The sequence below is a fragment of the Manis javanica genome, chromosome 7, assembly GCF_040802235.1.
Source record: "Manis javanica isolate MJ-LG chromosome 7, MJ_LKY, whole genome shotgun sequence".
NCBI lineage: Eukaryota > Metazoa > Chordata > Mammalia > Pholidota > Manidae > Manis > Manis javanica.
The window spans coordinates 73307037-73377952 of record NC_133162.1 but is presented as its reverse complement, the minus strand read 5'-3'; the positions used below and the strand labels follow the sequence as shown (position 1 = coordinate 73377952).

Below are 70916 nucleotides of genomic sequence, written 5' to 3'. Positions count from 1 at the left end.
GGTAGCCTGCATAACACAAGGATCACATATTGCTATTAGACACGCAGATCTGTAGAGTCTGCTTTCTCAGCCCTGTCATCCTCTGCTCTGCAGCCCTAGGGGGTCTCCATTCCAGATTGGCCATCTTCCAAGTGGGAGTCTTTTATACCTCATGAGTTGCTCTGTTCCTAGGAAACAGGACCTGAGCCTAGGGGACATAACTATTTTAGTTGGAACCTACATGAGAGTCCAAATCTTGAAACTCCCTGTATCCCAGAATCTCAGGTTCCTTCAAAAAACCCAAATCAGAACTAAAATAGAGATCAAGCAATATATGGAAACAAATGACAACAAGACAAAGCCCCAACTTCTGTGGGACTCAGCAAAGGCAGTTCTAAGAGGAAAGTATATAGCAATCTAGGCATATTTAAAGAAGGATGTACAATCCAAAATGAATAAAGTCACAATTATCAAAATTGGAGAAAGAAGAACAAAAGAAGCCTATAGCCAGTAGGAAAGACATAATAAAGAGAAGAAATAAATAAAATTGAGAAGAATAAAATAATAGAAAAAATCAATGAAACCGAGAGCTGGTTCTTTGAGAAAATAAGCAAAATAGATAAGCCTCTAGCCAGAATTATTAAGAGAAAAAGAGAATCTACACACATCAATAGAATCAGAAATGAGAAAGGAAAAATCACGATGGACCCAACAGAAATACAAAGAATTATTAGAGAATATTGTGAAAACCTATATGCTAACAAGCTGGAAAACCTAGGAGAAATGGACAACTTCCTAGAAAAATACAACCTTCCACAACTGACCAAGGAAGAAACACAAAATCTAAACAGACTAATTATCAGCAACAAAATTGAAGCAGTAATCAAAAAACTACCCAAGAGCAAAACCCTCAGGGCCAGATGGATTTACTGAGGAATTTTATCAGACATACAGAGAAGACATAATACCATTCTCCTTAAAGTTTTCCAAAAAATAGAAGAGGAGGGAATACTTCCAACCTCATTCTATGAAGCCAACATCACCCTAATACCAAAACCAGGCAAAGACCCCACCAAAAAAGAAAATTACAGCCCAATATCCCTGATGAACATAGATGCAAAAATACTCAATAAAATATTAGCAAACCGAATTCAAGAATACATCCAAAGGATCATACACCATGACCAAGTGGGATTCATCTCAGGGTGGCAAGGATGCCACCACATGAACAAAAAGGACAAAAATCACATGATCATCTCCATAGACGCTGAAAAAGCATATGACAAAATTCAACATCCATTCATGATAAAAACTCTCAAGAAAATGGGTATAGAGGGCAAGTACTACAACATAATAAAGGCCATATATGATAAGCCCAAAGCCAACATCATACTGAACAGCAAGAAGCTGAAAGCTTTTCCTCTAAGATTGGGAACAAGACAGGGATGCCCACTCTCCCCACTGTCATTCAACATAGTACTGGAGGTCCTAGCCATGGCAATTAGACAAAACAAAGAAATACAAGGAATCCAGATTGGTAAAGAAGAAGTTAAACTGTCACTGTTTGCAGATGATATGATATTGTACATAAAAAACCCTAAAGACCCCACTCCAAAACTACTAGAACTAATATCGGAATAGAGCAAAGTTGCAGGATACAAAATTCATACACAGAAATCTGTGGCTTTCCTATGCACTAACAATGAAATAACAGAAAGAGAAATCAGGAAAACAATTCCATTCACAACTGCATCAAAAAGAATAAAATACCTAGGAATTAACCTAACCAAAGAAGTGAAAGACCTATACCCTGAAAACTATAAGACACTCTTAAGAGAAATTAAAGAGGACACTAACAAATGGAAACTCATTCCATGCTCTTGGCTAGGAAGAATTAATACTGTCATAATGGCCATCCTGCCTAAAGCAATCTACAGATTCAATGCAATCCCTATTAAATTACCAGCAGCATTCTTCAATGAACTGGAACAAATAGTTCAAAAATTCATATGGAACCACCAAAGACCCCAAATAGCCAAAGCAATCCTGAGAAGAAAAAATAAAGTTGGGGGGAACTTGCTCCCCAACTTCAAGCTCTACTACAAAGCCACAGTAATCAAGACAATTGGGTACTGGCACAAGAACAGACTCACAGACCACTGGAACACAATAGAGACTCCAGACATTAACCCAAAATATATGGTCAATTAATAAACGATAAAGGAGCCATGGACATACAATGGGGAAATGACAGCTTCTTCAACAGTTGATGTTGGCAAAACTGGACAGCTACATGTAAGAGAATGAAACTGGATCATTGTCTAACCCCATACACAAAAGTAAATTCGAAATGGATCAAAGACCTGAATGTAAGTCATGAAACCATAAAACTCTTAGAAAAAGCATAGGCAAAAATCTCTTGGACATAAACATGAGCGACTTCTTCATGAAAATATCTCCCTGGGCAAGGGAAACAAAAGCAAAAATGAACAAGTGGGACTATATCAAGCTGAAAAGCTTTTGTACAGCAAAGGACACCATCAATAAAACAAAAAGGCATCCTACAGTATGGGAGAATATATTCATAAATGACAGATCCTATAAAGGCTTGACATCCAAACTATATAGAGTTCACGCACTTCAACAAACAAAAAGCAAATAATCCGATGAAAAATTGGGCAAAGGAGCTGAACAGACACTTCTCCAAAGAAGAAATTCAGATGGCCAACAGACACATGAAAAGATGCTCCACATCACTAGTCATCAGAGAAATGTAAATTAAAACCACAATGAGATATCACCTCACACCAGTAAGGATCGCCACTATCCAAAAGACAAACAACAACAAATGTTGGCAAGGTTGTGGAGAAAGGGGAACCCTCCTACACTGCTGGTGGGAATGTATATTAGTTCAACCATTGTGTAAAGCAGTATGGAGATTCCTCAAAAAGCTCAAACTAGAAATACCATTTGACCCAGGAATTCCACTTCTAGGAATTTACCCTAAGAATACAGCAGTCCAGTTTTAAAAAGACAGACGCACACCTATGTTTATCGCAGCATTATTTATACAATAGCCAAGAAATGGAAGCAACCTAAGTGTCCATCAGTAGATGAATAGATAAAGAAGATGTGATACATATACACAATGGAATATTATTCAGCCATAAGAAGAAAAGAAATCCTACTATTTGCAACAACATGGATGGAGCTAGAGGGTATTATGCTCAGTGAAATAAGCCAGACGGAGAGAGACAAGAACCAAATGTTTTCACTCATATGTAGAGTATAAGAACAAAGAAAAACTGAAGGAACAAAACAGCAGCAGAATCACAGAACCCAATAATGGACTAACAGTTACCTAAGGGAAAGGGACTGGGAAGGATGGGTGGGAAAGGAGGAGTAAGGGGGGAGAAAAAGATAGGGGGCATTACGATTAGCATGTATAATGTTGGGGGAGACACAGGGAGGGCTGTGCAACACAGAGAAGTCTAGTAGTGATTCTATAGCATCTTACTATGCAGATGGACACTGACTGTAATGGGGATTGTGGGGGGGACTTCGTGAAGGGGGGAACCTAGTAAAGATAATGTTCCTCATGTAATTGTAGAGTGATACCAAAATAAAAACAACAACAACAACAAAAAAAAAACCAAATCAGGACTACTGAGGAAACAAGCTGGGCAGTTTAGACAAAGCCCAGAGCTAACCATTATTAAGTGTGACCCAAGTACAGTGAAGAGACACCAAGAATTCCAGAAATGCAGGATAAAACAGGGTCCACGTTTTACTGGCCTGCGACATCCTGTGGCTCAGTGCAGAGACAGATACAGAGCATAATTGTTTTCAGGGAGGAGGCAGGTGGGGATGTGACTTCCGGCCTTGTCATGGAGTGCTGTGTGTGGCCCTGAAGCACTCCCCGGCCTCTAGGCCTCCTTTTCCTAAGGTTAGACTCCCGCAGAATAGGAGCCGCCAACGGGCACCTTCCTATGCACCCGCTGGCGCCAATCTGCTCTCCAGGGCCGCACCCCAGGCGACAGGCCAAGGCTGACAGCCACGAACCGCCCTTTGCCCTCTTCGCCCCCGCCCTTGGCCCCCTCAGCCCCCACAGCCCCCTCAGCGCCTCCCAGTCCCGGACCCAGCCCTTTGCCCTTCGCCCCCTTCGCCACTACCCCGCCCTCCTGCCCTTCGCCCAGGCCGCGCCCAGCCTCAGGCGAGCGAGGGTGTTGCAGGACGCATGCGCAGGAGCACTGCCCCGCGTGGCCGAACCAGGGAGTGGGAGGAACATTTCCCGGCAGGCCCCACGGCAGGCTCCCAACAGAAGGAGCTGGGGCCGAACCCGGGCCGGGCAGGAGGCGGCCTGCGGGCGGGCGCGCACCTTCCGCAGACCCCAGGGAACGCCCGCCCTGCAAGCGTTTGAAAGGAAGCCTGGAGACCGTGGGGCTCCTCCCAGAGAACCGCAGCGACTTTGAGCTGGTGGCGTTGGCAGTAGTAGTAGTATGGGATGATGCCAGCTTCATAAAATTATTTGCAATACACAAAAATTACACGAGTAAAAATACGCACATAAAATACAGCCTCACCTTAGACTAGTGTGCACAACTTTCTGACGTTTTACAAAAATGGGATTGTAAGGGTAGAACTATTACAGCGTATTGGCGAGTATTACAGCGTATTTTCTTGGTAGATGCATTTCCTATCTCTTACTGAAATTTTCAAAAAAATAAAAAGTCTGAAAAAATTCATTGAGCAGACATAAACACCTCATCTAAAGTCAGCAGCAGTTAATAATTTGTCATATTCGCTTTAACTATAAGTATATTTATTTGTGATGACGCTTCAGACCTAAGTACATCATCATGTATCCTCTAAGGACATACTCCTACATAACCACAACAACATTTTGACACCAAATTTAACAGTAATTCCATAAAATATCAAATCCATATTCAAATTTACCTAATTGCCCCGAAGGTTTTAAGTGTTTTGAAGCTGTATTTTTGAAACCAAGCTTCAACAAAAGCCGTGTTAAAATACATAATAGTGATGTGAGGAATGTGTAAATGAAGACATAGCAAGATTCACTCTCTAGATAATACAGTATTAATTTTCCCATTGGAATAAGTGTGTAGAGTACATTCTCAGAAGAGTGTAAATCTACAAATAGGAGGAATTTTAATTATGTTGCATATTTTATGAGAATTTCACAATTATCTGCCAGCTCAACTGCACAATGCATCAAAATAAAATTTTATTACAGATCAAAACTCTATTCCAGAATTATTAATTTTCAGGCATGTTTTAAAGCACCTGCATGTTTTAACACACTCTAAGTGAAAATTTGGGTTAGTTGGTTTAAAATTTTTTTTAAATTTTAACACTGAATATTTAAATAGCAAAAGTCAGCAGATCATTCACAGAAGTTTCAAAGCATAAAGCATATACACATTTTTAGGAGACTGATGTGACAGTTCAAATTTGTGTGTTAAAGGGACTACCTGTAGAATAACAAACACTGCTCTCAATATGCTGTTCAACAGTTTTGAAATTCTGTAATTCCTGACAGTTTTTTAAATTAAGAGAATTGCATTATTTCAAACTTTGTGCATAACATACAACTTCCAAATATTTATTCACATTATTTTAAATTTGCACAATTTAAATTTCCATAAAATGTGAAAGCCCTGAATTCAACTGGCAGATATGCACAGTTCATATATGCACGAATTTCAGTCACCATGGTTTATTCAAATAGAACCAGTCCCCTCAACCCACCATTCAAATTTCCATTACTTTATATTAACTGTAATTGCTTAAAGTACAAACTTAGCAACTAGCTCTTCAGTCTACAAATCACTACTTAATAACAGATGCACATTATGATCAGAGATCAGTCACAGGACTTGTTTTAAAACCTGTTGGTAATTGGTCACTGCAAATCTGTTACTCAGTTCTCGCAGGGAAAACAACAGCTGCTGTTCTGTGGGATCTTTGTCTCCTAGAGATAAACTGTGCAGTTACTGAGAACTGCAGAACTCTCAGCACATAATGACTCCATCTAGACCTCTGTAGAGACAACAAACACTAGCATGGCTTCTAGCAGCACAAGCCCTAGGATGACCTCAGCATCCCCCCACAAACATGCACGTGCACACACATACACACACCATTAAAATGCCTGCCCAAGAACACTCAACCCACTCAACCCTGCCAGAATTTACTGTTTGTTCCTGCCAATACTTGACTATGGCCCCTGACCTTTCTTTCTTAGAGCACTTCCTAATTATAAATCCTTCCTCTGTCCTTTGAGATGTGTATGTATCTCCTACAACTCAGAAGTGTCTCTCCCAAGGTCCTGAAAGCCATTCCTCCAAAATAAAATCATCAGGAAGGAGGGGACCTCTGTCTCCCAGTCTCTGTGGGAGAATAGAATCCTATCTTCCATAATTACCTATACAGCTGACTTAATCCCATTAACACTGATCAACTCTGTTTATTTTTCACTTATCTGACTTGAGCCCCTAGCTTGTCCCCACCCCATTCTTTTTTTAAAGCATTCAATCTCCTTTGCACAAATCAGAATGGAGCTCAGTTCTTTCCCTTACTGTTAATAGTTACTGAATAAAATCTATTTTCACCACTTTAATGTAAAACTGTTTGTCTTTCACATTACCCTGATGAAATGAGATGAGATCTGCATCCAAAATTTGGTTCGGATGTCAAAACCAATGACACTCCACATGAAGAGGTCTGTTAATCATATAATGAGGCTTTCTGGAGTGAAGAAGGGTGACTCCTAAGTATGTCCAAAAGTGGTGTGAGTGAGCTGGGAAAAGAATGTCTCATGGTTTTACTGTAGTTAAGAGTGCAGGAGGAGCTGAAGTGTGGGCTCCAAAGCACATTCCAGGATTTGTGTGCTTGGACTTCCCTCCAAGACCAAAGGAGGAAGCCCCCAGGCTTTCATATCAGCTTGCCCAGATAGGAAGTGAGGGGGAAGGAAGAATAGTGAAGCTTGAAAGCTGTCATCAGCCAAACATCAAATATGGAGACAGACTCTATTATGCAAACCCATGTTGCATTTTACAAAAAGTGGATAATGAAGAAAGATCTGGCCAACAAAGATGAAACCGCAGCAAAGAAAAGTTACAGTGCTGGAAGCAAATGTGACACTTTAACAAGTTAAACACATAGCACATAGAAAACTGAATTCAGTTACAGAAAAAATAGCTAACCAGGGGAAGGTAGACAGGCCCCCATTCAAGACACTCTAGATTTGCAGCCAGAGAAACTTGCTGAAGTGGAACTCATCAACATAAATGACAAAAGTAGCAGAAAGGATAAAGATATCCCAGAGGAAGTGATGCTGTTTTTCTAGGTTTGTTTTTCCTAAGTCACTGTGTTAGTCTCCTATCAGATGGTCTACTTAATATGCTGAAGTCCAGACTTTCAGCAACCTGCTTAATGACATATGAAAATAGTAGGACCACGTCAGTAGATGAATGGATAAAGAAGATGTGGTACATATACACAATGGAATAGTATTCAGCAGAAAGAAAGAAATAGATTCTACCATTTGCAACCACATGGATGGAGCTGGAGGACATTATGCTCAGTGAAATAAGCCAGGCGGAGAAAGACAAATGCCAAATGATTTCCCTCATTTGTGGAGTATAAGAATAAAGCAAAACTGAACAAAATAGCAGTAGACTCGGAGACTCCAAGAATGAAGTATTAGTTACGAAAGAGAAGGGGTGTGGGACAGCGGGTGGGGAGGGAGGGAGAAGGGGATTGAGGGGTATTATGGTTAGTACAGAAGGTGTGGGGGATCACGCGGAGAACAGTGTAGCACAGAGAAGGGACATAGTGGATCTGTGGCATCTTACTACACTGATGGACACTGACTGCATTGGGGTATGGGTGGGGACTTGATAATATGGGTAAATGTAGTAACCACATTGTTTTTCATGTGAAACCTTCATAAGAGTGCATATCAATCATACTCAATCATACCTTAATAATAATAAGTTAAAAAAAAAAAGCAAACCAATAATCCAAGAAAACTTTGTCCTGTTAACAGGGGGAAAACTAAATATTTCATATCAGCTTATTTATGATAATAAACTCATTTACTTAATTAAAACAAACAGAAAAAAGAAAATAGTAGGACCAGTTGTCCCTTTCCAATTCAGTTCTCTTAGGACAGTCACAGATTTTGCAGGCAGCTTATTTATTGCTGCACAACAAATTATCCATAATTTAGTGACTTAAAACAACAAATGTTTACCTCACACCACTTCTGAGTCAGGAGCACTCATCCAGGTGGTTCTGGCTCAGGCTCTCTCGAGGTCTGAGGTCCCACTTCAGTTCTCAGCCAGGCTGCAGTCATCTGCAGGCTTGGCCAGGCCTGGAGGACTCAATTCCAGGATGGCACCCCATAGCTCTTTGGTGGGGGGGCCTTAGTTTCTTGCCAAGCAGGCCTCTCAACATGGCAACTGACTGCCCTCAGGCAAGTAATCCAAGAGAGAGGCAGAAGCCACTGAGTCCCTTTAAAACCTTGCCTCAGAAGTGACATGCCACAGCTTCTGCTACATCTTATTGATCAAATGGGTGACCCTGATAACACTTGGGAAGGGATTATATACAAGGATCGCTGAGGGCAACAAATCACCCAAGGAGTTGACAGTGGTGGTTTCCTCTGTGGAATGCAAGTTGAGCCATGAGTGTGGCAGGAGAGGGTGGGGGTGGTAAGACTCCCACCCATTTTTTTCTCTACATGTTTTTCTGCATTTCTCTTTAGTTTTTTTACTCTTCCCTTGTATTCTTTTGCTCTTTGTAGTTTAAAAAATGGCTCAGACACATTTTTATAGTTGAATGTATGTTACACAAGTTCCAGGTTTGGTGAGTTTCATTAATTTTTTCCCCTCTTTTAGAGTGAAGGTTGCACTTTATGAAAGATCAAATCAGGGAATTCTGCATTTGAACTTGGTGAGGAAGGGTACTGACATGTCACTGCTGGCAAAATGTTTCCAGATGGATGGAGGAAAGGACTGTTTTTCCCAGCCATAGGATGGGAGGTCACATGCTCCCTGCCCTGTGCTCTTAGAGGTCTTCTAGAACACATATTCTGGCTAGATAGCTGATAGGTAAATGTGGATACTGCTGCATGACACAGCACAGAAGCCCATGATTTCTATTACCTGAGACTAAGGTCTTCCATGTATTTAAGCAAATGTTTAAATGGGAGGCTATGATCCCTAGTCATCTATAATGTTTCTATTGTTGATCTGTACATTTTCAGACACCACCCAGATTCCCTCTCAGAAGCTTCAGAAGGAGCCAACTCTGCCAACACCTTGATATTAGACTTCTGGCCTCTAAATCTACAAACGAATAAATTTCCCATTAAGCCACCAGTTTGGGACAACTTGTACAGCAGTTCTAGAAAATTACCGCAAATAGTCTGTATCACTACCATGGATCCGGGATCACATCAGGAGGTAAAAAGCCTCAAGAGTGGGCGAAGTGGTAATCACCTCCCCAGATTTTATAATAACCAAAGGTGGGTTTTTGTCACTGGAATATAGATGGTATGCACTGAGGCTCTGCAGATGATTTTAGAGATAATATAATCTTGCAACAGAACTGAAGGTTTTAGCACCCATATAAAATTTTGCCTAAGAATGTAAGACTGAAAAGAACTCCACCAAACTAAATCTGTATCCAAACAAGAATAATTAGTATCACTATTATTAAAATTGTCTCAAAATTATCACTGATGCAATAATTCAAGAAACAAAAATAGAATACCTATTAAAAAAAGGTTAAGTTTTGAAAATGAAAACCAAACTAAGGGGGGAAAAACACTGAAATACTAGTAGGACATTTGAAATGTTTTAAGTAAATCATCTAAAAACTTTCTGGCTCACCAATAGTAATTTGACAAAATATGAAATTCTATTCATATTGCAAAAGATATATAAGTATCAAGGTAGAACTTTAGTAAGAAAAGCATGCCATTTAGGACAAACTAGAAATGGTGTGGATAAACAGAACTTGTTAAATGGGGTAAGGAAGAGCAGGGTGGGGCACCTGACCCTGGGCAGTCTTGCTGGGTCCAATCCCAGGACAAGCCACCAGAGAGGGGAACCTCTTCACCTTGCCTGTCTGTGGATCATGATGCATCCTTTGAGGCAGTGATGCTCAAGGAATAGAGTAAGCAATACCACAGGAATGGGCAACTTTGTGATTAACAGTATCAGCAGGGGAAGCAAGTCTCCAATATCCAGAGACTCTCTTGAGAAAGTCTTCCAAAACTTCTGCTTCTGACCCCTTTCTTCACCATCTCTTTTGTCACACAAATTCCTCCTAAACCATTACTGCAAGACATCTCTGAGCTATGTGCCCTTAAGTTACTAGTCTTCCATTTGCCTGTTTCTTCATTTGTAAAACAGTGATGGTGATAATACTGTTAAACTTACCACAAGGGAGGTATTAGGATTTATTTCAATTGCTGCTACTTCAGCATGGTCCTAAGGGGTTCAACCAATATGTCATTTTATAGTTTTATATTTGGATCTGTGATCTATTGAGTTAACATAAAAGATGTCAAATTTTAGTCGGAGTTCATTTTAGTTCCAGCACTTACCTGTTAAGGACTATCCTTCCTTCACTGAATTGCTGCCAGTTCATCAAAAAAAACAATTGCCAGTTCAACATAAAATCCTATTTTGTAACAATTTCTGACTCTCTATTCTGTTCCACTAATCTGTCTATCCCCTCACCAATACCATGCTATCTAGATTCCTATAGCTTTAGAGTAAGTCTTAAAATTGGATAAGTCTTAAAATTGATCTCCTCAAGCTTTACCCTTTTTAAAAAGTTTTGGCTACTTAGTTCTTTTTTTATATCATACACTGTTTCTTTTGGTCTCTGGTGATTTTCATTGTTCAAGAAAAGTCTACTTTGGTATCAATTTTAAGTCTTAAAATCGATTTCCTCAAGCATTATCCTTTTTAAAAATAGTTTTGGCTACTTAGTTCTTTTTTTACATTATACACTGTTTCTTAGTCTCTGGTGATTTTCATTGTTCAACAAAAGTCTACTTTGGTATCAATACAGTGACTTCACATTTCTACTGTTTTACAATTTGCATGTGAAATATTTTACCATCCCTTTATCTTTAGAACTACCTATATAGACTTTCTCATAGACATTGAGTAATTTTTTAAATCCACTCTGACAATCCCTACCATTTAATTGGTGTACTTTCCATTTACATTTTGGGCCCAGAAGAGTTAACACAGCAGGCCCCAGCTGCTACCCTTAGGAAGGCCTGCTTGCAAGGCTGCCCTTGGCTGGAGTCTGGGAACTTGCCTGGTAAACAGTTGCTATGCTCACATAAAACTTGCCCAAGCAATTAGTGGCTCACGGTGCCTGAACAAACGACGTGGTATATGCTGAATACCAGCTTTCTTTTTGGGGATCTGGGATTTCAGTTAACTGCCATCAGTCAGACAGACACTGTGGCTCTGTGACTAACCTCTAAGAAAAACCCTGGCCTCATGGCCTCTGATGAGCTTCCCTGGTAGACAACACTTCACACAAGCTTTTGCAACTTGTTGCTGTGTGGCTCCACTGAGAAGACTCTGGGAAGTTCACACTTCACACCATACACCTTTTCCCTCTGCTGCTTCTGCTTTGCTTTAATAAATCATGGCCAAAGTACAACTTATCTTGAGTCCTGTAAGTCTTACTACAAAAAATAATCTGATAACAAAAATTTTAGTTATATTTTTCACTTCGCAAAACACACCTAAAATGAAGTAAAGGTAAAAAAGAGGGCTTTAAATTAAGGCTTCACAATTTCACATAATCACAAAAAGCAAAACTCCACAGAATTAGCATTATTTCAATTTTCAGATTTACTGTTTTAAAATCTTAACCTACCTTAACAAATTAATAAAAAACTAAAAACCATTTTAAAAAGATTATGGATGACACCTTTACATTTTTCAAAAGTATGTCTCTCAAATGTGCTTATTGCAATATGCTATTAAAGTCGTACTTCACATAATTAAAACTACTTTAGTACACATATATAACTGCTGAGGTACTCTACAATATAAATTGAAATAAGCTCAAAATGCAAGAGGCGTTTTGAAGCATTACAAAATACTGAAAAGGAATTTCTAAAATACTGATTTCACAAGGTCATGGTGCAAATTGATTACACAAGCTTCTGCTTCTGTAAAAACAGCTGTTCATTGTTCCTGGGTTCCCTACACAAGGCTAATGGCAATCAGTGGAGTTTTCCTATAAAACTAGTTGTATCAACTTGAGCTGTCTTGACTAATACTGTATGTGCCACTCAGTTTCACTACCCATTGGCTTTGGTTCTGTGGGCTTGAGGGCTTCCATATATTTGTATTCCATGGTTTCTCTGTCTTTTTTCAGGGCCATTGGATATAATCTGATCAGAGCTCACAAAAGATGAAAGGAAAGCCTGATGCCCCATCTTCAGTTTTGGAAATTCTGCCCATTTCAGCAGACAGCACAAGGGCAAGTGGGGCTGCAGATCTTCCACTGCCTTCAGGACCACACATCAGGGACACCGGACAGGGCAGGCATCAGACTAGCTTGGGGGCACCTTTTTGCGGCTGAAAACAAAATCATGTAGTTTTTCACTTAATATGTAATAAACATTTTCCCCCCATTTTAGTGATGAACAAGGTAAGGATGAGTGAAATTAAATAAAGGGGTTTAAGAATACCAAATGTTTAAGAGTTCAGATTTAATCCCAAATCTGATTCCAAAGCTTGTACAGATACTCCCAACCCACCTATAAGCACTACCTAATATTAAGAGTACAGGTGAACTGAATCAAAATGGCACTCAGAGCATATGTTACAGTAGACCCTCTAACAAGAACAAAAAGACAAGAGATTTAAAAAAGTTAAGTGGGTATCATTGCTGGAAAATAAGGGTTATCCTCAGAGGATGTGGGATTTTGATGAATTCCCGGAATATCGAGTGAGAGTTGGATCTAGTTCAGAACCTAGAGATGACAGCTTGAAAGATGCAAGAAGCTCCAGGGATAATCCGAATTCTTCGGTTCCCTCCTCCTCCTGCCCAGAAGGCTGAAAGCAGCTGCGGGTCCACTTCCAAGATGGCACAGTGAGCACAAGTGAGGCAGTAAAGTGCCCTCAATGTCTAGCAGCAGCCAAGATACCTGGGAATCTCACATGGTTACTGTTTCCTGGAACCACAACCCACACCACATCCCATCCCACTACCAATAAAGCGTATGGGTAAAAGTTCAGGCCAGCCAGGGACTCTCATACAGCTGAGGGAATCCATTACCAAACTGAAAGGACAAAAGCTAACACTGAAGAAAACTAAATACAGCAAAGAGATTTGAAAGAAGTATGCCTAATACAGTTGATCCTTGAACAATGGAGGGGTTAGGAGTGCCAAACCCCTGTGCAGTTGAAAATCTGCATGTAACTTTTGATTCCCCAAAAACAACTACAAATAGCCTATTGTAGGCTGAGAGCCTTACTGACAACATGAATAGTTGATTAACACATACTATGTCTATTACATACTGCATTCTTACAATAAAGCTGAAGATAAGGCCATTAAAATCATAAGGAACATACCATACTGTATGTACTGTTTACAAGATGAATGTCAGTACCTACATCAATATTGCCCTATGATACAAAACACTGTAGATGTTATATGTGTTCCTAAAACTAGATATCAGAAATGAAAAGATGTTAAAGGAGTTGACATTTACTTACAGGTACAGAGATTCATGCACTGATAATGAACAGCAGTATGACTGCTTATGGTAGCCTAATGTGATCATATGATTGCTTCACGGCAGCCTAGCCTATATGGTAATATGATTCTTCAAAAACAAAGTTATAAACATTCAGACTCTAACAGATTATTAATATTATATTAAATGTCACTCACATTATGCCTTTGGAAGGATGGACTACCCACTTCCACACAGTGTTCTACATGAGGAATACTTAGGCAGTGATATCACAAAAAGTCTCAGTTTTTGCTGTAGTTATTAGATTTTTCACACAAACACTCATACACAATAAAAAAAGTTTGCTAACTGTACGGCACGATGATTATTTGCTACTAAGTAAAGTGGATCATAATAAAGGTCCTCATCCTCATCATCTTCACATTAAGTAGACTGAGGATGAGGACAGGAGGGGTTGGTCTTGCTGTCTCGGGGGCAGAGGTGCAAGTGGAAGGCGAAGCAGCAGAGGCAAGCACACGTGGTACAACTTTACAGAAATACATAATTTCTGCCTGACATTTTTGCTTTTTCATTTCTCTAAAAAAGATTTCTATATGGTACCAAGCCTTTTTCCATGCTTGCTTTAGTTTCACTGCCCAATCATAAAAGGGTCCATGTTGTAAATGAAATCAAAAGCAGTCTTGAATAATCGGAACCCTTCCAGATTGTCTAGTGTCAGTGTGTTTTCTGGCATTGCTTCTTCTGTCCTCCTCAGTGTCTGCCCCTGGTTCAGGAGCACTCATCTCCAACAGTGGTCTTCTGCTAATTCCTCTGGTATGGTGTCATCTGCAAGTTTTTTCAAACTGCCACAAACCCCAAAAAAATTTTAGAACATATTTATTGAAAAAGATCAGCATGTAAGTGGACCTGAGCAGTCCAAACCTGGTGTTAAGGGCCAACTGTATGTTCAGAGATGTTTGAAAGATTAAGACGCCTATTAAAGAAAAAGTATCTTTTATGAGAAAGAACAAATAGCAGTCTTGGGTACTCAAAGGCATGTCAAATCTGAAAAAAGAAAGCTCACAATACTAAGGAAATAGCAGAATAGAGCAAGATTTGTAGAGTGAACTGGAAGATCCAGTCAATGATCTCAAGTTCAGTGCAAAGGAAAAGAGTGCGATCTTGAGTTCCAACGGACCTAGCTCCATTGTCTAACAGCCAGCTACTAAATGACCCAGGATACACAAGAGAATAAATCTGGGGTAATACTCTAAGAATAGTAATACTGCAAACTAAAGAAACATAGGAGTCTATACAGTATATGTACAATTGCTCTAAAGAACTGAAAAAGTACAACTCAGCCAGCAAACAGAAGATTTAAAGAACCAAGCAGAAATTCTAGAACTGAAAACACAACTACTCAAATAAAAAACTCAAAAGATGGGCTCAAAGCAAAATGGAGCTAACAGAGGGAGGGAAAATCAGTGAGCCCAAATACAGAACTACAGAAAATACTCAATCTGAAAGAGAAAAAAGATAGCAGCAAAAAATGAACAGAGCCTCAGAAACCTACGTGACTGTAACAAAAGACCTAACATTCATGTCATGGGGGTCCCATAAGGTAAGGAGAAACAGTGTAGGACTGAGAAGTATCTGATGAAATAACTGAAAATACTCCAATTTTGGCAAAATGACCTTAAAGGGTAATATGGGAAAGCTATAAAGAACTCCACACATTGATTTTACTCATTTGTGGAGTATAACACAGCAAAACTGAAGGAACAAAACAGCAGCAGACTCACAGATCTAGAAGGGACTAGCAGTTACCAAAGGGAAAGGCAGTGGGGAGGGAGGGAGAAGGGGATTAAGGAATATTATGATTAGCACACATAATGTAGTGAGGGCACAGGGAAGACAGTATAGCACAGAGAAGACAAGTAGTAACTCTAGCATCTTACTATGTTTGTGGACAGTGACTGCAATGGGGTGTGTGTAGGGGACTTGATAATATGGTTGACTGTAGTAACCACAATGTTGCTCATGTTAAACTTTCATTAGATTGTATATTGATACCTTAATAAAACAATTTTTTTCAAAAGGTCAGCTATGGGCTATTTGCAATTTCAAAAAAAAAAGAACTCCATGCACATACATTTGGCAACTTGGATGAGATGTACCAATGCCTCAAAAAGCTACTATTGCAGCTCACCCAAAATGAAGCAGGTACTTTAAATAGCCCTATAATTATTGAAGAAACTGAATTTGTAATTTAAAAACTCCCTTCAAGACCTCCAGATTCACCGAAAAGCTGTAAAAGATATTTAAAGAATTCAAACCAGCTCTAAACAATCACTTTCAGAAAATGGAAGAAAAGGAAACATTTCCCCAACTCATTTAATGAGGTCAGTATTATATACCCTGATACCAAACCCAGACATGAAAAAAAAGAAAACTAGACCAATATCCCTCATAAATATAGATGGTAGCTCCTTTACAAAAACATTAGCAAATAGAATTCAGTGCTATAGAAAAATAAGTATATACCAAGACCAAGCAGAGTTTGGAATGTGCAAGTTTGGTTCAATATTTGAAAATAAATGTAATGTGGCTTATCAACAGACTAAAGAGGAAATAGCATATGATCATACGAACTGACACAGAAAAAGCATTTAAATGCAAAATCCCATTCCCGATAACAACTCTCAGCAAGTTAGAAATAGAGCGGAACCACCTCAATTTAATAAAGAACATTTACAAAAATTGCAGCTGACACACTTTATGGTGAAAAACTGCATGCCTCTCCCCAAGATTGGGAACAAGGCTAGGATGTTTATTTCACTGCTCTAATTCAACATCATACTGTAATTCCCACTCAGAAAAATAAGAAAAGGAAATATAACAGGCACAGAGATTAGAAGAGAAGAAGTACAACTACTCCTATTCACAGACAGCATGATGTGCTACATAGAAAAACCCTAGGAAATGTAATATTCCTAGAACTAGTAAGTTAAGCACAGTTGTAGACTACAAAATTAACATACAAAAATCAATTGTATTTTTATATACTAGCAACAAAAGATGTAGAAATCTAAATTAAAAATACATTATCACTTATGAATTCAAAAAAACTATAATTACTAAGATATATAACAAATCTAACAAAATATACTTGGGACTTGTATGCTAAAAATATAAAAGTTATGGAAGAAATCCAAGATTGAAGTAAATGAACAGACATACTGTATTCACAGACTGGAAGACACAACATAGTAAAAACAGATGTTAACACTCCCCCAAAAAGACAGGTTTAACACATTTCGTATCAAAATCGCAGCAATATTTTTATAGTTATAGGCAAAATTACTCTAAAATGTATACAGAAAGGCAAAGGAAGTAGAATACAATTTTGAAAAAGGTGAATAAAGCTGAACTCAGAAATTAGCATAAAGTTACAATGAAGGCAGTGCAGTATTGCTAAAAGCTTACACATATAAATTAATGGAACAAAGTAAAGAGTCCAGATCTAGTCCACACAAATATGGCCATTTGATTTCTTACAATGGAGCAAAGGCAATTCAATGGAGAAAGTAGTCTTTCTAACAAATGGTACTGGGATAACTGTTACCCATCTGGAGAAAAAAAAAAGAGACCCTTAATCTAAACTTCACCTCATTAAAAAACAAAAACAAAAAAACTCAAAATGAAGTTTACATTTATATGTAAAAGGGTAAAATGTTTAAAAGAAATTTTATGTGAAAAATCTTCAAGACCTAGTGTTACACAGAGTTCTTAGATATAACACCTAAAGGAAAAAAGGTGACAAACCTGACTTCATCATAATTTAACTCTTTTGCTCTCCAACACTGTTTAATAAAATAAACTACAAACTGGAACAAATTTTGCAAAAAACCCATCTGGACCTCTATTTAGAATGTACAAAGAACTGTCAAAACTCAACAGGAAGGAAAACAAAAACAAAACCCAATTTATAAAAATGGAGAAGACCTTTGACCAGATAATTTACAAAAGGGATGCAGGGATGACAAACAAGCTCGCGAAGAGATAATCAACATTATTAGCCATTAGAGTAATGCAAACTGAAGTCATGAAAAAATATGGCTACATACCCCTATAGAAAGGCTAAAAATTTAAATTTTTTAAAATTAACAGTATCAAGTCCCAGTGAAGATGTGTAACTGGAATTCTCATACATTATCAATGGGAATGAAAAATGGTAGACACTCTGGAAAATTTGGTAATTTTTTTATAAATATTTACTCACTATATAATTTAGCAATCCCACTGGGGTTAGGGAAGTAAACTAGTGTAACTGTTTTAGACAATATCCTTATGATATTAAGTTGAATGTGGGCAAACCCTATGACCAAGGAATTTCATTGCAGGTATTAAGTCTGGCATACATACCCCAGAACATATGCGCTGGTTCAAAGCACTGTTTATAATATCCCAAACTGTAAACAACCTAATGCCTCAATAGAACAGTAGAGAAATAAGTTGTTGCTGGTTTATTGAGAAGCCTGATGATAGCCTGATGAGGTTTCCTGTATAAGTAATCTTTTTTCTCTTTATGGCTACTTCCAGTACTCGCTCCTTGTCCTTGATCTTTACCATTTTAATTATTCTGTCTTGGTGTTCCTTTTGTAAGGGGCTCTCTGCACTTCCATAATCTGAGTGTCTATTTCCTTCCCCAGATTGAGGAAGTTTTCAACAATTATTTCCTCAGACACTTTCTATCCCTTTGTTTCCCTCTTCTCCTTCTGGTGCCCTTGCAAATATTGTTCTGTTTAGATTGGTCACACAGCTCTCTTATTATTCTTTCATTCCTAGAGATCCTTTTTTCTCTGTTTTCCAGTTCCAGCTTCACTGTTTTCTTGCTCCAATTTCCAAATCATTTACAACTTCTTCAACCTGTGAAAGTCTATTAAATCCCTCCACTGTATGTTTCATTTCAGATTCTGTATTCTTCAGCTCTGAGTGGCTCTTCTGCTGGTCTTCTATCTTTTTGTTGAGGTCCTCCCTGAAATTGAGTATTTTTCTGTAGATCCATGAATATGTTTATGATTTTCACTTTGAAGGCTTTATCATAGAGATTGCTGATGTCAGTTTCATTCAGTCCTCTTTCTGGTGTTTTGTCTTGTAGTTTTGTTTGGAAGATATTTCTCTGCCTCTTCATTTTTTCAGTTTCCTATGGAGTAATAGCTTTATGAAGGAGGCACCCTCTAGTGTCCAGAAGCTCAAAACACTGTACTTTCCAGTACAGTAACCCCAGCTGTTAGTGTGCAGTAGGTGGGGTGCCTTTCTGCCTGGCTTGTAGTGATCTGATTTCAGGCACACTGTTTGCTTTGCCATGCCTTCTCTGATGGAGCTGCTGTGGGAAGGGCTGCTCTCTACCTGGGTTACAAGCAGTGGCAAGGGATCAGGCGCCCCCAGAGAGGAAGAGTTTCCAGGGCTGGCTGCTGCAGGCAGTTCCCTGGCTGGGCCTAATTAGGGTTGAGAAAGCTGGGAGAGTCTCCCTCTGCCTACCCTGCAGCAAAGTCTGACACCACTACTGGGCCAAGTAGGCTGTCCACAGGCCATGCACCGCAGGAAGGAGCCTTGGGGCTGTGTAGCCAGGTGGAGTTGGGAGGATGGGGAATGGAGAATGTGGAGCTCCCGAGAGTTCCCAATTTGTTGGGTTGAGGACAGGCTGGGGAGGTATTGTCCATCTGCCCTTTCTCCTGAGCAGAGAGCTCCCTATAACCCTTGCTCCTCTGGTGCCCCTCCCACTGCTGAGAGGTCTTGCAAACTGCCCACTTTGCTTTTGTCTCAGGGGGACAGGAATAGCATGCCTGCTCTCCACAAGTGGCTGGAATCTCAGCCTCCCTGAGTGTTCTACCTGTCTTTGTTGTCCAGCCCTGCTAATCACCACCATGTATTCTGGGTTCATGCTGCTGGAGCAGATCTCCAGGGCCAGGTATTCAGTGATCCTGGGCTCCTACTCCCTCCCTGCTCCATTCCTCTTCCTCCTGCCTGTGAGCTGCAATGGAGAGAGTGTTTCAGTCCCACCAGATCTCGGCTTTGCCACTTAACCCTTTTCTATGAGGTTTTCTCTTCTTCCCTAGATGTAGGTAGTCAGTTCTGCAGTCTTCAGGTCATTTTCAGGTTTAGTTGTATTTGCTGTAGTTTTGTGTTTTGGGAGGACGTTTCTGCCTTGCCTTCTTAGCCATCTTTTTCCTAGAATATGCTTGTTTATCAAATGGAATACTATAAAATAGCAAAAAATACTTTAGCTTTATGCTTGGTCTTGAAATAATCCTGTGAAGACAACAGACAAGGTTGATTAACAAAAAAAGTATTAAAGAAAACAGAATAGAAAACAACTTATATATAATAGAATCCAAGGACATGCAAAGCTATTCCATAGATTTTTTTATGGGATACAATTTTAGTAAAATTATTTTTAAAAGAACTAACTGACAAGTGTAAAATTCAAGACAGTGATGGGGAAGGAAGCTGTGACAACTGGAACTAAACAAAGGATCATAAGGTAGAGTTCTATTAAGATTTGTAGTGGATACACAGATCTTGGATTGAGTAACATTCTTTACATGTTCAAGATGTATTTTACAACATGTCTCATATGTCATATTTCTTGTTTTTAAAATGGGAAAAAAATAACTACACACAAAAAATCTTAGAAAACACAGGAGGACCTAAGACAAAGCCCTAGACCCAACTCCTACAATCTGCTAAGTTCAGGCTTCTTCGAGAGGGGCTGTCATAAAGGAATCAGTGCAAAATGCAGTCAAGGTTATGACTACAAAAGGGAAAGAAAAACAAAGCTGACTACATATGCAGCAGCAAAGTGAGATCAGAAGGCAAAGGAAATCAATGAGGAAATACTTCACACAGAAGTATTCAAATTTTGTTGAAACTGTGAAGAACAGAGATATGCAGGCACAAGAACGAAGAAATAAAACTTCTGGAGAAGAAAAGTTCAGAAACGGAAAATAGGGAGAAAAGTTTTTGAGTACTAAAGCTTTCTACATGTTTGACTCTTTGTCTTAATAAAGAGAAATAAAAAGAGCCTTTTTCCCACATCACAATATGCTTGGTGTCCCTGAAGGTTGGCACGGATGTCCCATACCTCCAGGTCCTGAGATGTCCACCCGTCCAGGCCTCCCCACACCCCTGCCCTAAGAATGGATTCCTCAAACTCGGCCCTTTCCGACTCCCCATGCCTCTGTCTCTCTAGATGGGCTTGGAGACCCCCGCGGCTTCCTCAATCACCTTGGCCACCTCTGCATCGACCCTCCTCTTCCCCCCATCCCAAACCTGGGCCCCTAGGTCTCCATCCGCAGGGGCCCCAGGCCCGGTCTGTCCCGTCCGGCAGGCAGCACTCCGCCGCGGACCCGCAGCCCTTGCCGCCCCTCACCTAGGGCTCCGTCTCCACGCTCCCGCTCTTCATATCCGGCACGGTCCCTCCGAACACCTAGAAGAGGGTGGAACTTGGGGGCACCTGGCAGTTGTAGCGGAGGCAGTAGAGGCTTGTTTATCCTCACCATGGAAACGCCGGCTTCCGAAGGGCCGGTTAAGGAGCCAGAACTCCAAAGTACACAACTCCCGCCCGTTATGCTCACGCGGCGCTCCCGAGAGCCCTGCTGCTCTCGGCTTGCATGGCCTTGCGCCCCAGCACCGACAAGAAACAGCCCGGGAGTCCATGCCCCCGATCCGCTGCCCGCTGCGGGCGTGACCGCGAGGAGCCTTCCCTGCCAAACCCTACCTCTTTCTCCAGGAAGACGTGGCGCAGCACCGCCTCCACACGGAGCCGGAAGCGCGCAAACGCCACTGCGGGGAGGGGCCACAGGGTAACCTTTGCGTCGCGCAGGAAGCGGAGCCAGGGATTGGTCGGCGGGGCGCGGGGCGGGGCGGGACTGGCGGAGGGGGCGGGGCGCTCAGGGGCTGAAGGCTGTGCGCGGGCTTTCTCGGGGAGGCGGGGGTGGGGTGGAGCTCGGAGTTGAAGTCTAGGCGGGGTAGCAGAGACGGTCATTTCCTGCCAAGGGAGAGGCTCGAGGACGCCAGAGACGGATGAGGGCGGTGCCGAGCGCAGGGCTGGGGGAAGGGGTGCCCGCGGCGCTCCAGCTCTTGGGTCGGAACTTCGAGCCCAGAAGTCGCTTCACCTAAGAACCGGTGCTTTTGGCGAGCAGCGCTGGGTGGGGAGTGTCACCACCGAATCCCTCACTGCTGGAGGAGCACTTGCCAGTTGAATCTCACTTGAGCCCCCGCCTCCCACGCCAGCGGTGATTTTGCTCTGAACCAGGTTGTGGGTAAAATTGAAGGATTTCCAGAATCTCTCGCCTGGCTTTAGTGCATTTCCATTATCAACAGGCGGAAGAGACGCCCCGGGATCGCAGTTTGTAAGAAATAAACTGGTTTTAAACTTTAATTCTTCCTTTGACTGATTTCGGTTTTAGAGGTATTTGCCCCGGGATTTCTTCTCCCCATAGTTACAAGGCCGACCGCACTCATCACCCTGGTGAGGGGTTACTGGTTAAGCAAGTGTGCAGTCTTAACTACAGAATCGGGCCAAGAGGCGTGGTGTTTCCATAGCGAAGCCGCTGAGCAGTGTCCTTTGGCCTTCCATCTTAGTATGACCAGGCCAGCACCCTGAGAGCCAAGGTTGGTGCTGGCCTGGATGTCCCAATGGACATGAGCAAAGTCGTGGGATATGGGCTTCAGGTGTGGTGTCTTTTATGGGATGGAAGGTGAGGAAAATAAGACTAATCGTTCCTGAAAAAATAAAAACATACTGTGCAAACACAAAAATGTGACGAGACATCCCTTCCCTGGCTTATGTGACAATTCTAACCCTGATCCATTCCTCCTAAGATAAAAATTAGTAAGGTAGTCATTGAATTATCCTGCTCCCTGACCCTCCCAAAACAGACCCCTGTTTCCTTGGGCCCTCCCTAAAGCCATCTAAATGCAGCCGAAATACTATAATGAGCCCTTTTAAACACCGGCTTTCTGAGACACCCCATAGTGTGAGGTCTCCTCACGACAGCAGCGAACAACCTTTAATTGTTGACCATAACTATGCCTTGGTAGGCTTTATTGAGCATCACTAGTATGAATAAACTTAATGAATTATACACAAGCATACACAAAATATTAAACCTTAGAGCCTACACTCTGGTGAGAAATAAGAACAATGTGAATGGTAAAATGGGGTGAGGGCTTTGTTATAAAAATCTGGTATGCTAAATGCAGTGTAGGATCATGGGTTGCATTCTACAACAGGACATTAACAGTAAAATCAGATTAAATTCTGTAGTTTATAGTACCAGTGTGAACTTCTTAGTTTTGACAAATGTGCAGTGGTTATATCAGACTTACAGGAGAAACAGTGAGGGGTATACAGGAGCTCACTGTACTATCTTAGCACCTTTCCTGTAAATTTAAAATTATTCCAAAATAAAAATCTCATTAGAAAAAAACTTGTGCACAATTTTTCTTCCCAGGAGGGATTTTTTGCTTCTGATGGAGGTCTTGGTGATGGTTATTGCATCTCGAGTAACCCATATGTGAGCAACTTAAACAGTCACAATAGACAGCTCCTTTGCTTCAATTTCATGTTCTCATTCTTGCTCTTCCCTACCCAAGATTTCAGCTCCTTCCTGGGCCACACACACACCCTCAACCGCTTTGGACAGGTAGCCATCAGCCACTGAATGTAAACACACCTGATCTAGGTCCTGCCCCATTATTTTGCTGTCACATAGCCCAGATTCCTGACTGCTTTCAAAATGGAAATAAGCTGTAAGTGGCTAATAACCACAAAGATGCAGGAGGAGAAGCTGTGTCGAGGCAGCATTGTCAAATAAAAGGAGAAAGGAGGAAACTGCCTCTTTCCATTCTGCAAACACATTAACACACCTCCTGAGCTTTCCTTGGTGCGTGTTTTCATGCAGCACCCCACCTTTATCCCAGACACAGGAGTTAAATCAGTTTATCAACACTATAATGGAAGGCACTGGGCAATGATACAATCACAAAACATGGAAAATAGGAAACCCAAGCCTAGATACCAGATAGTCATCAGGGAAGTAGATACAATAGGCAGCCTGTCTTTTTTGCAATAACAGTAGATAGAAATTTCGGTTCAGGGAATCTTCTTGTAGTAAAAAAAAAAAAGGTGGGGGCAAATATTAAATATTTGGATGTAAATAATAAGGGCAGATGAGAAGATGAAGAGGGTTTATTTGACTTAAAATTGTTTGGACTCCAGGAGCAGTTTGTCTTCTAGATTCTGGTGACTTTCATTATGTGGTGGGAGCAGAAGCTACCCCTATAATGTGAGCCACAAATGTAATTTAAAATTTTCCTAGTTGCCAACATTTACAAAAGTAAAGAAACACATAAAATAAATTTTAGTATTTTTATGAGTCAGTACAAAATATTTCATGTGTACTCAATATATAAAATTATCAATGAAATTTTTTTGATGTATCAAATCTTTGAAATTTTGTAGTTACAGCATATGTCAATACCAATGCTAAATTTTTATAGGAAACAATGTACATTTAGATTTCATAAAATTTACAGTTGAAAGTAGATCCACATATCCATATTCTAAATATACATAAAAGTTTCCCAATAACTGAATGGAGTATCCATTTTTAAAATTAAGGCAAAGATGTGGGGAAATTGGAACTCTTATATATTGCTGATAGGAATGTAAAATGGTGCAGCTGCTGTGGAAAAGAGTTTGGCAGTGCCTCAAAAAACTTAAAAGAATTACCGTATGACCCAGCAATTCCACTTCTGGATATATACCCAAAAGAACTGATATCAGTGTCAGTGATATTTGTACAACAGTGTTCATAACAGCGTTATTTACAATAGTCAGAAGGTGGCAGCAATCCAAGTGCTCAATATCAGATGAATAAACAAAATGAGGTGTATGCAGACAGTGGGATATTATTGAACCCTAAAAAGGAAGGAAATTTGTAGACATACCACAACATGGATGAACCTTAAGTACATTATGCTGCGTGAAATCATAGCCAGAAACAAAAAGACAAGTACTGCATGATTCCAATTACGTGAGGTATCAATAGTAGTTAGAGAGCCAGAAAGTAGAATGGTGGCATGGCCAAGGACTTGGGGGTAAGGTGAGAAGGGGCAGCTGTTGCTTTAAAAGATAGAGCTTCAGGTTTTCAAGATGGAAAGAATTATGGAGATAGGTTGCACAGCCCTGAATGTGCTTAACACTACTGAACTTTATGGTTAAGACTGTGTGTGTTCTACCATAATTAAAATGGTTCTCAGTTGCACTAGCCACATTGTAAGTGCTCAACAGCCATGTGGGGCTCAATGGCCCCCTTATCACACAGTGCAGCTTTAAACTAACAGAAGTGAAACTCTGAAATCCTACTATCTTCACCTGCCACTCTGAAAGGACTGTTCCTGGCTCTGGCTCTGCTCTAAGCCACTGCCTCTCTCCACTCTGCCTGGAGGGTTAGAACTTGTTACCTAAGTCTTCCATGTGGTAAATACTCATTCTAATTTCTTCAGGATAAGCTTCAATTTCCTTTAGGAAGTTCACTTGTATACTGAAGCAAGTGTAGCCTTCTGATAGGTTAACCATCCACTCTAACTCTGTGGGTGAAATATTCTGAAGAGAGGCACAGGAGTCTTCCTCTTACTCCATTTGCCATCCCTGAAATTTTATTTCAAAATGGATCATTTCACACTGAAGTCACTGTAATCCAACACCTAGGATTTGAAAGCAGCTTTTAAAAAGTGGTCTCATTTGTGAATAGCACAGAGATTTGAAATTTCAGGGACAGAAGTACAAAGGAGCAATGCAAGGAATCATCAAGGTTTGCTCTTGACTTTCCCTCTAGCTGTTAGCTTTTATTTATGGTTGTTAATATAGTTTAGGGTTCCTAACAGGTGCTTAAGGATTGATTGGAGTTGTGTTGTTTTTATGGTCATCTTTTTATTTTAGTACTATGTGATTTAATTGAATATCCTATTCTCGGTCCTTTCACCTACACGTTGCTCCTTAGAATTTTTATTATTTTCTCCAAAAGCATAATGGATGTCTTATCAGATTATCATATGTTATGCTTTTTCAGAATAGAGTACAAATCCCTCGCGTTGGTGGTAAACTCTCTAAATGCAAGGACAGAACAATTTAATTTGCTTCATCTTGCATACTGTTAACCACAGAACTCTAAGTTCTCAAGAATTTGCTGATTGCTAGAAACTTTTTTTGTAGTTGTTCATGTGTGTTTTAAGTAGAATTATCCGGTTTTATTTAATAAGGGTTAAATGCCTTTGTTGCTTACCAATAATCAAGAGCAGGGATGGAGTTTAGCTGAGTTCATGTTGTGTCCAGAGTAGCTGCATGGTCTCCTGCCTGAAGAAGACTTGAGTATGTTGAATTAATAGATAAATAAATGAAAGCTAATAACTTTTTTAAGTAAACCACTTTGAAATTAATAGATAATTGCCTTTATTAATTCTTAGGAGGAACTCTAGTAACTATTATAAGCATGAACAGAGAGCAAAAGTGAGATTTTCGACATCCTCTAAGAGTCTGTAAACATAAAGGCACATTTAAGAGGCACAGTTGTTCAAGTATGTTCAACACCAGGAAGAGCCATGTTCAGAGGGGCTCAGACAGAAATAGGGCCTCTATCAGGTTTGGGCGGGATGAATAAAAGCCAGCTTTGAGACTCTATGTCACCCCAATAGGAAATGAAGCGTTTATAGCTCACATTTCCAGGAAACATCAAAATGCATTTACAGATTTCAGTAGATTATGCAGATTCGATACCTGTGGTCAAGCGTTGTGGATTGAGTCAGGTGACCCGCTCACTTAGAGGACAAAAGGAAGGCGTTTACTGTAGGTTGTCATCAGAAGTCATACTGGCCAGGACGGAAGAGAAAGAGTCACAGTTAAGATCCCTTAATTTCACTGTTGAGGAGACTCAGGCCACAGAAGGCAAGCGACTTTTCCAAAATTACCCAAACAGTAAATGGCTGCATAAAAACCCAGAGTGTTTGGATCCCATTCTAATGATCTTAAGGCAAACTGATTCCTTGTTGTATGTGTGTGCATGTTTCTCACTTTGAAGAGTGGTGTGGGACTGTTAGAGAGACCGTGCAAGCTGATGCTGTACAAAATGATCTTAACACTCAATAGAGAAAAATTATGATTGTTCTGTGACCTTTAAAATTTTTTGCCAAAGCATTAAACACGCTGTCAGTTCTAAGGGTATATATAGGTTTACATTATTTTATTGCCCTTCACTTTATTGTGCTTCACAGATACTGGGTTTTTTTTACAAATTGAAAATTTGTGGCAACCTCGGGTCTAGCAACTTATCAGTGCCATTTTTCTGAAAGCATTTGCCCACTTGGTGTCTCTGTGACACATTTTGGTAGTTCTTGCAGTATTTCAAACTTTTTCATTATTATTATATTTGTCATGGTAAGTTGATCAGTGATTACAACTTGCTGAAAGCTCAGATAATGGTTAGAATTTTTTATCAATGAAGTATTTAAAATTAAGGTATGTGCATTTTTTAAAAGAAATAATGCTATTGTACACTTAATAGACTACCATGTAGTATAAATATAACTTTTGTATGCACTGGGAAGTCAAAAATTAATTTGACTCACTTTATTGTGATACTCACTTTATTGTGGTGGTCTGGAACCAAACCCACAGTCTCTCTAACGTATGCCTGTATGAAAACAATACTAAAACTAATATTTGTTTTATATTCTTAACTCATTAGAAACATTGATGATTAAAGTGTTTTGTTTGTAAAAACCAAAAATAGTCTGAACAATGCTATGTATAGCTCATGAGAACGTGACCATCTTTTCAATGCCTTGGTAATTGTCATACTTCTTTATAAATTTGGATTAGCTTCCAATAGTTTATCCTTTGCACTTTTTATGTCATGAATATCTCCAAGAATCCTTTAATCGGAAGTTTTTTGTCAGCACCATTTCCTTGAGGACATCTTCATCCTTTTCATCACAAACACTTTCTTCATTTATGTTTAATAAGTTTTCCTTCAGTAGGTCCCTCTAGCTGCAGATGTAGAGTCTCTCAAATAGTGGCAGTATCAACATTACCCCAGCTATTTCTCCTGTAACTCCATTTACTCTTAATTCTAATTTCACTCCCATCATGATTTTTTTTTATTTGCTGCACTGTCATTTTTTGTTGGTCAATTCCCTCTTTTGATTATCCAATTCTGTAAAATGTCAATGTGTTTATTTGGGGAGACAAGAAACAACACAATCACATGCTTTTCTGTCCATGTGTGACTGAAACAGACTAGCAGTGATCACCAGAAGACTTTCAGAGAACTTACAATGGCTTACTGATCATGATGCATGTTTTTTATTAAGTAGTGATGTCTGGCCTGAAGAGCTAGCAGCAAAGTTTATATTTTATGCAGTTACAGTTCATATGCCATATTAACTGAAATTTGAACAATGTTGTTGGGGACTGGTGTTATGTAAACCTTGGAAAGTGAAGTTAGCGTATGTAGGAATCTTACAAAGCAAAGCCTGGCAATCTAGTAGAGAATTTAAAAGACCATAGACTTGAGGGTTTTATAGAATGGTTTAAATCCAGGATCTGCCACTTCCTATATGGATAATCTTTTCAACATTTTAAAAGAAAAAGGTAAGGAGATTCAGAAAAAGACTCAGCCAGCAAAATTGAGTCTACTCTGGAGCAGCAGAGGAATTGCAATTTGGAACAGGCAAACTTAGGCAAACCATAGGCAAGTGTGGAGAACAAGGAGGAGAGAGTCTCTTTATAGAGGAAAGGAGGATATTGGGAGGGGTCGTTTGGAACAAAATGTCATTAGAGGAAAATGAGGGTTTGAAGTGGTGGTGGCTTCTTATTGGCTACAGGCAACAACAGCTTGCTGGGCACCTAAAGCTTGTTAGTACCAGGCCAATAGGGAATTTTCCTTCTTCTAGCTGGGTCATGCAAGCTGCAATGAGTACTATGTGCATGAAAGCCCTTCTTCCATGACTTCCCGACTCCAATTTGAGTTAAGCATCCTTAACATATTTCTACACCTTGGACAAGTCCCTCATCTGTAAAACTGAGATAAAACTATCCATCTCTCAGAGTTACTGTGTGTCTTTGAGCAAGAGTAATGCCCTGCCCTCTTGTTAAACCTGACATGTTAACTGATAAATCACCTTTACACTCCCCTTCTTTTACACACAAGTATTCTTTAGATAGTATCTAACTTGGAACAAGTAACATTGTTCCCTAGGGCAGGACTTGTTGCTCTAAATTCCAACAATAATATTCAAATGTCAGCCCCTGCTCCATTGTGTACACTAGTGATTGTCTTGCCTGTAGACCCTTTCTCCTTGCCTCTATAAATTAGCCTACCTAAATTCAAAGCTGTGCAGAGATCCAAGTATCTTGTGGCTACCCAGGACAAGTTTCTGTAGGTTAAGATTCCACCAATAAACCTCTATGGAATTCAAGCTGGACTTGTTAGCCTCTTTCTTTGTTCTCACAGAGTCTGCACCCTTCAGGAGCTGGTTCAGTTATACCTCCCCCAAATGGAACACTGTGGGAAGTAGGGGTCACATAACGTTCTTGTTCCACACATTATTAGGAAAACATCTGCCAGTCATGTGAGTAGGAGTAGTAGCAGAAATGGAACTTAAATTTTTCATAGTAAATTCTAAAATGAATTTTAGATTTTATTGGTGTAATTAAACAGTAAAATAAAATCCTTTATGGAAGCATACCCACCTTCTTATAGTTGGAAATCTCTTAGGATTTTTCAGGTGTCTAGTTTTGAGAGTATGGAGATGTATGTTAAAGTATCTAAAAAAAGGTACAACATAATCACTTAAGAGGACTATCACCTTATTTCCAGGGAGAGAGGAGGTGGAGCTGGGATGTAAGGTGAGGAAAGAGATGGGGTTCTACACAATGTTCTGTGTGTTTCTGAGTCAAGTTTACTTAGGAGCTTCATTATTTTGCAATAATGTCTAGAATGTTAGCCAGTCTATGAACTAGAGAAAATAGTTCTAAAATTCATATGGAACCACAAAAGACCCCGAATAGCCAAAGCAATCCTGAGAAGGAAGAATAAAACTCCCTGACTTCAAGCTCTACTACAAAGCCACAGTAATCAAAACAATTTGGTACTGGTACAAGACCCATAGACCAATGGAACAGACTAGAGAGCCCAGATATAAACCCAAGCATACATGGTCAATTAATATACAATACAGGAGCCATGGATATACAATGGGGAAATGACAGCCTTTTCAATAGCTGGTGTTGGCAAAACTGGACAGCTACATGTAAGAGAATTAAACTGGATCATTGTCTAACCCCATACACAAAAGTAAATTCGAAATGGATCAAAGACCTGAATGTAAGTCATGAAACCATAAAACCTGTAGAAAAAAACATGGGCAAAAATCTCTTGGACATAAACATGAGCAACTTCTTCATGAACATTATCTCTCCGAGCAAGCGAAACAAAAGCAAAAATGAACAAGTGGGATTACATCAAACTAAAAAGCTTCTGTACAGCAAAGGACACCATCAGTAGAACAAAAAGTCATCCTACAGTATGGGAGAACATATTCATAAATGACATATCCGATAAGGGGTTGACATCCAAATTATATAGAGTTCACCCACCTCAACAAACAAAAAGCAAATAATCCAATTAAAAAATGGGCAGAGGAGCTGAACAGACACTTCTTCAAAGAAGAAATTCAGATGGCCAACAGGCACATGAAAAGATGCTCCAGATCACTAATCATCAGAGAAATGCAAATTAAAACCACAATGCTATCACCTCACACCAGTTAGGATGGTCAACATCCAAAAGACAAACAACAACAAATGTTGTCGAGGTTGTGGAAAAAGGGGAACCCTCCTACACTGCTGATGGGAATGTAAATTAGTTCAACCATTGTGGAAAACAGTATGGAGATTCCTCAAAAAACTCAAAAATAGAAATACCATTTGGGCCAGGAATTCCACTCCTAGGAATTTACCCTAAGAATGCAGGAGCCAAGTTTGAAAAAGACAAATGCACCCCTATGTTTATCACAGCACTATTTATATAGCCAAGAAATGGAAGCAACCTAAGTGTCCATCAGTAGATGAATGGATAAAGAAGATGTGGTACATATACACAATGGAATATTATTCAGCCACTGTTTAGTTCTGCCACTTTTTTTTATTGCCACTAAGAGTGTATATATGGAAGTATAGATATATTGGTGAGTCATAGGCATTAAATGTAATGAAGTAGATGGCTAATAAGAAGACTAATAAAGACTATCTGTACTTTTTTACCCCAGTACCTATGAAATGGTCATTCAGGAGAGTGTAAGAACTTTTTCTCTAACAAGGAGATTGCTCCTGAGGTTCTGGTGGTAGCCAGTGAAATTAACTTTGATAATGGGCAGTTAAGACCTGTAACAACAAAGATAAAAGACTTGTTTCAGGAGGGCTCCCAGGAGACCATGACCTGCAAGTGACTTTGCTGCAATGAGGCCCCTAAATTTGAAGTGTGAAATTAATAAAAGAAACATCACCTAAGACTGGAGAGGAAAGGCTCATAAAGGGGAGTTCCCATGCCCTACCACTCATTTTCAATTTCCCCAAACAAGAAGAGCTGTGCCTTGAATCTCCAAGGACAGTTGTCCATACTTTACAACATGGCGGAAGGAAGGAAGGTTTTCTTCTTGCCCAGCAACAAGTATGGCCAATGGAATATGCTGCAGCTCAATGAGAAGCTGCGGTCACCCTGTGCTCTTAACTTTACTAGGATGAGCTTTCATTTTTCCTCTGCTAATGACTTCTTTACCCAAACCCTCCTTTTTATAAAAGCCTTCTGTTTTTGTATAACTCCTCAGAATATCTTTGTTTACTAGATGAAATGCTGCCTGATTTATGAATCATTTGATAAAGCAAATTAGAACTTCAGATTTACTTAGTTTAATTTTGTATTGTTTTTTTAAAGGAGAAACCATGAAAGAACAAAGGACTGGAATAATTGCAGTGGAGGTTGTCCCAATATTCAAATGGGAAGAAGCCTTGGAGAAGCCATTGTTAACACTTTAGGTACAGTCTTGTGGATGTACTCTTTAATGTATGTAGATATATACTGCACATTTAATCACAATACCAGAATATGTCATTTTAAGAAAATGTACACTGCATCAGTTTTTGAAAAAAATGTGTCTGCTGCCACATGTTAGGAAGGCAGCAGAGTTAACTGCTTGTCAGATCAGGTGATTTATCTCTCCCACATATGGTAAGCAGTTACCACATATGGTAACTCAGCCATGTTGCCAAGTACCTATTCATTCTGTTAAGTACAACTAAAATTTGGAGTGGCTTTCTCCATCTGTCAAGGCTCAAAGAAAGGCACAGCCCCACCAGATGTGTATTTATAATTTGTTTCAGGGATTTGATAGTTATGCCACTGTGTGAGCTGGGTAAGCAGTCTCTTGGGAAGGGAAGATGGACATAAAGTGAGAAACAGCAAGAACAAGATGGAACTCACAAGTCAGAACTGCAACTGAGATTCACCCTAGTTCTTGTTCTCCTTGCTCTCCTTGCCTCTGACCTTGGTAGTATGGGCCCCTCCAGTAGGAGACCCTTCCTTGCTGTGCTAAATGCACACCTGGCCCAGGGAGTGGGGAAGTTAAAGGAGGATCCATGGGGAGCTGGAGCAGTTGCAAGGCTGGTCATGCTGCCCACAAAGGAGGATAAGGGACAGCAGGTTCCAAATCTCAGGTTCCCCAAATCTCACAGCTTTTTTGTAGTCCCTGCCCCACTCCGTTTCCCCAATCTCCCAACTAGAACTACATAGCAAAGAGAATTCTGGGCAATGTCCTTCAGCCTAACCAGGCTGCCACAGCATGAAGTCATGACCCTGGCTTCTCTATAGCACCCCATGTGGCCTGCCTCTTGGGGATGCCATGACAAGAGCAAGAGTTTAGGAAGTCTTAGTGGTTCCTGATTTGAGGCTGTGATGCAGTCAAGTTTTAGTTCCTTCTTCCGTGGTTCCATATAAGGAGTCTGTCTCATCCTTTCTTTTAAGTTCTCTGCCTCATTTTCACCCACACACCAAACCACTCTTCAAGGAGCCTTCTTTCTTTCTCTGTTGTAGGTCAGAAACTTCCAAAGTCAACATTAAGGGCTCCTATTACGAAGATAAAAGATCTCAAATTTGTTCCATTTTTCCAGGATAAAATGTGGGGTGTGTTTTTTTCATTAAAAAAATGGTCAGAATGTAAATTAGCAGGACATATTGTTACTTAATAAATGCCAAGTGGTAAAAAAAGCAAATTTTGACAAAAGCCTATGTAATGAAAATGCTTAGCACATAGTCACCTCTCAAAGGGAAGCCTGGAATCCACATGACCTGGGCCCACACTTCTTTCCCAAGTGGAGTGAGGCACAAGAATCATTGGCCAACCCTGGCCTCCTTGCTCATTTGTCCATGGGAAGCACAAATCTGCCATGAAGAACCAGAGGCAGGAGAATCTGCCCCTCTGCAGGAGCTAGTGCTTAGGGGGGAATGTGGGGCTGATGCAGGGACCTCACTGCCAGGCTTCCTTAGATTTATTCAAACATGATAGTTTTGAAATAGGAGCTATAGTCAAAGCAATTGTTTTAGCCATATTATCTTGGGTGAGATATGGTGAGGTCAGATGCAGATCAAGAGACAAAAAATGGGGGTACTTGATGATGGGGGGAGTCTAGTAAAGATGTTGCTCATGTAATTGTAGATTAATGATACAAAAAAAAAGGATATTCAAAAACAAAACAAAAATAAAGAGACAAAAAATGGAAAGTTTTAGTTTTTTTGTACTCACAACTCTTCCAGGAGTGGAGGGGGGTGTGCACAGCATGTCACCCAGGGCTACTCAGGGTAAGTACCAGGTCGGTCACAAGGCAGAGGAAGGGAGAACTGTGGGCACACACCTTTATTGTGTTTATTCCTAGAAGGAAAGGAATAGACAGGACAAGCAGGTTTAGGATTGGCTGATCCGATTAATTTCAGTGGGATCTGGGGTACTGGGGCTGTCTCTAGTTGTCTGATACTTGGCCTTGGAGTAATTAGGGTGGATATACGGTGGCCCAGAGTGTAAGAGCCTGATAAGGGAGGTGTTTGGTGGTGTGGTCTAAATGGACTGTTCAAGAACTCACCAGACTCTAGCCAGGGCCTCAAAATTAGAGTAAGACAGCACACACCTGCTCACATAAAGTATCACAAGAAGTAATATTCTTTTTAAAAATTATATAAAACAGGCCACACATTTTGCTACTTCTGATTTCAAAATTTCAATACTTCCCACTGAGTTAATATTTTCAAATTTTTTTCTCAAATTTTGAAATATTTCATCATTCAAAAATTGTATAGTACTTGATTTTTAAAGAGCTGAAAAGCACCTCAGAGCACTTTGTGTAATTTTTTTGTCCAAAAACAATTAATCAGTGTGTCAAAATGTGAATATCTTACCTTTGCACAATACCTGTTTTCTGAATGTTTACATATTCCATAATTTTTTTAAATGGAAGTTACTGTGAGAGAGAAGCAAAGAGAAATTGCAACCTGCCCTGCACCCGGCACATCTTTTTTTTCCTCTCCTGTTTTGCAATGTAATTGACATATAACAGCAAATCTTGATACAGACGAAGTTATCTGACTCTCTTTATGCCCCATTAGAAGTAAAGGCATTTATCTATCTGTACATACTTTCTGGTTGGAAAACCAACAAGTGTTATCATTATGATCACTGCTGTTGACAGATACTATGATTTTGAGAAAGAGCCTCTCCCAGCCTTGGTGATTCTGCCTACCCATTGGCACTCTCCTGGGGGTCAAAGCTTAATGGATAAAGTTCTTTCCAGGGATATTAACTGTAAAATTTCAATAGACTCTAGACAATACAAACTTCTATACCATTTGTCAGGAACAAGTGATTTCCAGAGTTTATTTTTTAAACTTTATTTACTGAAAGGTATTATAATTGTGATAATCTATTCATATCAACAACAGGAAGTAAATAGGCATGTCAGTTTGTAGGAAGATATATCGAGGTGATTTTCTTTTGTGGTGAATTTAATTTTTTTTTAAACCATAGACCTTAAAAGTGCATCTCTGAGCCAGTACACTCAAGAATCAAAAAACATCTCTTTTTAGATTTCAGAGCTTAGATGAGAATGCTTTTGTGGGCACAGAGGTGAAAAGAAAAGAGTAGAGGCCTATAAGGCCCCACAGCTGAGATGGTCCAAGGAGACCATGTGTGGACAAGCATTCTCCAGCTGGTGAGATGATCAAGACATCCGTGGAAAAGGCCAGGACCTGTGGCACCAGTCTGAGGATCCCACCACGACTGTGGAAGAGGGCCTACAGTGTGACTGTGCTAACCTGTACTTCTTAAAGAGATTGCATAGTTGATACCTAGGATGACTCCTAGGAACAAGGGGAGGTTCATAATCAGGCTGAGGTCCTAGTCTTTCCTTCAGAGAAGACCTCAAAGATTACTGCATAATTAATGAATGGAGGACTGTCAGATAGATTAGAGGATCGAAGAGCCCACTTGACCAGAGGCCTTCTTAGTGGATTGCATGAACATAATCTTGGACCTGGTTTCACAGTTCCTAATTTCTGAAGCATTACTATTTTTAGGCATGATTTTAATATTTGCCTCAGATTGGCTACCTGCATTTTCTCTCCAGAAACATATTCTCCTATAGCATGAACCCAATGTAGGGCTTAATAATTTTTGTTAAGGACCCATTTTTCTGTAATTTTTGCTTCAGATTAACTTTCTCCTTGTATACCTTCACCTCCTGTTTTTACTCTTCCCATTTTTTCTTTCCTGGAATCAGCTTTTTTAGACAAAGTGCTCCTTCTCCTATCTTTGTCCACTCATAATCTGCCACTGTTCCAAGGTCTCTCTCAACTACTGATTTAAAAAATAACCTGCTTAACAGTGATCAGTGCCTTGATATGTTCCTCTTTATGAGGAATCTCCAAAACGAAAGTGGTGATAATTATTAACCCCAGAATACAAGAGTCTGTTCCACTGGCTGAGGGGGCAGTCCTTTCCACACAGCCTTTGGCTCAAACACTATCCGACTGAAAACCCTGCCTTCCCCTTAGGTCTTCCGGGTCACCTTCAGAGAGAGGAGTCTCAGCGCCAGTGAAGTCACGCGAGCAACCTCTACCTACCAGCTACCCTCTCCCTAAACCCTGGGCTTGGCACCGCCCTCATCCGTCACTGGTGTACTGGGGCCTCTTCTAAGACATGAAATGTTGAAATGACCGTCTTTCGTCCCCGAGCTTGTCTTCAATCCCGGCGTCTTTCGGGCTGGTAGTTCGGGGGGCCATCTCGGGCAGCAACTTCGGGATGTGAGCAGACTGCCGCCTCTCCCGAAAAAACCCACCTGGAGCCGACCACCCACCCCAAAAGCCTCGCCCCGTACCCAGCAGACCAATCCTCGGCTCCGCTTCCGGCCTTCACAATGGCGCCCCTTGGCCCCGCCCCGCCGCCGCGTTTGCGTGCTTCCGGCTGTCTGTGGAAGTGGAGAAGGTGGGGTTCAGCAGGGAAGCTAGCCCGAGGTCACGCCTGCAGCGGGCAGCCGAGCCGGGGCGCGGACTCCGGGGCTGCTCCTCGCGGGTGCTGGGGCTCAGGGTTGCGCAAGCCGCGAGCAACAGGGCTCCCGGGAGCGCCGCCTGTGCTCGACGGCCGGGAGTTGCGGACTCGGGCGGCCGCGCGCCTGAGCCGGCCCAACTGAAGCCCCGCCTGGGGCGCGCCGCCAGGGTTTCCATGGTGATGGTAAACAAGCCTCAACTGTCTCCGCTATAACTGCCAAGTCCCCCAAGTTCCACCCTCCTCTTGGTGCTCGGAGGGACCAGCGAGGTGCCGGATGTGAAGAGCGGGAGTGTGGAGACGCAGAGCCCGGGGTGAGAAGCGGGATGGGCTGCGGGTCCGCGTCGCACGGGACAGACCGAGTCTGGGACCCCTTGTAGGTGGAGACTGAGGGGTTGATGTTTGGATTTGGGGAGATGGGGAATGAGAAGGGTCACCCACTAGGGACTGAGCAGGCCTGAGCTCCCAACAGGTGGGGAATGAAGGGCTGCGGTTTGAGTCGGGGTAGGTGGGGAGTGAGGTCGGGGGCCGCATACCCGGAACCGAGCGGGAACTGGGCACACTGGCGATTGGGGCCGATAGGCTGAAATTTGGGTCGGGGGCAGCCAGGTCTGAAGTAAAGGGCCGCACATCCGGGATCCACCGGGTTTGGCTGGGGACTAGGTCCACTGGGGAAGAGGGCCGCGGGGCTGAGATTTGGGTTTGGTGGTGCAGGCCTGAGGTCAACCTCCGCTCACCCGAGGACTGGCCCACGTCTGTGTTTTGGGGTGAGGGGAGGCAGGCCTCAGGTCAGGGACTGAACCACAGGGCTGAGATTTGGAGGAGGCAGTGTTTGCGGTGAGGAAGGGACGGAGGGCCTCTTGCGGGCCTCAGGGGAGCCGGGAGTCCGGTGAGAACCCCGGGCGCCCTTGGGAGGTGGGTTCGTTTAAAGAAGATAGCTAGGCTTTCACGTGGCCGGGTTGCGCACGGCGGGCGAGAGCTGGCTCCTCCCTCCCACGTTCCCGCTCGCCCCGCCTCGCTTCCGATCATTGCGGCCTTTTCTTCTAGGCTGTGTGGCGTGTGTACCCCGAGTGCCTACCTGCGTTTGTCTCCTATCCAGAGGTAACGTGTCTGCAGTTTGGGTAAACTCTCGGGGTCTCGTCGTCTGCCTAGCGACCACACTTCTGCCAAGCGAGCCGTAGGTTGTTCGTTTCCTTGTGCCATTGCTCTTTGTATCTGTTATTTTCCTGATTCTCGCTGCTCCTGGGAAACTTGGGGACGCTGCGGTCCTCCGCGCTGCACCGGTACTCCCTTAGGGTTCAAGATGGATGCGGCCCGACCGACCCTGGCCTTCTGTAGAACGGTTGGGAGTCCCCCGCTAACCTGTATCTTAAAAGGGCTCTCAGGGGAGCCCAACAGGAACCCGCGTGGCAAGCTCCAGGCCCAGAAAGCCTGGTCCCCGGGCGTCTGTAGGTCCCTGCCCGCTTTTGGCGAGGCACCTTCATGGCAGTTTTATGCGCTCGGAGGCCTAGACAAGCGAGCGTGCCCCTTCTTTAGTTTTCATGACCTTTTGCTGGGCGCCGGGAGCGCCTGGCTGCCACCGCAGGCCTCGTGCTGGCGGGAGAGCAGCCCGCGCGCCTCGCGGACCTGGCCGGCGTTGGGGGAGTTGGGGATGGGGCGTGGGGAGGGGAAGGGCCGGGGGAGACCTAGGGGGCGGAGGGGGCGCTCGAGAGAGGGTAGGGGTTGCCGTTGGGACCTGGCTTGGTAGGTTGATGTCTGAAGGGTTCAGATCTCGCTCAAAACGTCGAAACGATCGATCTTCATATGTAGTTTTCACTACTACTTGAGCAGAGTTGTAAGTTAACTTCCTGAGTTCCTAGTAAGAATGAAAATACCTCGTTAGACAAAAAATACACTAAGATTTATCAGTGCTAATTTCTAGACAAGATTTCATTTTGAAGTAAGCGAGCAAACTTCGACTTTTTTAAAGAGTACTGAGAGAGGTGACTTTATTAATAATCTATTAAGTCCATCCTTTTCCTTGAGGATCTCAGGTTCCTGTGTGCATTTCTGTAAGTTGATTAGGTTTATTTCCATGTTACGGTCTCCCTTTTTAGTTTTTTGTTCGTTTCAACATTTTTGTCGTATTTTTTTATCTTTTTTTTTTTAACTGACAAGCGACTAGTTTTCACTTGAGTATTGTTACAAAGCTCCCTTTACCATAAAATACTCAAGTAATTTGTATTTTTAGAATGAAGACTGATTAAATAGGAGGAGTTATTCCTCGGATATGGCTGAAGGAGCATATAGGAGCATTCCATACCAATCAGGATAGGTGCCCGGAGGGGGTTCCATTCCGAGGAAGTGACTTCTGCCAACCCCTCCCCAGTCTGAGCTCAGACTCTGGACCCACATTAATTGACTCTTACTGGTTTCTGGCACAGAGCTAGGTGTTTTGCCTACTTTTTTAATCACGTGTTCTGACCAGTCTCTAAGGGGGTATTGCAGCTATCCCCACTGTACAGATGAGAAAATGGAGGCCTGTAGAAAAGAAGTCAAATGCCTCAGGGACACAGCTGGGACTAGGACTCAGGTCTGTTTGAAAGGGACAGTGCTCCTCTGCCACCGCCCCTGCTCCACTTTATCAGAATCAGGGTTCTTGTGGAAGGCAAAAGGCTGGGCAGAGGGAGAACCAGGCTCAGCTAATTCCAGCCTGGCTTATTTTACAGCAAATCCCAGGTGTAAGATTTTACCCATAAATATTTCAGCTTGTATTTCAAAGCACTTTTAAAGTATAACCACAGTATCATTATGTCTAAAGATATAATTCCTCAGTATCATCAAATACCCATTGTTCAAATGTTCTTGGTTGTATGATGTTTTTGTACAGCTGACTGGTTTGAATTGGGATCCAAACAAGGTCAGTCCTTATGTTTGGTAGATCTTTATCTCAAGTGATTTTGATTCAGAGCAGTGCAGTGCAGTCCAATAGAAGTATAATGCAAGCAGTATATGTAAATTTACCTTTATAATGGTAAAAAGAAACAGGTGTAGTTCACTTTAATAACAACTTAGTCTAAACAAATATATTTCCAAAATATCATTTCATCATGTAATAAACTTTTAAATTTTATTTTTCATATTTTCATCCTAAGCTTACAAAATCTCATGTGTACTTTATATTTACAGCACATCTCAGTTTGTACCAGCCACATTTTAAGTGTGGCAAGTGGCTATCTTACTAGTCATTTGTTGACCTAGAGATTCCCCATTCTTTTCTTCCATTATCAAATGTACATCGCAGTGGTTCAGCAGTCCCCCTCCCTGTCATCTCCCACTTCCGTCTCCTTTGGTAACCACTAGTCACTTCTCAGTGTCTGAATCTAATGCTGTTCTGTTCCCTCTGTTTTGCTTTGTTTTTATATTCCACAAATAAGTGAAATCATATGGTATTTGTCTTTATCCGCATGGAGACTCCCCATCCTGAAAAGATTATTCTTTGTTGAACAAATCAGGTTGTATGTCTTGTAGAGTTCCTTGCCCACACTTGGGGTTTTTTTACGGATGCATCCCGGTGGTGGTGTTTGAATGTCAGTCCTCTGCATTTCCTGTGAAATGGTAGTTACTTCTAAAGGCTGTTTTGATCTGTTAAGGTTGGTTGGTTTGCGTTTTGGTTTTTCTTTGCGGGGGTTGGAGGTGCTGTGTACTCCTGCCACAGGCACACTGGTTGGTGTTCCCCTTTTATGACTTCAGTAGCCATTGATGGATCTTAACCTAGATCCATTGTTTAACTAATAGTTTCTCAATTAGTGGGATTTTAAGTATTCCTCATTTATTAGTAGTAATACTTTCATAGAGAGGAAATTTTCTACCTTAATTATGGATTAATCTAAGATGTACTTTATAAACGGGAGCATAAACTTTTGATTTCTTAGGTTTATCAATATCCAGGATAATGAATTGAATCCCTTGCATGTGCCAAAGGCAGTAATTTTTCTGGTATCATTAAGAAGTCATGGATTTAAACCTACAGGATGTGTTTTAATACCCTGTAGCATTCTTTTTGATGCTCAAATTATCCAATTTTGGCTACTGGGAGTCCTTCAAATTGGTTCCCAACTTTATTGACACAACCTCAGTGGCCTTTGATGGCTTCCTTGGTTTAAAGTATACTTCATGAAGTGAGTCAACCAAAGTTACTCAGCTGGACCTCTAGTGATGGGCAGTTGGATTGTTTCTAGTCTTTTCCTATTAGAAATGGTGCAGCATTGAACAGCCTTAGCAGGTGTCTTTTCCCTTTTTTGGCCTTAAAGGTTGAACCATATAATATTTCCAGAGTATCTGAATGCCTACCTAGCTACAGATTTACCAAGGGAATGTGTTGTCAAACTTACATATTTTGCCAATACGATAGGTATTTCAAAATCTTATGTGGGTGAGGTTGATCATCTTCCTGTTCCAGAGCATTTCTCTCTCTTTTTTTATTTGGCCAACCTGTCCATATCTCTAGCCCATTTTCCTTTTTGGGTTGTTGTACATTTTGTCTTTTAGAAGCTCTTTATGTATTAAGGATATTAACACTTCTGGGAAGTAAATTGTAAATATCTTTAATATTTTATCATTGGCATTTTTGCTTAGCTTACAGCATTTTTAACCATGCATATGAGGTTTGAAAGTCTTTGTATTTTGTATTTTTCTGATCAAATTTTTCAGAATTTTCTCATATTCTGTTTTTTGAGTTGCGGTCAGGAAAATATTCCCTTCTCCCAGTTCAGAGAGGAATTCATCTATTTTTCTTTTATTTAGAATATTTCTTGGTATTTCTTAGAAGACATGAAAAATTCTTTTGACACATTGTGTCTTCATATGTCAGTGTGAAAAATTTCAGTGATTGACTTTGAGATGATGAACTACAACGTACAGCTAGATTTGGTTGGCTAATATTGGGATTTTTTTCATCTGAGTTCATGAGTGAAATTAGCCTGTGAAATTTGATAAGCCAGTTCTAAAACTGTTGGAAAACCAACTCCAGATTGATTGTAGATCAAAATATGAAAATGCAGGTGAAAGCAACAGACCTTTTATAAGTTAAAAATATACATATATATATCCATATGGCCTTGGGCTAGGAAGAATATCTTACAGAGGACACAAAACGTGATAATCACTAAGGGGAAAGAAATGATAGACTAGAAGAAAAAATTTAAAGTCCTATTAAGTTTCCCTGATAGTATGCCTCTTTAACAAAAATCCTCACCTAGTATGAGTATTACAAATTATTACCATTTCTTTACTTATTTAAGTTGAACTTGCAAAGATGATCCATCATTGATGTCTTCATTCATCTTCCCCTAAATGAGGTTTCTGTTCTGCTTTACATATTTGATTAGAATAGTGCTGTCTGATATAATTGTGATATGAATGAATATAATTTTTTTCATTCATATATACTTCACCCTTTTAAAGTTTACCATGCAGGTGTTTTTAGTATATTTACCAAGTTGTAAAAAACTGTTACCACTAATTCTGGAACATATTTTTATGTTGAAACAACCTTAAGCATTCTTGGGATAAATACCACTTCGCCTTGGTATATAATCATTTCTATATGTTGCTGGATCCAGTTTGTTAGTGTTTTGTTGAGGAATTTTATATCTGTATTCATAAGGGATGTAGTATGTAGTTACCTTTTCTTGTGACGTCTGTCTGGTTTTGGTATAAGCATGTATTAGTTTGGTGGGGCTGCCATAACAAAGTACTATAGACTGGGTGGCTTAAACAACAGAAATTTATTGTCTCAGTCCCAGAGGCTAAAAATACTAGATCAAGGTGTCAGCAGCATTGGATCTGGTGAGGAAGGGATATGTCCTAGACCTCTCTCCTTTGTTTGTAGATGGTCGTGGTCTTCTCTCTGTGTCTTCAAGTTCTCTTTATGCTTGTCTATCTCCAAATTTCCAACTGGACATCATATTGGAAAATGGCCTGCCCTGATGACCCCATTTTAATTTAATAACCTTTGCAAAGACTGTCTCCAGATCTGCAACATTCCGAGGTACTGGAGGTTGGGGCTTTAAACCTAATAAGAATTTTAGGGACACAATTTAGCCCATAACACTGGGTAATACTCGCTTTGTGGAATGAGTTGGGAAATGTTCTTTTGATATTTTAATATAGTATATTTTAGTTTGACTAACTCAGTACGTCTAAAATAGTATTTCAACATGTAATCAATTTTTTAAAATTAAGAAATTTTACAGTTTTAATCTTTGTAGTTCAGTGTGTATTTTGTACTTATAAGCGTATCTCAATTCATACTTGCCACATTTCGAGTGCTCAGTAGCCATGTGGCTAGTGGCTGTTGTATTTTTGTCCTTTGTACCTAATTTGTTCTTTTTCCAAAGCAGTTTTTCTCTATATTTTAAGTTTAGGAGTTTTGCCAATACGTGTCTGGGTTGTACCTTGTAAAAATACCTGTTAGGAACTACATAACTGAGTTTTATCTAAGCCAGGAAATTTACTTCCTTTCTGTATCTGTTCTCTTGCCACTATTTCCGTCTTTTCCTCCTGGAATTTCTGTTACTCACCTGTTATTTCTCCAGCCTCATGTTACATCGTGCCCTCCCAATTTCATCTTTTTCCCCTATTGCTCTTTTTTTCTCTCTTTGAGATATTTCTTCCTCTTGGTTTTCCAGGCCACTCCCCTTTTCTTTCAATTCATTACTAATTTTATAAATACAAAACTCAGTTTTTAGTACCAGAATGATTTTTGTTGAGTATCTCAAAGTGCTCATTTTTTCTGTTAAAGCATTTACAGCTTTGTCCAGCACTATTTAACTTGTCCCCTGAAAACTCTGCTTCTTCTAAGCTGTTGTCTGATGTGTGGTGTTCTCTCTGCATGCTGGTACCCTCCAGTGTTTTGTCCTCTTTTCCTTCTCTTGCTCCACTTCCCCAGAGTGTGCTGAAGTCCCGTGGCACTGACGGTTGAGCTCGGAGAGCTAGAGCCTCCCTGCTATTGGTAAACGCCTGGGACCTGACCAGGTGTCAGCTCCCCACACACAGCCCCAGCTGGAGGCTCAAGGCCCTGAGGGGGCTGTGGGCTGGTACTGCGAAGGTTTCCCCGAAGGCCTTCATCCAACTCCTAGGATCCAGCTCTTAAATGATCTGAAACTGCTCTGCCCCTCAGGGGCTGCTTACTCAGGGAAGAGAGCTACAGGAGGGCCAAAAGAGACCATCTTTTCTCCACAGTTGTATTTTTTTCAGGCAGAATCATATCTCCCATCCCCTTGTGGGCCCCTGTCCCCATTTCTTAGCTAGGCTAGAATCATATTTCCTTCTATGGGGAAGGCACTACCAATTAATACAGATGACAAAATTTTGCCCTCAATTGAGGAGAACAGATTTTATCTTTAGCAATGGAGGGCTAATAGTTGTTTCTTTTTATGAAAACCTAGCCTGATTTTTTTTTCCCTCTGTTGTAATTTCACCTTAATTCTTGAGTCATCTGCAAAATGCAATCAGTAACGTCGGAGCAATGGATCCTTGTTTTGTGTTGGGTAGAAATTTGTTAATTTCCTTAATCATTATAGATAAAATTTATCTAACATCCCATTATACTGTTTTTGCCTTTTAGTTAACACAGCTTTTGATAAATGAACACTGAGGAAAACAGTATGTTATTGCTCCAGGCTTAGCTACAGAAATTAAACTAAAGAGAGCTTAAAGTTAAAAAATGATGGAAAACCACTGTCCTGTGGCTTACAGGTCATACATACATATACTCCCTTTGATGGGTAAAAAATGTAGTTACCAGTAAACATTTAAAATGTTAATATATTTAATGGTTCACATGCAGCTTCTTTCTCCATAATAGCTCTTAGGTAGCTTTGTGTTTTGAACTTGGCAGTTGTGCAAATAAAATTCAGAGTTCTCTTTATGCATGTGCCCTTTTGAAAATTTAGTTAAAATTGTGAGTGTGTGATGTATGGTTTTTTTTGGAAGTTGATCCAGATCTGCTAGGTATTCTCAAGTGAGTCCTTAACAGCAGGAAATGTTTAAGAGCCACTAAATTTGGACTTTATAAAGTTGTTGGGTTGGAAGAGACTTTTGAGGTTTCCACTGTAACTTCCAGTACAACAGGAAGATATTTGTTACACATAGGGGTCTGGGCTCTGCTCAGATGCAGTCCCCTGTAACAGAAGTGCTTCATCTCCAGCCCCATGCATGCTCCTCAAGTGGGAAATAAACATGAGCAGCAGAAATGATACATAATACTGTCTTTGTGAATTTAATAAGAAAATATAAAAAAGATTTTCCATAAAATAAAAATACTTATACACAACAACCAACACCAAAACATACTCTGACACAGGGTTACATTTCAAAAATAATTTGAAGAAGCATCCCAAGGGAAATAAGTAATGTACAAGGGAGAAAATAATATGATTTCTAACTTCTACTCTAAAACCTTAGGCATTTGCCAGGGGGTAAAGTTTTATGTTCTCAGTCCGGCTCATGCTTCTGGTCCGTTTTAATGTCACTGCCTCAGAACCCCAATGTAAGTTAATCTCTGTTTTCTAGTTTTTGGTCACTTCAGTTTGTCACCATGCATTGATTAATTTCTTTATTGATTATCTAGGCCACTGTTAAGTGGAATGTGGACATAGCATAGTGCCTGCATCTTAAAGTGCACATTTCTGAGTTAATGGATGACTCTCCAAAAGTTTGGTGAATTTTAGCTACTGCACATCACTTAAATCCTTTCACATGCTTCAGTTTCCACCACAGTGTTTCTATTGCGGGGAGCAATCAGTACTTCCTAAACTTGTCTCATTCCTTCTTGCCCCATCTCCCTGACCTGTTCCCCCATTCAGTTTCCCAGTATCAGCAAAAACTCAAAAACTCAAATTGTACCACATTCCATTTTGAAACAACTTCTCATTGGCCTTAGGATAAAGTCCAAAACACCCAACCAGGCCCTCTAGGCTATGGAGGATCTTCCTTTGTTTCCCTTTTTCATGGATCTCAGCCTTTCTGTTTCAGCACAACAGGTTTCCGTGTGTCTTATGTATATGTTGTTCCTTCAGTAGGATATCATGACTGATCAATTAACATTGACTTCACCAGCATCACCAACCAGTTTAGCCAAGAAAGCAGATATAAAACTCTTAACTGCAGCAGATACATTCAAATAAGTGAGAAAATACATGGCAGTCACTTAATAGATTTACCAGTAATATATTTGAATAGGATTTTAAGAGAAATTAATGGTTGTGAAGCATTTCTGTAGAGGTACTCTTTCCCAAAACAGCCAGTTTTGTGGCTTGGTTTTTCTTCAGAATATTGTTTTACTTCTTTGGGATGTATGAGTTTTTAGAGTCCATTTCTTGAGAATATTTCCATGGGGTGGCTAGATTCTGAATTTTCACTTAGCTTTGACAATCACTAATATGTTTTTCTCACCTACCTCCCTCATAATTTTGAAGCAAATCCCAGTCAATACACTAATTCATCCATATTTTTAAATCCCTAAAATTTAATCTATTTTTAAACATAACTAAATTCTATCATATGTATAATACTTTAAATTATCTAGTCAGTGTTAAAATATCTTATAAATTAGCTCTTAAATGTTTAGGAGTTTGTTTCACTCAAGGTTTAAATTTGTCCCGTTTGTGTCGCTCCTTGATAAATCTCTTAAAGTTCTTTTACTTGTTAAGTGCCACCCCTTGGTGTTTTCCCTTGGCACTCTTGTTCTTGTAGAGTTAGTTACCCACAGTCTGGTTTTGGGCAGACTGCATTACCCTATTTTCACCTAGTGCGCTCCACTTCCCTTATTTTATAGTATGCCGATTTATTTCTAATGAGATTCAAAGGCTTTTTCTTTCTAAAAAATGTATTACTAAAAGTGTTAAACATGCACAGAAGTAGAGAATGTAATTGCTTGTTCAATATAAAGTTTAAGAATTGCGTGTTTTAAAGTTAATCTCTTAAATCATGGAAAATAACGTGAGTCTCTCGTCAAATGTGGAAAATCGAGGTACTGTGCGTACAAAGCGGCTCCACCTTAAACGTCGTCCTGCGCTGGGAAACGAGTCGGTCACTCTCGTGGTGCCCCGCCCCGCGGACTCCTGCCGCCCCTCCTCCACTTCCTGCCGCGGCCGCGGCCGCACCTGCAGGGCGCGTTTCCATTGGTGACATCTTGGCGGGCCCGCCGGTGGCACTTCCTCCTTTACACCCCGTGACCCACGTCCGGCCCGCCGCCCTCCCAGTCACGCGGCCTGTGCCTTTGGACGCAGCCCCTTGCGCCAGCCTTGCGGACTCCAGACGTCGTGGTGAGCCGCCGGGAGTGGGCGACCCCCGCCCGCACCCGTCCCGAGGGCCCTCTCTACCTCCCGCACTCTGTCCCGCCCCGAAAACTTTTTTGCCTCATTTGTCCTCCCGCCCGGGAACTTTCCACCCTCTCCTTCCCGCCCCAGGAACTCTTTTTCCCGCTCCCGTCCCGGGAACTCTGCCACCTGCCTCCGTAGCGGGAACACTGCCCACTGCCTCGGGAAATTTCCCCGGCTCGGCCCGGCAGCTCCGACCCCGCTGGTCCCGGGAACTCGGCACCCGGCTGCCCCAAGGGGCTTCCCAACTCCAGAACTCGGCCCACTGCCTCCGCGGCGCCGGGAGGCCTGCCCGAGAACTCCGTCCACCTCAGCCCCCCGGCCGCCCCGGGAAACCCCGGGCCCGGAGCTGCAGCCCGGACGCCTTCGCCGAGAATCTGCCCCTCCCCCGCGCCCCGCGCCGTCCGCCCCGCCCCGGAAGTTCTCGTAGACCCCGCCCCGGTCTGAGCTGGGGCGCCGCGGTCAGGCCTTCCCGTCAGGCTAGGCCTGCCTGAGGCTCCCGGTCGCCCGGTGGAGGCTGAGCGGACCCCTTGGCCTAGGCGGGTGCCCGAGCCCCTGGGGCTTACCCGGTAAGCTCCCGAATGTGCCCCTGACGGCCGCGCTGTGACGCCCGTCTGTAGCTTTTGCCCGCAGCTAGCTGAGCTCTCATTTCAGGGCGGTAACAAAAGCAGGTGCGTGCGGACAGGCGGCGGAGTCGAGGGCTTGTAGGCCGCGCTTGCTCGGCGAGGCCGGAAGCCAGTCCTGCTCCGCCGGCGGTAAGTGCGTCAGGAAAGGCAGCCGCGCGGTACGGCGGGAAAGCTCAGCGATTACCGACCCGAACGCGAGGTGCGGTTCGGAGCGTCGCGCCTGGTTTGGTCTAACCCATAGAGGAAATGAGTACACGCTGGGGGAGCCTGTTAGAATCTCGGCCCGGTCCTGGTCTGTCGTTTTAGAACTTGCATTTTAACAAGGTCCCTGTATGGTCCTGTCGAGTCGCTGAGAGGCTGGGTTTGCCCTGTAGATTTAACTTTTTGGTGGGGCATGGGGACGAACGGTTGAGGCCTCTTGAAAACCGTTTTCCAGAGAAGTTGAAACTTACTATTTCTTAAAGTACTTATTTACGTTTACACCGGGCTTTCCCTCCATAGAATCTTATCTGGCTCGGGTCAGAGAACAGGCTATTTTTAAGACAACAGGCTCTGCCACACTGACTTATTTACCGAGTTCTGCGTTTACAAACAAAGAGGTGGCTTAGCTCTCCACTACTCCTTGGACTTTACGTAACCCTGATCCTTTAAGGACTTTTTCATGTGGCTGTGGGTGGTAGTGATGTTTTTCCTATTGAAAAGTTTGTTTAAACATTTCCTCCCCTGTTTCTTAATTAATTAGAAAATCAGTGTAAGATCAAATACAGCTCACTAGGACATAATTACCAAATAAAATTGGGAAAGTTGAGTGTCTCCACCCTGCTTTCCGGGGATTCTTACGAGAATTATAAATCCTGTCAGACTATTTCTAGCAAATAACCTCTTGCTGGAGCCCATCCCAGCGAAAAGATAACTCGCTCGTCTCTGGTCTCCTATGTCTTTGGGTGCAGCTGCCCCAAGCCCCTTCCCTTCCTGCTCTGGCCTGGCCCCAACCCCACTCCCGGCAGAGCCCAACCGCTGTTGACACTTACATTTTGCTTAAATGTGCTTAGTTTTCAATGTAGAAGGTTGGGGATTGAGGAAGTAAGGCTCATGGAGGCTAGTGGAGTGTTTGCCTCCTGTTGTCTGTATTACCCAATGAAAGGGTAAGTCTTTTAAAGTGCTGTGGAATGGCCCAGTGAGTGCTTTAATTTTGACAGTCCCTGTGGGTGAGTAGCCCTGCCTTTCCGAGAAAAGTCGCTCAGCCCATTCCAGCCCCTGGAACCTCCACCTTTAATCACTGGTAAGTGCTGGGACACTGAGGAAAGACAGCCCTGTCATTTTTCTTTTCTTTTCATTTTAGGACAATTCATTATCTACCAGGAGTGTCTCCAGCTGTAGGCGTCCTTGTGCTTTAAGGTGAGCTGTTGTAAGAAAAACTAATTCCTCAGTTGATATTTGATTTATTTCATTCAAGCAGAATGTTTTCTTAGAGTGAAGTAAAAGTTTTGTCACCTGCTTTAAATTTAACGCTGAGCAGAGCTCCGTAGCCCCCCCGCCTTTTTTTTAGTTCTGTAAATCTGTAAAGAATCCAAATGTAGAGGATTTTGAGGGCAAAATTGAGGATGTGTTGTGTTACGTCAGCACCAAAAATTAGGTTTGAGTTCCATTAAATGTTTAGAAGAATGAGAAATTAAAAGTTGTAGATGACTTTTCATGAAAGAACGAGAAAAATAATTCTGAAACAAAAATCAGCCATAAATGTTTAAATGTGGACATGTTTTGGGAGAGAATGAATGCTCTGTTAAAAGAAGTCATTTTTTTTTGAAACTTTGTTTTCTGAAATAAAACATTTGTAATGTGTATTATTAGGCATTTTAAGTAATTCTTATAAGCAATGTCTGTTTTGTGCTCCCTGCAATGTCCTTCAGCCAAGCTAGGCTGCCATATTCTAGAGGGAGGTGTTGACCCCACATGGCCATTAATCTCTTGCTAATCTTGGGCCAGCTGTGCTTGGGCCTCTGCTGGGGGTGGGGCCACAATGAACCGCCCAACAGCCAGTTTATGGTAACCTGCTCTTGATGCAGGTTTAAAGACACTTTTTTTAAAAAATAGCAAGCATGCTATGGGAGTGTACAAATATAAGAATTAATTTGTAGAATAGGAATATCCTATGGGAAGGTGGTGTATTTGAACTGAAGCCTTTAAGGGATTATAGGATTTAAATAGAGAGTAGATTGGGTAGTGACTATTTGGAGAGAGAATTATCACAAATGTCAAGTCCAAAGGGAGCAGAGAGTGGCACATTCCAGGCACAGAGGAATGGATAGAGGAGACTTTTTGAAATGTAAGTGATGGGAGCTAGATAGTGTTTTGCAGGCTAGAGTTGCAAGGCTTGAGCCATCCCCCTTAGTCCTGTGGTTCATGTTTGTGGACGCCACCCAGGACTTGGAAGAGGAGAGTGATAAAAAAAGTCACTAAGAGAACACTTTAGCTAGCCATTATTGCTTGGGCAAGCTTAAGGACCATATGAGTATACTGGAAGGGGATCTTAGTACTGAATTTGAAGAAAATGGTAGAAAGGGACATGGGGGGCATTTCAGGAGAAAAAGTGACATTTTGGTGATGCACATTACAAAAGAGGGGAGATACTTAGTTCTTACTGTGCCATGCAGATTGCTAGGTATTGAATACAGAGCTGTGGAAAAACCTTTCTTGTTAAAGAATTACTGAGTGTGGGATTCACCCCATAGGGATGAGTTCATTGGTTTTGAAGGCTTATTAGTTGTTTAAGAATTAGTTTCCTTCAAGAGCCTCTGATGACCAGCCATTTATGCTGCAGCTGGGATGCCATAAAGGAGTTGGAGAGAAAAATACTATGTTCATTTGTGATACATAGGAAGAACTGTGGAGTAGAGCTGTGTACATCATCAGCCTGGACCTTGGAGTGTGAAGCTGGGGACTTGGCTGTCCTGGGCTCAACCCAGCAGATTTCCTGTATGTAGTTGAATATTGAGGAAGGACTCAAAGGAAGAGGCTGAGAGGATCTAAGGAAGGACAAGGGAAAACGAGGAGATGGTTGCATCTTAGAAGCCCAGGAATAAAAGGATTTCCAGAGGGAATGGGAACAAGTTAGGATGAAGATAAAATACTTGTTCTCTATCTTGCCTTGTAACTGGTCGGGGGTGGAGGTGACAGAGGCCTGCCTTTAGACATTTTACTGAGAGAGCAAATAAGTAACTAGAGGCAAGGTTGGCATCAGGGAAGGCGTATCTCATGGGATTGGTTAAAAGTGCATGATTAATTGCTAAGGAGATAATGTTCAGTGAAAATAAGGAATTTCTTAAGGATGGGTGGAGTTGGGACCACAGCAGAGCTGTGGATAAATATCTCAGCTATAAGCAGCAACTCCTTGTTTATAAATTCATTTACTGTGGCCATTTCCTTAACATGGTTCCTATCACTCTCTGAAGTAGATGATGATGGATGAGCTGGAGGGGAGGGGATGTGAGAAGATGTGAGGTTACCAGAGACATTGCAGGGAGTTGGAGTAGAATCTAGTAAGCAGTATTAAGGGCCCATGTTAAGGCTGGTGGCCTGGATTCTCTATAGTAGTTATTTACCCCTCAAGGAACATTTAGCAATGTCTGCAGACTATTTCTGGTTGTCACAACTGGGGGACTACAGGGTGCTACAGCAGCTAGTGGTTAGAGGCAGGGCGCTCCCCAGTGTCCTACAGCATACAGGCTTCTCCTGCCACCCCTCCAGTGCCTTGGTCCAAAATGAACCATGTTGTTCAGCTGTGCCACTAAGCCACCCAGTACAGCTGTGGCACAGGCAGTTACTAGTCTTCTGGGCACTGTTCACTGGATGCATAACAATATAGGAGGAAGTGCATGCAAATTCCACTATTGGTGGGGTAAGGACTGAAGTTAATACAGAATTATCCTTTCACACCTGGCAGTGTAAATTAACTAGGCCTGCATATAGTTTAAATTAACTAGGCACTGCATCAAATGTTTAAATTACTATAGTTACTAAAAGATTATTATGATGGGTCATAATGGTGACTTGTCAATAATTAGGTTTTCCCTGATACTAGTGCAGTTAAGCATTTCATAGATGGTATTTATTACTAATTTGCTTTTCCTTAAGTTATCTTTGCATGTTTTGTTTTTTTAAACTGAGATTTTAGAAAAATAAATGTTTAGCTCTATACTCAATATTTTTATTGTCTCTGTTGCTTTTTGATGGCTCAACTCCTGTTCAGAGGACTGCCGTTCCATGTGGATTTGAATCTTTCATTAAGTTTGTGTTAGGTGCCAGATAACATGCCTTCAAGACAGCCTGTCAGGAAGGGCACCCCTCTTGTACATGGTGTTCATTCCCTCCCTTCCAAACCTTCAACAAAGCACAGCAGTAAATGTGTCTTTTGCTAATCTTTTTATATGTGAACCTGGGGAGCCTTACTTATTTGCAGAGCATATAAATAACATTTTCTGTTGATGGAGTTACCTGCTTATCTAGATAAGTCTTTAGTTTGGCCTCACACTTGACTCATTTTGTTTGAATTGACAATTTAGGGACAAAAGTATACTTCCTTAGACTGAACCCATTGCTGTCTTATTGCAGCATTGTTGCTAATGAGAACATGGTTCTATTTCACTCCAGTGTCAAAGAAAATGTTACTCTGTATTGTGGTTTAAAGTAATCTGTTCATCACTTATTTTTACCTAAGTATCCTGCCACAAACAAGGAAACTGGTTAAATGTAAGGCTTGCAGTTCAAGAAAATTCTCAACAAAGGAGCTCTTGTAACTAAACATCAAACTTCCATGACACATACTTGGACTATTACAAGAAACTACCTTTGCCTAACCTGACCAATACTCAGGTTCCTTTGTGTTAAGAGATACCAAGTTACACTTAACTCCCATCATTTACGTAGGTGATGCAGTTTTATATCATCTGTTTCTCTCCAGTTCTGAGAATTTTTCTTAACTTTATCTGATTGTTGCCTCAATTCTCCGCTTCCCTTCCAGAACTTAAAGTTGATCACTAGGACTTAGATTGTGGCTTCTTGATTAAAGCTTCCAGATACTATTTTTTTCTTCAAAATTTTACCCTTCATTCTATTTCACTTAATTTTTTAAGACCCCTATTTTTTAGTTCTTTTTCGATCTATAATAGGTACATTTTTGGAGAGACCTAGGATTGAAACTTAGCTCAAACGTTTGGTATGTTTAATGTATTTCACTTGGTATCATTTATTTTACCTCATCTGTAAAATCGGAAAAACAATATTTACTGCTTATCTGTGTTCACGATAAATGAAAAATTACATAAAGTAGTTTGTGCTTTCTTTTCAGCCACAAAAAACTGCCTAAGCTTCTTTGACGACTGCCCTGCCAAGTGTCCACAATGCTGGGCCCTGAGGGAGGTGAAGGCTTTGTGGTCAAGCTCCGTGGCCTGCCCTGGTCCTGCTCTATTGAAGATGTGCAGAATTTCCTCTCTGACTGCACAGTTCATGATGGGGCCGCAGGTGTTCACTTCATCTACACTAGAGAGGGCAGGCAGAGTGGTGAGGCGTTTGTTGAACTTGAATCTGAAGATGATGTGAAAATGGCCCTTAAAAAAGACAGGGAGAGCATGGGACACCGGTACATTGAGGTGTTCAAGTCCCACAGAACCGAGATGGATTGGGTGTTGAAGCACAGTGGTCCAAACAGTGCTGACACTGCCAATGATGGCTTCGTGCGGCTTCGAGGACTCCCGTTTGGATGCACCAAGGAAGAAATTGTTCAGTTCTTCTCAGGGTTGGAAATTGTGCCAAACGGGATCACACTGCCTGTGGACCCCGAGGGCAAGATCACAGGGGAAGCTTTTGTGCAGTTTGCCTCGCAGGAGTTAGCTGAGAAGGCCCTGGGGAAGCACAAGGAGCGAATAGGGCATAGGTACATTGAGGTGTTCAAGAGTAGTCAGGAAGAAGTTAGGTCATACTCGGATCCCCCTCTGAAGTTCATGTCTGTACAGCGGCCTGGGCCCTATGACCGCCCTGGCACAGCCAGGAGGTACGTTGGCATTGTCAAGCAAGCAGGCCTGGAGAGAATGAGGCCTGGCACTTACAGTGCAGGCTATGGGGGCTATGAGGAGTACAGTGGCCTCAGCGATGGCTACGGCTTCACCACCGACCTGTTTGGGAGAGACCTCAGTTACTGTCTCTCTGGGGTGTATGACCATAGATACGGAGATGGTGAGTTCACTGTCCAGAGCACCACTGGGCACTGTGTCCACATGAGGGGCCTGCCCTACAAAGCCACGGAAAACGACATTTACAACTTCTTCTCTCCACTCAACCCTGTGAGAGTCCACATTGAGATTGGCCCTGATGGAAGAGTGACCGGCGAGGCTGATGTTGAGTTTGCCACCCATGAAGAAGCTGTGGCAGCTATGTCCAAAGACAGGGCCAACATGCAGCACAGATACATAGAACTTTTCCTGAATTCCACAACAGGGGCCAGCAATGGGGCGTATAGCAGCCAGATGATGCAAGGCTTGGGAGTGTCAGCCCAGTCCACTTACAGTGGCCTTGAGAGCCAGTCCGTGAGTGGCTGTTACGGGGCTGGTTACAGTGGCCAGAACAGCATGGGTGGATATGACTAGTTTGTAGGAGCATTTGAATTATTTCAATCATTTTCACAGGCAGCCGACAAGCAGTGAAAAGCAGTTATTTAGAGGAAGCTGTGGGACCCATTTTTGCACCATGAGTTTGTGAAATCTGGATTAAAAAAATTACCTCTTCAGTGTTTTCTCATGCAAACTTTCTTCTAGCATGTGATACTGAGTAAACTAAAACTATTTTCAGCTTTTCTCAATTAACATTTTGGTAGTGTACTTCAGAGTGATGTTATCTGAGTTAAGTAATTTTAAGTACATTAATTGTGGATCTTTTACACCGCATCACCGTGAACACATTGGGGAGACATGTTTTTTTGGAAAACTCAAGGTGCTAGATCCCTAAATTCAAAGAGGAGCATTTCTCATGTTCATTCTAGTTTATTTTCATTTAAAGTTTTTTAGGTTAAGTTTAAGCTTTTTAAAAGTTAGTTTTGAAAATTGAGACACATTACTAATACTGTAGGAATTGGTGAGGCCTTGACTTAAAACTTTCTTTGTACTGTGATTTCCTTTGGGGTGTATTTTGCTAAGTGAAACTTGTTAAATTTTTGTTAACTAAATTTTTTTCTTAAAATAAAGATTTTTCCACAATGACTGGCACAGACTATCTACTCACCAAAACAGCAAAATGACTGGGGTGGTTGAAGAGAGTTTATCTTTATGCTGTATCTCAGTGTGAATTTCAAATTGAACACATGAAATCTGGTTTCCCTTACATTCTTACACCAAAGCTAAATGGAAAGATTTAAAAAAATGTTAAATATGTGAACGTGGAAATGGTGGCTAGGAGCACATGCTGGAAAATCAAAAGGCACACTGCCAGCCTTCTGCACTTTGCATGCTCTGTTCACCAGCTGTCTGCCATACTGTGCTGCTCACTTTATGGTGGAGTCACATTTGTGTTCAAAGCTAGAAAGCCTTAGTTTTGGATGCCACACACTGAGGTAATTAGTCATAATTTGTTCAGTTTTGTTATGTAAAATGTGCTGTTTTGAATTTTTTTTCATACTTTTTGAGTTTTATAAACATGTATATCTGATAATGGCCTTTCTTGGCCTCATTTTGCTTCATAGGCCCACCTTATCAGCTGTCTTTCCTACTGGTGTTCTGTGTATGTGATGGGCTTTGAAGGCAGTGGCACTATCCTGGAAATGGAACACATCTAGGAAAATACACTGAGAAGCCTAGACAGCATGAGAATTCTGGAGAGGCAGATAACATGCACTTTGTCTTAGACATGTTAATGGGATTTTTGCTCAGCCCATTGGGCCTACAGCAGCTCCAAGTTTCAGGCAACAGCCTGCCACGGGGGAGCAGAGGCCCTCAGGGTTGGGAGGAAAACTAAAATCCAGATAGAACATCTGAGTTTTAAGAAAAACTAAGGTTGGGGAGGGCAGTCAAGTTTTTGGGTACCTTAACCTGTAAATCTTAAGTGTAGGCTCTCGATAAGGACTGGGTTCTTAGAACCTAAGATGGGAATTCAGAGGAATGTACTAGATAACAAGCTTCCAAGGTGACCCTGAAGTTGGCTGGCATTAATGGTTCCCTCCCTCCTACTAGAAAACCCTCACCTGAGAGATTTGTAAGATGTCTGCTCCATCAAAGTCTGCACCAAGTCTTGATGTTCCAGAATGAGCTTGCAAACATTGCCAGTAAGGCAAATCCAGCCTGTTCTGTTTTTGCATGGCCCACAAGCTCAGAATGATTTTTACAGATAAATCAGTTTGATGGCAAGGAACCCCAATTAAAACTACCCAGAATTTGTCAAAAAAAGTGAAAATTTATCAATTTGCCTTACCCTACAAAACCTAAACTATTTAGCCTTTTACTGTATGAGAAAACAAGTATCAAGACCAAGCATGACAAGAGATTTCACTACAGAAGGATATATACCAAATAAGCTACAAGGTCTGATTCATATGGATGGGACCCAGAGCACACATGGGTATTTTGAAGATGCTGGACCATAAGGTTGGGTAAAGAACAAATGATACGGGATCTCTTGTGACTCAGGATTTTAAATTCTGAGCAAAATGCTTATAAGTCCACCTAATCAACAGGAGATGACCCCTGAGGTTTGGAGACACATGACCTACAGGACAGTGTTGCTGGGTGTTGAGGACTTAAGAGGGGCATGCTTGGAAACATTGAGTATGTAAGTTGAAAAAAAGGCCAGCTAAAAATATTCCCAGGAAGAGCCCATTATAAGTCTTTGCTAAATTGACAAGCAACATGCCCAGGTGCACCAGTTTTATCTTGAGAAGCTATCAGCCAGGATTGGCCATAGGAGGAAGTAGGGATAAAAGGATTCCAGGACATCTTACTACACTGATGAACAGTGACTTCAATGGGGTGCATGGGGGACTTGATAGTATGGGTGAATGTAACCACAATGTTTTTCATGTGAAACCTTCATAAAAGTATATCAATGATACCTTAATTTTTAAAAAACCTACAGAATAGAGACCAGATCAGGTTGTGGCAATCAGCTGTCAAAATGGGCAGTAAAGCCCAAAGGGAGTAAGGGGATTCACCTTCCAGATCTGTGGCAAAGGCTAACAGGCCTCTGTATGGCCAGAGACCAGGGGCCACATATAGGCACAGCTATGAGGTCTGTCAGCACTCTGTTCCCAGCTCCTACTCTGGCTAAGTGAGCAGAAAGCTCATTGAAAATCAGGATCTTGTATTTATTTCCAGAACCGAGCTGTGTCTCAGACCCAGAAACCATTGATGAAAGTGCAGGAAGGGCCTGACAGCATTGCGACAATTCTAACAGTCTAAAACTTCCCCTTTAAGGCCAGGGGAAGAAAATGATCTAAGTCTTAAGTGCTGTTGGATATGGGATCTGGTCTGACACATACCAGGGATTAAAAATGTCATTGTGTTAGAATGGCATCATAGGAAGGCGGGCAATAAATGGATTCCCTGGCCAAATCTCGCCATATCAAACAGGTTTGCAGACCTCTCAGGTTATCTCCCTAAGTGAATCAGGAAGAAGGGGTACCTTAGACAGTTAACAGAGCCCCCACACTGGGTCCCGGGCTTATGAAGTTAAGAGCCATAATAGTAGGAAAGGTCAAGAGGAACCTCTTAAAGGGCATTCCCCATCCAAGACAGTGGACAAAGAGATGTATATGTTACAGTGCATGTGCTACATCTGATGTTAGGGCTACACTTGAAGACTTTAAAAAGACAAGTATGTGCCCTTTTAATTTGCTTGTCTGGTACCAGCAAATAGCAGATGGATTTTGGTAGATGATAGCAGACAACCTGCAACAGCTGGGTAGTTGCCCAGATGACAGTTCATTGCTTAATGTAGCATCTCCCCATGTAGACCAACAAGCCTCCGACACTGGGGAGAAACTCCTGCCCTGTCGACTATGTTCTCTTCAAATTAGGAGGTTAAAAGACGTGACCTCCTCACATCCATCAGGACACATTTCCTGTTTCTCCAGGGCTGTGCTGTCTGTTACAGTAGTCTGAAGAGACTGATCATGATCTACTACACTGGTGACATTGGACTTGGTGGAAAGGAATCAGCAAGTAGTCTGGATGCCCTAGGAAGACAGGTGTGCTGGAGAGAGGAAGCATTCAAGGTTCTGCCATGCCCTGAAGTTTTTAAGGTCCAGTAGTCTAGGGCAGGGGGCAACAAACTATGGTTCATGGGTCAAGCCTGGCCTATTTTTGTAAATAATGTTTTCTTGGTACACAGCCATGCCCATTTGTTTATGGTTTGTCTGTGGCTACTCTTATGCTTATATTGACAGAGAGATGGGTAGTTTCATCAGAGACCACATGGCCCACAAAGCCTAACATACTTTGACACATTTACTATCAGAGTCTGCAGGAAACGTTTGCCAACCTCTGGCCTTGGGCAGGACTGGGACATTTCCTCCAAAGTGAAAGTCAAGATATTGCATCACTAAGAAAGAGGCTGGGTTTTTGGTAGGACATTTTGGATTTTCGATAAGGCTTACTTTACACTTGAAAATACTGCTCCTACTCAATTATAAGGTGACCAGAGGGCTGCAGGGGTTCTGCAAGCTGCCCTACCATCTGCTACAAAGGACAGAATGGTATCTATGGTCATAAATTCTTCTGTGGTTTTGTGTGGTGTCTCTCACAAGTCTCAAACAAGTCTCAGCTCACTGCATGTGATGAATCACGGCCATGTGTATACAGCAGAGAGCTATTTGTTACTCATAAAGCAGTTTCTGGAGCTGCTGACCTCACTGTGCTCAGTCCACCCTCATGCTCCTGGGTATTGACAGGTGTATCAAGTCACAAGCTTTTTTAAGGGATTGTTTGGTTTTTAGTTTTTTTTTTTTGTTTTTTTTTTTTTTGGTGCACCGTTCCCGGAAGTACTGCAATACCAGGTCGATGCGTGGAGTGGACGGAGCAAGCTCCTATTCCATCTCCCTGCTCCAAAAATCCATTTAATATATTGTCCTCGGATAGAGGACGTATCATATATTAAACTGATAAGAACAGATACTACACTTGATCTTAGCCAAAAGGCCAAGAAGCGATGGTTTTTAGTTTTTGTATAAACATTCTTGCACATATTTCATTAGATTTGTTTCTAGGTACTTTGTATTTCAGATGGTGTCTTATTTGCTGAAAGTTTGTTGCTGGGACTAGAAATACTAGAATTTTTTTAACAAATACTACAGATTTTTTATATTGACCTTTGTGGCCTTGCTAAATTCACTAAATTATCTATGCCAATTTAAATGTAGTCTTTGGATTTTCTAAATCATGTCATTTCCAAGTAATGACAATTTTATTAGTTTATTCTTAATCCTTATGTACTTATTTTCTTGCCTTGTTGCCTGTTCTTATTTTTTATTAGAAAATGTGATGCTTATGCTAAGTAAAATAAGTGAGGAAAGAGCCACAAGGCTTATATATAACATCAATTTGAGTTATCAGTTTGAACATTCTAAAAAAAATGTGATGCTGAACAAAGTAGGGGTCAGAGTGCACCTTTTCTTATTCCCAATTTCAGAGAAAAAGCTTTCATTATTCCTCCATTTAAATACTGATTGTTTTTTGGTTCTATACCCTTTAGAAAATTAGGAGAATTTCTATTTATTTCAGTTTCAGTATAAGCTTTTCTCAATCATTAGTAAATGCTGAGTTTTATTTAATGCATTTTCCTTCTTATATTATCTTGATATTCCATATTATCTATCTCCCAATTCAGTCATTCTCTTCAGCTAAGTTTTTGTAAAATATAGTCATGTTCTTAAATTCAGTTAAGAACTTTTAGCTCCAAAATTCCCATTTTTTTTTTACATCATGTAAAAAAATTAATTTTCTCAGTTTTGGAGGCAAAAAGTCAAAATCAAGATGCTGTCAAAACCATGCTCTCTCTGAGGTGGCCAAGGAAGAATCCCTCCTGGCCTCTTCCTGGCTGTGATGGTTGACAGCAATCTTTGGCTTGCCGCTGCGTTGTTCCCATCTCTGCTTCTGTTGTCACATGGCCTTCTGTGTCCAAATTTTTCTCCTCTGTTAAGGACACCAATCATTGGATTAGCACCCACCTAATCTTCTCAAATATGAATTCATCCTAAAATAATTTTATCTGAAAAGACCCAATTTCCAAATAAGGTCACAGTCTCAGGTACTGGGGGCTAGGACTTGAACATACCCTTCTGAAGTGCACAATTTAACCCACAATACATAGGTTCATTTTTTTTCTGAAAATCTCCATATGCCATCTTATTCCCTGAACATACTGATCAGTTATTTTAGTCTTGGTCTGATCATTCCAACATCTGCATCTTCTTTCTCTGTGTTTATGTTGTCTATCCAATCTCAACTTGTCTTTTATGCCTGGCTACTTTTGCTGGAATACCAGATACGGTGTACCCAAATTGTAGGCATAGGATAACTTTTAAGACCCTGGAGCTGTTATCATCTTTTGGGGCAAAATGGTCAATACATACTCAATGTACTGTGCAGGTTCCAACTTGAATTTACATTCTGGTAGAGGAGACCACAACAAATAAATCAGGAAACTATAAGTAGTATGATAAAATTTTATAGTTAAAAAATATATAAGTAGTATGTGAACTAGGTCTGAATATGAAGAGAAGCTGTAAACAGTGCGAAGTAGAGTGTTGGTGGTACAGGTGTACAGTGGACCAGAGTCCTGTAAAGGGCCCAAAAGGAAGGAACTGGTGATTGAGGGATGCTGAGGAAATTGGGACAATGTCCAGCAGTGGCAGGCAAGTGTGGTGGTGTAAGGCTAAGGCTGCACCCACCGGTGGGTTCAGGCAACATCCAGGAGGTAGGCTGAATGTAGGAGAGCACAGTGGTGAGGCTGGAGCATTGATGATCAGACATAGGGTCAGAATGAGACATAGGACCAATAGGCCATGTTAGGATTTTTTGATCAGATAAATATGGTATCATCAGTGCATTTTGAACAGAGTTGATCTGACCCTGCCTTAAGAATGTTCTCTGATGGCTAGGTTGAGACTTGAGTAGGAAATCTCTCTAGAGCCAGGCACAGAACCTAAAATAAACCAGACTGCCCTGGTCACACTCCCTCGTGTTAGCTGTTAACTCTTACTTATTATCTGGATTTTATTGTATTTTGCACAAAAATCAAGGGTAACATGCTACTACCTTCTGGGAAACAAACACTACAGTATTTTCAAGCCTGCAGTCTTAGAATAAACCTTACTTTTTCTAAAGTTAGTAGGCCCTTATTTTAAAAGCACTCTCTGGGACTACTGCTCAGCAATACAAAATAATGAAATATTGATTCATGTAATAACTTGGCTGGATCTCAAGAACTATAGAAATATATATAGAATTACAGAATCTTATATTAAAGTTTTAATCTTGATTATTTCTGGGTAGTGCGTTAGAAATTGGTTTACCTTCAAGTGAGATACCTCTGTAATATTCGTTTTCTATAATGAGCATGAAAGATGTTTGCAATCAGAAAAAAATATATATTGCTTAAATAAAAAAGGGGAGAAGGAAATAACAGTCCCCAAGCAGGCAGTCAGTCACTGGATTCTCTCTCAGATGGTGATCAACACCATAAAGACCACGTAGCCCCCCAGTCCATCAGAAACATGGCTCAGGAGCAAGGCTGCCTGCGAGAGCCTCTGAGAGCCTTCGCCATCTCTTACACAAGAGGGAACACCGGTCCCCGTCTCATACGCTGCTGGGAAAATTGAATTAGCATGTGTGAAGTGTTGTACCTCAAGTGTTCAATGAAGTGGAAATTACCTTTTGCTTCCTCTGTTTTTTCCTGGACACCCTGTCATCCGGGAAAAGATGAACAAAAGGTGGGAATGTTACTAAAGCCATCCCACTCCCAAGAAGAAATGGGCCCAGGAAAGGGGCTCAGTACAGCAATACCACACAGGGAAACCTGGACCGTCTCTTCTCATCCCAAGGCTACCTTTCCTGCTCCAGTAGAGAGGTGAGCTCGTTTCCCTTGGGAAGCAACAGCCTATGGCCAGGGCCCAGCACCCACCTCCCAGGTAACGCATCCATCCTGCGCGGCCCTCGCAGCCTTAACCTCCCGCCCGCCCCCCCGGACTCCCAGACGGCCTCCGTGCGTCCTTCGGCCAACCCCAGTTAGCTGAATCTCCTGAACCACAGGCACTGCCTGGCGACTAAACGGCTAGGCTCACTGATGAGGGTGTGAGGGTCCTGGGGCCCCTCACCAGAAGTGGTCGCTCACAGAACCCAAGGCAATTCTGGAGTGACAGTGACTAAACCACCAGGCAAGAATGGGCTCCCTGCTGACCAATGGGATTTCACCCAGTGGCGCTTCCCACAGCTCGTGAGGCCAAAGACCCAAGGCTCGCAGTTAGAAAGCGGCTGTAAAACACGCAAGAAGGGGCCCTCCGGCACGACCGCTTCCGTGCCTGCCAGCCCCGCTCCGCGAACCGCCGCACTGCCTCCCCAGGCCGAGCCCACTCTCACTCTCTCCAACGCAACCCATCACCGCCCGCTCCCGCGCACGTAGCTATACCAGCCCGCCCAGGCCGGAAGAGGGGAGCGGACACCGCTGCCCCGCCCAGGTGCCCCGCCCGCGCAGGCCCAGGCCCAGGCGGCCGCCATGCGGCTGCGCGGCGCGCTACTGACTCCCATCGCAGGCGCAGACAGAGGTTCTTGGCGTAGCGGTCGCACCTGCGTTTTTCCGTCATCTCTGTCCGCGTTGGCCAACGCTGACTTACCACCAGTCCTCAGAAAGCGTGAAGGCCAGGGTCCCCGCTACCAGAAAAAGCGTTTACGCGGCCGGCCGCTTCCACCAGCAGCTTTGAGGATTCCGCGCAGTGTCTTCCCATCTGACCGCGTCGCCCACCGCCGCCTGTGCACCCCTGCCGAAGCGGCACCCTCGCTCTAGTTCCTTCGCCTCGCGTCTCGGGCTCGGGGTCCTAAGGCCTAAACGGCCCTGCAGGATCTTTCCCGGCTGGTGAAGGGCGCCGCGCCCAGCCCCGGCTCCTTGCCGCACCCGTTTCTGCTTGGACAGCGGCTGCCCTTCCAGCCAGGTGTCGGTCCCGCTCAGACTCTTGGAGCTCCTACTGCAGCTCCGGGTCTGCCTTGGAATCTCCACTCGCCCCACTACAGGGCCCTGAGCAGTTCTAGGAACCTCATATTTGGACCTCAGGGCCCAGAAGCGCTGTGCACGAGGGTGCGCCAGCCCCAGACTCCCCTGCACTGGCATCCTGACCCAAGCTCCCAAGTCAGGGGACCTCATGCCCGGGGCACTGTGTACTTTCCATCCGATTTGGCACTACCCTGAAGACGGGAGAGAGGGGTGGGACAGTGGGCTTAAAACACTGCACCACTGGAGGGCTGGTTTGAAGCAACAACGAGACAGGTGCCAGTGCATCAGCCCTGACCCATATCTAGATTGTGAGCCACTGGCTGGCAGGGACCCGGCCAGCCTCTGCTACCCGGCCTGCCTCCACCCCAGGGTCCCTGGCTGGAGGTTGGAGGTTGGCCAGAGGGGAAAGCTGCCCAACAGACTGGCAGCTGAGGTGGGAGAGGCACTTCCCCACCCCTACCCGAGCATGCAGAGACCTTGCAAGGGGGCCGTTTCAGGGTTAACGGTGGACATACTGAAGGAACTGGATTTGCACGGATGTTTTTTGGTTCTAAAATGCACTGTGTGGGGCTTTGGGGATATAGCTTATAGTGGTCAAATTAGGATGACCTAGGGTTGGGGCAGGGTCCATAGGTCAATCTGAGGGTTATACAACATTTCACTGGGGAGGGTCAGTGAAGGAGTTGCTGCATTTCCTGAGCATGTGAGTGATAGCACTCAGATGGGGTCTGTGAGAAGGTGAACCACTGGGAATCTTCTAGGTTACAGGATGTCATGGGTAGGTGGGTCTTTGGGACTTCAGGGTCTCTAGGCAAGGTGCAGAAATTGTAATATCCTTTGATATAACATTGAGAGAGGCAGGGGACAGGAGATCATTATTGGGTTCTCAAAAGTGGGGGGCATGCAGGGAGTGGGCCTCACTCAGAAGAGCCGTGACTACAGGAAGCATTAACAATCTATGGGACCCCCTGCTTTCCCTCCACCCCTCCAGGGCCTGGGTTTTCCTGTAAAATGTCAGAGTCCCAGCCCAGCCTGCCTATCCCTGACCAGACCCCAAGAAGGTGACAAGACTACAGGAGGGAGGAGTAGACCAGTTTAATCCTGAGATAAACTTTGTGACAGCCTCCCAGTCCAAAGGGAGCCTAAGGGCCCACCCTTGGAGAGAAAGGGTGCCATGGAAAGTAAGGCCCTCAAGTAGAGAGGAAAACAGCATGGGAGCTGGTGCCCAGAGTGCCACACAGCTGGTCCTGTGCTCAGCAGGTACTGGTACAGCCTGAGGAGAGAATGGAGGCCAGGTCCTCACAGACACAGTCTTTACACAGACAACCCCTCAGCCTCGGTGGACCCCAAGGCTGTGCTGGCTCAGGACAGCCCTACCTTACATGCACTATAATATTTATTAGCTCTCCAATTCTGTGGGCACCCTGCCTGAGTGCCTGGAAGCACTCAGGAGCCTGTTTCACCTGGAGTGATGAGTGGAACAGCTTTTTCAGGTTGGGAACTGAAAAAGAATGCATCAGATTAGCATCTGTGGACCTGTCCTGGTGTCCTCCAGAGGGTATCCCTCCTTTCTATTCTCCCACTGTCACTTTAAACAATACCAAGGACCTCCCCTGATTTGGGGTCCAACAGGGCTGATCATCTGTCAGTAACAAATGCCAGTACAAACCCAGGGAGCAGCCAAGGGGCTCATCTCTTTCTCCAAATTGTAGGAGTTTACCCCAAAATGTGCTGCTTAGCTGGAGGTGCACATAACAGAGCCCTGTCTCACCTCTGCTTCTGGTTGTACTTGCATCTGCATTTGCCACCTGTAAGAGAAAGAAATGGTTAGCAGAGAACCCGGGCCACCCTTCTCACCCCTGCTCCTCACCCCCTCACCAGGCCCACTGCTCACTTAGGGCAAAAACGATTCCAGCGATGCACAGGAGCCCTGCGCAGATCATCCCGCCCAGCTGTAGGCCTTCCCAATCTGGGGGAGCATGAGAGCGAGCTGGCACCAGCCTGCCTCCACTCTGCTCACTCATTCAAAAAGTATTTGTGAACACCTGCTTCTGCAGAGCCCTTACATTCCAGGCAGCAAAAAAGACAAGCTAGTACATGGACAGACACAGTGTAAAATAGCTGGTAGGAACAAGCACTGGGAAGAAGCACACGGAAGGGCACAAAGAGGTTTGAAGGATGATCAAGGAAGGCTTCTCTGGTGGTATTTGAGCTGGAGCCCTGTAGACATGGGCACATGCAGGGATGATGGAGGGCAGGGCCAGTCAGAGGAAGAGGAAAGTTGCTTCTGGGAACTTAGGGCAGCAAGCAGCCAGCACTGGGGAAGGTGAGTGAGTGAGTGGAAGGAAGGACACTAGCACCTCCAGCCCCTCCCCAGAAGTCTTCCCAAGTACCCGGTGGGGTGGGCACCTTCCCTCCTTGCTGGAATGATCTCCCCAAGACTACGTTGCACATTGGCCTTCTGTTCTTTTCATCTACCACGCTGACTCCCCCAGTCCCAGCCCCACCCTACCCTTCTTTCCCCACCACCTCAGGTCCTCTGTCTACACGGGGCTCCGCTTCACTCCACATCAACCTCTAGCAAAGAGGTCAGGACAAGCAAGGGTAGGGGCACGGGGTGAGGAACATCAGCTCTTACCATAGAAGAAGGGACTGTCTTTATCTGCAGGAAAGAGGCAAAAAGAGAAGGCTAAAGACTAGAACCAGGAGGCAGGATGTGGAGTCTCAGGAGACTGTGGGGCGCAGGAGCAGGGCAGTTTGGGGCCTCACTCACCAATCAGGTTATTGGCTTCGAAGGCAGGCAGGCCTGAGGGGGAAAGCAGGGAGACTGGAAGTTAATTCATGGCATTGGTCTCAGAATGAATCAGCAGGCAGGACCCTAGCCTAAAGGGGCACAGATCGCCAGCTTTGTTGGGGTTACCCTGGGGTCGCCAGTTCCCTTCCTTACACTTTCACCAGCTCTCAACAGCCCTGGAATTTTGTCTCCCACCCCATGGCCTTTGACCCCCAACTCACAGGCGTTCCTGCTATTTCTAGGCTTCTTGTTTTTCCCCCTTGCACTTGGGATGGTGTGTTGTATTTTTTTACCCTCTCCTGAGAAGCATCCTACGCAGACACTGGCTAATGCTTTGCCTCCTGAAGAAATAGGGAGGGCTTTTCTTTTCATGCCAACAGATGGTTACAGTTTTCCAAAGTTTAGTTATTCAGGATATTTGTGTAATACTGACTTCCTACCTGTACTATTATTTCCTTTATGTTTCTCTTTAAATTGACACTTTAAATGAAAACACATTATGTGACATCAGGCCCTCTTTGGGAGATGATGCCCTGGTTTTTACTACATAGCTGGGTGGGGGGAGTTGGCAGCAGGGTTGTCTCTGGCAGAACTTACCAACCAGCATGAGGAGAAGGCCCTGGGTCACTTTCTCCATGACACAGCTGCAGAACAGGGCTGCAGGAGACAGAGGGTGGGATGTACTGGGGTCAGACGGCCCTCCCCCAGGCTCACAGGACTTGGTGGTGAAAGCCAGAGCATAGATCCCAAGGGTGAGCTTGCTTATGGGGAGATCTTGGGAAAGTTACTAATTTCTGTTTTCCTCACCTGAAGATAATATAATGCCTTATAGAGTTATATGGACTGAGTTAATACTAGTTAGATGCTCAGAACAGTGCCTGCACACAGTAAGTGCCATAAAAGCCTTTGTTAAAATCTTTGTAATCAAATGTCTGACCACGGTCAGGTGAGCAGTGCTCTGTCCTGACTCAGGCTTTGACACCTGCTTTCCTAACCCCAAAGGACTATCTGTGTTGAGGCCCTGAGCTATTGTTCCCAAAGGTCTGGGCCTGGGGCAGTCAGGCTGGATTTCTAGATAGCCTCCACAGAAGGTGCAACCAGGGCTGAGCTGAGCTGAGCTGTGCTGAGGAATGAGCAGCTGAGCAGGGGAAGGGCAAGGCAGGAGGGGTGGGTGAGAGCCACCCCCCAGCCCCAGCCCAGTGCAGCCCCGGCCCTACCCAGCCTGAGCCACAAACCCTGTTCCAGGCACCCCCAGTTCCCACTCTCAGAATGCAGAGTGCCATTGGCAGGAAATGGCCTGGTGGGTGGGACATTAGTCCTTTCTTCTCTTTAGGGTGGGAACTATCCTTGTCCCTGTTTACTGGTCCCTGAGGTGGCTGTGTCCTTGAGATAGGATCCCTTCCAGCTTCCTGTATGTCGTTGGCTGTAGGCAGCATGGGATTGTCAGTGTTATAATGTGTTATTAACACGGACACACTGTTATAATCTGCTAGGCCAGCTGGCTGGAACTCTAATCGTCTTTTAGCTACTAACAAGCTGTGTGACTCAACGGGTTACTCAACCTCTCTGTCCTTCAGTGTCCTGTAAAACTAGAATAATTATAATAATACTAATCTCAAAAGGTTATGATTGAATTAAATGAGTTACTGTACATTAAGCCTAAGAATAGTGTCTAGCATGTGGTAAGTACCAAAACACATTACAATAAACAAATACATAAATACATTTGTCTTTTTTGCTGTAGAAGGGAGAGACTATTAACACGCTGCTTCTGAACTTGGAGGTTTGTTGGCTTTCCTTTGGACTCATCCTTGTCTCTCTACCCGCTTCCACTCCCCTGGGATCCCTGGATCAGGAAGGATACTCCTCCACTTTACATATCTTTTAGCCAAAGGCTGGCCAGTGTCCTCCAACCCCAGACTGTCCATATGACAGTGGTCCCAGAGCAGGCAGCCTCCAATCCTCAAAACCTCCAAACACACACCCTGTAACTGAGAATACCCAAACACCCACCACCATCCCTTCCTCAGGGTGCCACTCTGGGCCACCCCTCCACCTAGCAGCCCCTAAGTCCTAGCAAAAGCCTGCTCACCTGGGAGCATTCTCCTGAGCTTACCTGTGAACAAGCGTTGTGAACAGGTCTCAGAAGGCTGTTGGGGCTGTTAAATCCAGGCGGGTTCCAGCTCTTTAAACCCAGCGGCCCCACCCAGGGCAACAATACTATCAGGCAAGAGAGAACTGGTCAGATTCCTCAAGAGATTCCTGCAGCTCTCTCTTTCCACTGTACTGTAAGGAGACACTGGCCTGCCACTCCCAGCATGGACAAGAGCTCCTGGGGGCCCCAGGCCCACTCTGAGCCAAGGTGGTGGTGGGGAGATGAATGGGCCAGGCCTCAGACCCTTCTCTTGAGGAGGTAGACTTTCAGGTTCTTTAGCTAGCTTTAATCCTAAAAGGCGCTCAGAGGGGTGCTGGGAGGTGGCAAGATGTTTCTGTGTTGTGCTAGCACTGGGGGTTCCAGGACTCCTGTGGGGAGGCTGGGGAGAGAAGTCAGGGACTGGCCTTGAGGCTCCATCTTCTCAGTGGCCCCATTGCTCTTGACCTGGGTGTTTACCGAGAGGGTGGGCTGGGGCTGGCAGGCCTCCTTCCTCTGCGGACCCCCCTGGCTGCCTCATGTGCAGCCGGCCAAACTCTCTTCACCCCTCACCCTACCATATCCTTTGGCCTGGGCCCTTGGCACTGGATGACCCCAGGCCTCTGTACTCCTATCCTCCTCCCTAATTCCTCTCTGTCCCCTGCCTTTCCTACTGGATGGTGATCAGGAAGGCAAGGATTTGCCTCCCTATTCCCAATGCCCAGTCATGAACCACAACAGGTAGATCTTTGCTAAATTACTGAACCAGGGCCAGATGCCACCAGAGGCTCCCAGTGCTGGGAACCAGGGCATGGGACAAAGCCATGAAAGGCAGGGCGGGGAGGATCCAGGAGTGGGAAAGGGAGGGCATTCGTAATGCAAACATGTCACCTCTCCTCCTGAAAACTTTCCAGGGCCCTCCCTTGCTTTCAAGAGTCAGTTTCTGCACAGAGTTTAAGACCAGGGGCCCGGGCACCAGGAAAAGCTAGATCTAAAGCCCAGCCTGCCACTTCCTGGCTGGTGACCTCAGGCTCCTTCATTGTTCTGGGCTTGAAGTTTACTCTCTTCTAAAATGGAGCAACGACAGGACTTACCTTCAAGGTGTGGGGCAGGAGCACAGGGCTGCTGCTTGGTCAGCCCTCAATATGTATTTGTAGAATGAATACCTCTCAGATCTAGTGGGAAGAAAGTGTGTTAACTTCAAGATTCAGAAGCACTACTTTGGAGTCAAATCCAGGCTCTGTTAGTTATTTGCTATGTGCACTTGAGCAACTGACATACCCTGTTCCTGCCTGTTTGCTCATCCATACAGGGGGGACCATAACCCAGCCTGCTAACACTGATTATGCTGCTCGGTTCACAGGAGCAGTTGCTGTAGCCAGGAATGGCCCTGATGTACACGTGATGAGCTCTGCAGCAGGTTGAGCCTGGGGCAGAACCAGGCAAAGGCAGCCCAGCTACTTGTGTGTAACTTCTGCAAACACAATGGTAAGTCACTTATCTCCTCCTTTTGCGAAAGCTGGCTGTAGGTGTAGGTTCACCATGGCTGAGTACTGTGCCTGTCCCCTCTGAGAGGCCCTAAAGGCTAGCCATGCACTCATGGCAGGCCACCTTTCACATTGGAGGTTGTGAAAAGTCAGTTTCCAGGCTAATGAATTTATTTTCTTAGATATTAAACCCAGTTCTTTAAAAAAAATAATTATTGAATAGAGTTGATATACAATATTACACTGGTTTCAGATATACAACATAGTGACTCAATAATTTATACATTACTAGATGCTCACCGTGGTAAGTGTGTTTACCCCATTACCATGCCAAGATACTATATTATTGGTTAAATTCTCTGTGCTACCATTTGCAATAACATGGATGGAGCTGGAGGATATTATGCTCAGTGAAATAAGCCAGGCAGAGAAAGACAAGTGCCAAATGATTTCCCTCATTTGTGGAGTATAACAACACAGCAAAATTGAAGGAACAAAATAGCAGCAGACTCACAGACTCCAAGAAGGGACTAGTGGTTACCAAAGGGGTGTGGGAAGGCAGGTGGGGAGGGAGGGAGAAGGGGATTGAGGGGTATTATGTTTAGTACACATGGTGTGGGGGGTCTCGGGGAAGACAGTGTAGCACAGAGAAGGCAAACAGTGAATCTGTGGCATTTTACTACACTGATGGACAGTGACTGCATTGGGGTATGGGTGGGACTCGATAATATGGGTAAATGTAGTAACCACATTGTTTTTCATGTGAAACCTTCATAAGAGTGTATATCAATAATACCTTAATAAAATTAAAAAAAATCTCTGTGCTGTACTTCCATTCCTATGACTAATTTATTTTATATTTTGAAGTTCATAGCTCTTTAACCTCCTCACCTATTTCACCCATCCCCCCACCCTCCAACCCAGTTCTTTTAAACAAAACAGTGTAGAAGGCTTCATAAGCTTTGTGTATTAAGAAGTGTTTACTAAACTGTTCTTTCATTTCTTAGGAGTGTTAAAGAATGATTGCTCTCTCAAGGTGTGATTTCTGAGGGGCTGGACTGGCAGTGAAGGCTGTTTTCAGGAAGTCACTTTCAAGGAGCGCTGGCCACTTGCTCTGCTTCTTGGACATGTATTCCTCACCAGAATCCCCAAGAGCCATCTGTTTGGGTTTGATTTCTTATCTACCAAATGGGAGACCTGAGTAACTGAGGCCTACAGGGAAATCAAACCTCAGGTGATGAAAGACTGTGAGGAGTGGGTGATGGACAGCCAGCCAGGTTTGAGTGGATGCAGATGAGAGTCTAAAGTATCAAAAGTTGAGAGAAAACTGCAAGATCCAGCTCTGAATTCTTCCTTCCCTTTCTGGGCTCAGTGCTGCAAAAGGATACAAGACTCTTGTGGAAGGAGGAAAGTCTTTTGCCAAAAGTGGCTGCCTGAAAATCAGCACTCACATCGAGGACACCCTCCTCTGCTCCTGTCAGTCACTGCCACAGCTGCTTTCCTCCTTCTCCAAACAGTACCTATAGCTCTGTGAAGCAATAGGTTGCATCCTCAAAGCCATTAATTTCCCTGAGGAACAGAGTGTAAAATAAAAGAAGTAGTTAGTATCTTGCCTGGCACATAGTAGGAGCACAACGTGTTTTTTCCTAATTTCCTGGCCTGAGTGTCCCAGGCATCAGTAGAGGGCTGAGATTGTCTATTTTGAGGGATCTGGTAGAGGAGGTTAAAGACCCCGTTGGTGAGAAAACCAGAGGAAGGGCAGAGGTTATTTCTGTCCTCTGAGGCGTCTCTCAGTCGTCTACATGTCTCATCCGATGAGA

At 42.8% G+C, this 70916-nt stretch overlaps 2 protein-coding genes, 1 long non-coding RNA gene and 1 other non-coding gene across 14 annotated transcripts; 1 reads left to right on the top strand and 3 right to left on the bottom strand.

The window, feature by feature from the left end:
- Positions 1–22011: 22011 nt before the first annotated feature.
- Positions 22012–36248, bottom strand: LOC108408045 (uncharacterized). Of its 3 annotated transcripts, XR_012133259.1 has the most exons (5): positions 36034–36248; positions 33668–33793; positions 26589–26680; positions 26098–26168; positions 22012–22531 (listed from the first exon to the last, which is right to left on the bottom strand). It is a non-coding gene; the product is annotated as an uncharacterized lncRNA (long non-coding RNA). The 3 variants fall into 3 exon arrangements; XR_012133258.1 differs by lacking the exons at positions 22012–22531; positions 26098–26168 and having other exon boundaries at positions 26188–26680; XR_012133260.1 differs by lacking the exons at positions 22012–22531; positions 26098–26168; positions 26589–26680 and adding an exon at positions 30758–32991.
- Positions 36249–36529: 281 nt separating this feature from the next.
- Positions 36530–54694, top strand: HNRNPF (heterogeneous nuclear ribonucleoprotein F). Of its 7 annotated transcripts, none has more exons than XM_017677765.3 (4): positions 36530–36768; positions 37502–37555; positions 48787–48842; positions 52792–54694. In XM_017677765.3, exon 4 carries the CDS (start codon positions 52844–52846, stop codon positions 54083–54085), a length of 1242 nt encoding a protein of 413 aa, XP_017533254.1. In that variant the 5' UTR covers positions 36530–36768; positions 37502–37555; positions 48787–48842; positions 52792–52843; the 3' UTR covers positions 54086–54694. The 7 variants fall into 7 exon arrangements, with proteins under 7 accessions (XP_017533254.1, XP_017533257.1, XP_017533259.1 ...); XM_017677767.3 differs by lacking the exons at positions 36530–36768; positions 37502–37555 and adding exons at positions 46711–46764; positions 47473–47573; XM_017677766.3 differs by lacking the exons at positions 36530–36768; positions 37502–37555 and adding exons at positions 47147–47387; positions 47473–47573.
- Positions 54695–58439: 3745 nt separating this feature from the next.
- On the bottom strand, positions 58440–58630 carry LOC140850640 (U2 spliceosomal RNA). Its single transcript, XR_012133591.1, has one exon. It is a non-coding gene; the product is annotated as a U2 spliceosomal RNA (small nuclear RNA).
- Positions 58631–63763: 5133 nt separating this feature from the next.
- On the bottom strand, positions 63764–70671 carry FXYD4 (FXYD domain containing ion transport regulator 4). 3 transcript variants are annotated; one of them, XR_001855888.3, is made up of 10 exons: positions 70548–70671; positions 68704–68784; positions 67595–67698; positions 66076–66135; positions 65458–65490; positions 65323–65346; positions 64579–64653; positions 64456–64492; positions 64062–64185; positions 63764–63957 (listed from the first exon to the last, which is right to left on the bottom strand). XR_001855888.3 is itself a non-coding variant. In XM_017677775.3 (10 exons), the coding sequence occupies exons 4-10, from the start codon at positions 66113–66115 to the stop codon at positions 63938–63940; spliced, it is 267 nt and encodes an 88-aa protein (XP_017533264.1). In that variant the 5' UTR covers positions 66116–66135; positions 67595–67698; positions 68704–68784; positions 70548–70671; the 3' UTR covers positions 63764–63937. The 3 variants fall into 3 exon arrangements, 1 of the variants encoding a protein (XP_017533264.1); XR_001855889.3 differs by having other exon boundaries at positions 64067–64185; XM_017677775.3 differs by having other exon boundaries at positions 64148–64185.
- Positions 70672–70916: the final 245 nt, after the last annotated feature.

Bases quoted from the DNA above. Each gene is read 5' to 3' on its own strand.
- FXYD4 (XM_017677775.3), bottom strand. From the start codon at position 66,115: ATGGAGAAAGTGACCCAGGGCCTTCTCCTCATGCTGGTTG. The intron at 65,491-66,075 runs GTAAGTTCTGCC...TTTCCCCCTCAG, and splicing joins CCTTCTCCTCATGCTGGTTG to GCCTGCCTGCCTTCGAAGCC. The intron at 65,347-65,457 runs GTGAGTGAGGCC...TCTTTCCTGCAG, and splicing joins CGAAGCCAATAACCTGATTG to ATAAAGACAGTCCCTTCTTC.
- HNRNPF (XM_017677768.3), top strand. From the start codon at position 52,844: ATGCTGGGCCCTGAGGGAGGTGAAGGCTTTGTGGTCAAGCTCCGTGGC.